General features: G+C 46.0%; 1 protein-coding gene across 3 annotated transcripts; it reads right to left on the bottom strand.

Moving 5' to 3' along the window:
* Positions 1 to 31,727: 31,727 nt before the first annotated feature.
* On the bottom strand, positions 31,728 to 71,027 carry LOC141094196 (uncharacterized). 3 transcript variants are annotated; one of them, XM_073579960.1, is made up of 11 exons: positions 70,882 to 71,027; positions 64,235 to 64,384; positions 63,926 to 64,105; positions 63,718 to 63,841; positions 63,537 to 63,634; positions 53,720 to 53,869; positions 53,411 to 53,590; positions 53,205 to 53,328; positions 53,024 to 53,121; positions 52,735 to 52,825; positions 31,728 to 35,803 (listed from the first exon to the last, which is right to left on the bottom strand). In XM_073579960.1, exons 2-11 carry the CDS (start codon positions 64,289 to 64,291, stop codon positions 33,855 to 33,857), a joined length of 3,051 nt encoding a protein of 1,016 aa, XP_073436061.1. In that variant the 5' UTR covers positions 64,292 to 64,384; positions 70,882 to 71,027; the 3' UTR covers positions 31,728 to 33,854. The 3 variants fall into 3 exon arrangements, with proteins under 3 accessions (XP_073436061.1, XP_073436060.1, XP_073436062.1); XM_073579959.1 differs by lacking the exon at positions 70,882 to 71,027 and adding an exon at positions 70,204 to 70,353; XM_073579961.1 differs by lacking the exons at positions 53,411 to 53,590; positions 53,720 to 53,869; positions 63,537 to 63,634; positions 63,718 to 63,841; positions 70,882 to 71,027 and adding an exon at positions 70,204 to 70,351.
* Positions 71,028 to 72,089: the final 1,062 nt, after the last annotated feature.

Below are 72,089 nucleotides of genomic sequence, written 5' to 3'. Positions count from 1 at the left end.
GAACCTCGACTAACATCCAAACAAGTTCAAGCTGCCCTGCAGTCCGAGGGTACAACAGTGTCAACCCGTACTATCTGTCGGCGTCTGAATGAAAAAGGACTGTATGGTAGGAGACCCAGGAAGACCCCCCTTCTTACCCTGAGACATAAAAAAGCCAGGCTGGAGTTTGCCAAAACTTACCTGAAAAAGCCTAAAACGTTTTGGAAGAATGTTCTCTGGTCAGATGAGACAAAAGTAGAGCTTTTTGGGCAAAGGTATCAACATAGAGTTTACATGAGAAAAAAAGAGGCATTCAAAGAAAAGAACACGGTCCCTACAGTCAAACATGGCAGAGGTTCCCTGATGTTTTGGGGTTGCTTTGCTGCCTCTGGCACTGGACTGCTTGACCGTGTGCATGGCATTATGAAGTCAGAAGACTACCAGCAAATTTTGCAGCATAACGTAGGGCCCAGTGTGAGAAAGCTGGGTCTCCCTCAGAGGTCATGGGTCTTCCAGCAGGACATTGACCCAAAACACACTTCAAAAAGCACTAGAAAATGGTTTGAGAGAAAGCACTGGAGACTTCTAAGGTGGCCAGCAATGAGTCCAGACCTGAATCCCATAGAACACCTGTGGAGAGATCTAAAAATGGCAGTTTGGAGAAGGCACCCTTCAAATATCAGGGACCTGGAGCAGTTTGCCAAAGAAGAATGGTCTAAAATTCCAGCAGAGCATTGTAAGAAACTCGTTGATGGTTACCGAAAGCGGTTGGTCGCAGTTTTTTTGGCTAAAGGTTATGTAACCAAGTATTAGGCTGAGTGTGCCAATACCTTTGTCTGGCCCATTTTTGGAGTTTTGTGTGAAATGATCAATGTTTTGCTTTTTGCTTCATTCTCTTTTGTGTTTTTTCATTTAAGACAAATTAAATGAAGATAATAATACCAAAGAATTTGTGTTTGCAATCATTTTCAGGAAGAAACTGAGTATTATCTGACAGAATTGCAGGGGTGTCAATACTTTTGGCCACAACTGTATATCATAATACTCGAGTATTCGGTACGAGTAGCGATTCCAATGTTAGTCAATGGAAAATGCGAGTAATTGTCTGCTCAACCCTACAAAGTGGTCTGGGGGCTGAGGAAAAGGCTAAAAAATGTGGAAATGTTAAAAAATGCATGCTGTAAACAGGGGCATCTGGTCAGGGGCTGCACAAGTGGTTTTACACCACTGCTTCACTAGAATGTACCAACACTTTTTGAAGTTCTCTCATTTTTTGCCGGCAGAGCGGGACTAGCACGCCACCTACGCTGTTATGATTGAGTCACCGTAGGAGGGAGGCAGACACAAAAATAGAAGCTACGTCAAGAAAACCAGAGAAGTTGGCAACTATCACATTGCAGACCCCTGAACCTATCAACACAACTAGCAGTAGCCATGGGGGGTTCCTACGGTGCCCTAGACCCCTCGATCACAGCCGGAGAGCTAAATAGCCTAAAGACAGAAAAGGAAATCTAAACTGCCCCAGAGCAGACCCCAAAGTAAAAGGCAGCCCCCAACATATAATGACGGTGAAGCAAGATGAAAAAACACTCACACAGATAGAAAGATAGGCTGAGCAAACGATGGGGCCCAAGCTAACTAAACAGAACAGGAAAGGAAGGTTGCTGTCTGCAATCTGCCAAAACCCTATCAAAGACATAAGCCAACAAGCTGATATGGAAAAAGACCCTGAAGCAGCTAGGCTTCAAAAACTAAATCAGCACTCAGGTATTTTCAGAAGACAGAGCTAAAGGAATTCAGCTCACCCCAGCAGGGAATGGCAGAAATCCAGAAAAACAAAGCAAAACAAAGTCAAAGCACAAATGCAAAAAGCCGAGCAGAAAACTTAACTTTAGAAGAGTAGGAATTCAGACTGGTCTCCAAGGATCCCACAGAGAAATCACCCGCAGGGCAGAAGGGCGTTGGCAGCCTTATATCCAGTCAGTAACTCCACTCAGCCAGTCATCATCATTAGGCTCAGGTGTTTGATAAACAGGCTCACTACCTTTCTTTACCAGAAGAGGGAGTTCCTCGGGCCTCAGTAGTGAAGGGGAAAATGAACTCACAACAGTACCTCCCCCTTGAGGAGGGGTCACCGAACCCTCAACCACGCCACCAGGGCGATCAGGATGAGCCCGATGAAAGGCACGCACCAATCTTTTGGCATGAATATCAGAGGCAGAGACCCAGGAATTATCCTCCTGACCATAACCCTTCCACTTAACCAAATACTGGAGTCTCCGTCTAGCCAGACGGGAATACAGTACTTTCTCTACCTCATATTTCATGTTACCTTCAACCAATACAGGGTCTGGAGGTGCCACCCCCGGAACAACAGGTTCAACAAACCTTTTCAACAAAGATTTATGGATCACATTATGGATTTTAAATGTGACAGGAAGAGCCAAACGAAAAGAGACTGGATTAATAATCTCCAAAATCTTGTAAGGTCCAATAAATCTAGGCTTAAACTTAGGAGAAGCCACCTTCATAGCAATATTTTTTGATGATAACCACACCATATCACCAACCTTAAACTGGGGACCAATGTGTCACGCTGTGCTCACCTGGGGGCGGGACCTCGGTCCCGATGTCATCTCTTCCGGAGCCGCGGTCACTCCGGGGGTCCCGTCGGGTGCGCACGCGCAGCTCTCGTCCCCGGGTCTCCTCCTACATGTCACGTTTGCGCTTGCGCACTCCTGTCAGTGCTGTATAGGGCTCGGTCCTCTCTACGGTAATGGAGGACCTGACCCGGAACCTGTAGTGGTCATATGCTTTCTGGCTAGGTCCTGACCCGGAACCAGTAGTAGTCATGTGCTATATCAGACGACCTCCCCCTAGGGGAGGTGCCTGATTATTGTTGTGCTTCCTGGCTTGGTCTGCCGTGTCCCTGCCTGGCTGTGCGCTGTATTCAGGTCCCCTGCCTTGCACTCTGTTGTGCCTCTTGGCACACACTCTGACCCTGTGCTCTATCTCGTACTCGGTTGTGCCTCCTGGCACATGCTCTGACCCTGTACTCTGTCTCATACTCGGTTGTGCCTCCTGGCACACGCTCTTACCCTGTACTCTGTCTCATCCTCAGTTGTGCCTCCTGGCACACACTCTGATTCCATGCTCTGTCTTATACTCAGTTGTGCCTCCTGGCACACACTCTGATTCCATGCTCTGTCTTATACTCAGTTGTGCCTCCTGGCACATGCTCTGATCCTGTACTCAGTCTCTTACTCTGTTGTGCCTCCTGGCACACGTACCAATCCTGCGCTCTGTCTTATGCTCAGTTGTGCTCTCTGGCACACACCCTGCTCCTGTACTCTGTTACACCTCCTGGCACACCTGCTGCCTGACTCAGTGCATTGACGTGCTCCTTGCACGCATCCTGCTTCACTCACACCGGGACGAACAAAGTCTCTGTATACCACGTGTTCCCGTGTCCACGCTTTACACGTTCCTGCAGACACACTCACCCACTCGTGTCTCCTGTGAGCCGGCTGCCTGGTGCCAGAGCAATCGTGGTGCCTCACCCCCTGGCGCTTGCCCCTGACACTCCCTGTATAGGGGGTGGTCTTCACTAGGTCAGCTCGCCCTGAGAGGGTTGGTGTCACGACCCAGAGGGTCCACTCCAGGAGTCGTCACAGTATAATCAGGCCATGGACCCCGCTGGTACCACCACCTCCATCCAAAAGGAACTGGTGTTCCTACGGGAGAGTCAGACCAGGATTATGGCCTTTTTGAAATCCATGGAGTCCCGTTTGTCGGCCATACAATCCGTTTCTGCCCAGTCCTCGGCCCCGCACCCGATGCCGCGCCTCGGCAAGCCACCCCGATATAGCAGGGACCCTAAGTTTTGTCGAGGATTTCTGAACCAATGCCGGTTACATTTTGAGCTTTTGCCGCAGCACTATCCCACTGAGCGCGCCCATATTGCCTTTATTGTTTCACACTTAGAGGGGGAGGCGTTAGCATGGGTGAACCCCCTCTGGGAGCGCAATGACCCACTCGTCTCTCAGCGTTCCACCTTTTTGGACACCTTCCGCAAGGTGTTCGACGAGCCGGGTCGGCTGGCCTCTATCACCGAGTCCCTCTTTAACCTCCATCAGGGTACGCTACCGGTGGGACAGTATGCCATCCGTTTTCGTACCTTGGCCTCCGAACTCGGTTGGAACAATGAGGCTCTCGTAGGGATCTTTTGGCGTGGCCTGTCCGGTCGGATCAAAGGCGTACTGGCAGGTCGGGATACACCCACCTCTTTAGAGGATCTGATCTCTCTGGCGACACGCCTTGACCTGCGGTTTCAGGAACGTGTCCGTGAATTAGCCAGAGAGAGGAGCTCCTCTCACCTCCTCCGTTTCTACTCCAAGAAGCCGGGAAACTTCTCCGCCTAGGGCTGATAGGAGAGGCCTCCCTAGGTGTACGTGATTCCTCTCCTCCCCTACTCGTGTCCGTATTATTGAATCTCGGTGCCAAGCGTTATTCTGAGGAGGCTTTTCTGGATTCTGGCATGGAGGGGAATTGTATCACACTCGAGGCGGTTAAAAAATACCGGATTCCTGTCAGATCCCTGGAGACTCCTCGGTCGATTGTTTCGGTCAATGGTACGTCCGTGCAGGAAACCGTTACCCAGGCCACCGAAGAGATCGAGCTGCAGATCGGAGCCCTGCACCTGGAGAAGATCTCCTTCCTCGTCTTGTCTACCATGTCTTACACACTTCTTCTAGGCCTCCCTTGGCTACGGACTCATGAGCCAACCCTGGACTGGCGGTCGGGCGAGATACTTCGGTGGGGACCATTCTGTCAGGAGAAGTGCCTGTTGCCCGTCCGTCCGATGAACTCTGCCGGTCCATCCCGGCACCTACAGGTCTGCCATCGGCTTACTGGTCCTTTGCAAGATGTCTTCGACAAGAAGGAGGCCGAGACTCTGCCCCTCCATCGGCCATATGACTGTCCGATTGACCTCATTCCTGGTTCTACGCCACCCAGGGGTAGGATATACCTGCTATCCCCTGCTGAGACCCAAGCTATGTCTGACTATATCCAGGAGAACCTTGCAAGAGGTTTTATCCGTAAGTCCTCCTCGCCCGCGGGAGCGGGATTTTTCTTTGTAAAAAAGAAGGACGGCTCCCTCCGTCCTTGCATAGACTACCGAGGCCTGAATGATATCACGGTCAAGAACAAGTACCCATTGCCATTGATCCCGGAGCTCTTTGACCGACTTAGAGGAGCTCGAATTTTCACCAACCTGGATCTTCGTGGGGCCTACAACTTGATCCGCATTCGTTCCGGGGATGAGTGGAAGACCGCCTTTAACACCAGAGACGGTCACTATGAGTACTTGGTCATGCCCTTCGGCCTCTGCAATGCCCCAGCGGTGTTCCAGGAGTTCGTAAATGACGTCTTCCGGGATATGCTGTACTCCTGCGTGGTAGTCTATCTGGATGACATACTCGTTTTTTCTCCAGACCTCTCCGCCCACAGAAAGAACGTGCGTCAAGTCCTCCAGCGCTTCAGGGAGAACCGCCTTTATGCCAAGCTCGAGAAATGTGCCTTCGAGCAAACGTCCCTGCCATTCTTGGGGTACATTATCTCAGAATCAGGTCTACGCATGGATCCGGCAAAGGTGTCCGCCGTCCTCGATTGGCCACAACCCCATGGGGTGAAGGCAATCCAACGCTTCCTTGGTTTTGTGAACTACTACCGACAGTTCGTTCCTCATTTCTCCTCGTTGGTTCGCCCCATCTCGTCCCTTATCTGCAAGGGAGCTAACCCAAAGGCTTTGCCCTCTGAGGCTGAAGAGGCCTTCCAGTCGTTGAAACAAGCCTTCGCCGCTGCTCCGGCGCTTCACCGACCTGAGGTTAGTAGACCTTTCACTCTCGATGTGGATGCATCCTCTACTGGGGCTGGCGCAGTCCTTCTGCAGAAATCATCTTCTGGACGTTTTGTCACCTGTGGCTTCTTTTCTAAAGTATTTTCCTCCACTGAGCAGAACTACTCCATTGGCGACAAAGAGCTATTGGCCATTAAGTTGGCCTTGGAGGAGTGGAGGTACTTACTGGAAGGTGCCATACATCCATTCAAGATCTTCACGGACCATAAGAACCTGGCGTACATCCAGTCCGCACAGAGGCTCAATCCTCGGCAAGCCAGGTGGTCCCTATTCTTCGCCCGCTTTGACTTTGAGCTACATTTTCGGCCCGGCGATAAGAACGTTAGAGCGGATGCGTTGTCAAGATCATTCCTGTCGTCTGATGCAGAGGAAGAACCCTCTCATATCATTGATATATCCAAAGTAATTACTGTGGCTCCTGTCAAGTTAACCACATTACCTCCGGGAAGAACCTTTGTGGCTGAGAATAACCGAAAACGAGTGCTAAATTGGGGACATTCGTCCAAGATTGCCGGCCACGTTGGTGTCAAAAAGACTTTGGACTTAATCTCTCGCCATTATTGGTGGCCTTCACTCTCCCAGGATGTTAAAGACTTTGTAGCATCTTGCCCGTCCTGTGCCCAGAACAAGATACCCAGACAACCACCCTCCGGTCTTCTGTTCCCGCTTTCCGTTCCGTCGGCTCCATGGCAGCACATAGCCATGGATTTCATTACTGATCTGCCGTGTTCTTCCGGTTGTACTGTGGTCTTGGTGGTTGTAGACCGATTTTCAAAGATGGCCCACTTCATTCCTCTTCCCGGACTACCCTCTGCTCCTGACTTGGCGAAGATCTTCATTTCCCATATCTTCAGGATTCACGGCTTCCCCCAGCACATCGTGTCAGACAGAGGGGTCCAATTCACCTCCCGATTCTGGAGAGCTCTATGCGGACTCATGAAAGTGTCATTGGATTTCTCTTCCGCCTATCACCCCCAAACCAATGGGCAGGTGGAACGTACCAACCAGATCCTTACATCCTACCTCCGGCATTTTTCTAATGCTCATCAGAATGACTGGGTCGGTCTACTTCCTTGGGCTGAGTTCGCCTACAATAATCACTCCAGTGAATCGTCTACCAAGTCTCCTTTCTTCATCGTCTTTGGACAGCATCCCAATGTGCCTCTACTGGTACTTCCTGTCTCGGGGGTACCTGCTGCCGATTCTCTGTCTGTGGAGTTCTCCATGGTATGGCATGAGACCAAAACCGCTCTCGAGAAAGCACAGGACAGAATGAAATTACACGCTGACAAGAGGCGCCTGGACGTTCCTCCATTTCTCCCTGGTGACAAGGTGTGGCTCTCCACCAAATACGTCCGCCTTAAGGTACCATCTTACAAACTGGGTCCCCGTTACATTGGTCCTTTTGAGGTCCTCAGGCGGATTAATGATGTTGCTTACAAATTGAAGCTGCCTCCTTCACTCCGTATTCCCAATTCCTTCCATGTATCTCTCCTAAAACCTGTGGTTCTTTACCGATTTCATCCTTCTACAGGCCACACACCCCAGCCTGTTGGCTTGGGGGATGAGTTTGAGGTGAATGACATTTTGGCCATGAAGAAGGTAAGAGGGAGAACCATGTTCTTGGTCGATTGGAAGGGTTTTGGCCCCGAGGAGAGGTCATGGGAACCCAGGGAGAATATCCACGCACCCCAGATTTTGTCCAAGTTCCTCTCCAGTTTTAGAAAGAGGGGGCGTAAAGGGGGGGTTACTGTCACGCTGTGCTCGCCTGGGGGCGGGACCTCGGTCCCGACGTCATCTCTTCTGGAGCCGCGGTCACTCCGGGGGTCCCGTCGGGTGCGCACGCGCAGCTCTCGTCCCCGGGTCTCCTCCTACATGTCACGTTTGCGCTTGCGCACTCCTGTCAGTGCTGTATAGGGCTCGGTCCTCTCTACGGTAATTGAGGACCTGACCCGGAACCTGTAGTGGTCATGTGCTTTCTGGCTAGGTCCTGACCCGGAACCAGTAGTAGTCATGTGCTATATCAGACGACCTCCCCCTAGGGGAGGTGCCTGATTATTGTTGTGCTTCCTGGATTGGTCTGCCGTGTCCCTGCCTGGCTGTGCGCTGTATTCAGGTCCCCTGCCTTGCACTCTGTTGTGCCTCTTAGCACACACTCTGACCCTGTGCTCTGTCTCGTACTCGGTTGTGCCTCCTGGCACATGCTCTGACCCTGTACTCTGTCTCATACTCGGTTGTGCCTCCTGGCACACCCTGTACTCTGTCTCATCCTCAGTTGTGCCTCCTGGCACACACTCTGATTGCGTGCTCTGTCTTATACTCAGTTGTGCCTCCTGGCACACACTCTGATTCCATGCTCTGTCTTATACTCAGTTGTGCCTCCTGGCACATGCTCTGATCCTGTACTCAGTCTCTTACTCTGTTGTGCCTCCTGGCACACGTACCAATCCTGCGCTCTGTCTTATGCTCAGTTGTGCTCTCTGGCACACACCCTGCTCCTGTACTCTGTTACACCTCCTGGCACACCTGCTGCCTGACTCAGTGCTTTGACGTGCTCCTTGCACGCATCCTGCTTCACTCACACCGGGACGAACGAAGTCTCTGTATACCACGTGTTCCCGTGTCCACGCTTTACACGTTCCTGCTGACACACTCACCCACTCGTGTCTCCTGTGAGCCGGCCGCCTGGTGCCAGCAGTCGTGGTGCCTCAACCCTGGGGCTTGCCCCTGACACTCCCTGTATAGGGGGTGGACTTCATTACGTCAGCTCGCCCTGGGAGGGTTGGTGTCACGACCCAGAGGGTCCACTCCAGGAGTTGTCACACAATGGTCCTACTGTATGTCGGTTGGAAACCCGCCGGGCCTTTTCCTGGGAGAGAGATAACTTATCCACCACTTGGTCCCAGATCTGGTGCATTCTCTCCACCACAGTGTCAACACCTGCGCAGGTAGAGGGCTCCACCTGCCCTGAAGAAAATCGAGGATGAAACCCAAAGTTACAAAAAAAAGGTGACATCAAAGTGGCAGAACTAGCTCTATTATTTAAAGCAAATTCGGCCAAGGGCAAAAATGAAACCCAATCATCCTGATCAGCGGAAATAAAACATCTCAAATACGACTCCAAGGTCTGGTTTGTTCTCTCTTTCTGCCCATTGGTCTGAGGGTGAAAAGCAGAGGAGAAGGACAACTGAATTCCCAGCTTGGAACAGAAAGTTCTCCAAAATCTAGACACAAACTGAACTCCTCTGTCAGATACAATGAATCCCGTGCAAGCGAACCACCTGTTGCAAAAACAGGGGCACCAACTCAGAGGAAGATGGCAACTTAGGGAGTGGTACAAGATGAACCATCTTAGAGAACCTATCACAAATCATCCAAATAACAGTCATCCTTTGAGAGACAGGCATATCAGAGATGAAATCCATTGAAATATGGGTCCATGGCCTCTTGGGGATAGGCAAAGGCATCAGCAACCCACTAGAGCGAGAACACGATTTAGACCGGGAGCACGTCCCACAGGACTGCACAAAATTCCTGACATCACGAGACAAGGAGGGCCACCAAAAAGACCGACTCACCAGATCTCTAGTACCAAAAATACCTGGATGACCAGCCAAAGCAGAGCAATGAACTTCAGACATCACTCTCTTCTTCCACTGGTCAGGAACATACAACTTTCCACTGGGACAACGCTCAGGTTTGTCCTCCTGGAACTCTTCCAGAGCACGTCTCAAATCGGGCGAGATGGCAGAAAGAACTACCCCTTCGCCTAAGATGGTAGCAGGCTTGGTCACCACAGGAGAATCAGCAAAGAAGCTCCTAGAGAGGGCGTCAGCCTTGACATTCTTAGTTCCAGGAAGAAAAGAAACCACAAAATCAAAACGTGTAAAAAACAAGGCCCACCTAGCCTGTCTAGGGTTCAAGCGCTTAGCCGACTCTAGGTAAATCAAATTCTTGTGGTCAGTGAGGACCACGATTTGATGCTTAGCTCCCTCCAACCAATGTCTCCACTCCTCAAATGCCCATTTCATGGCCAACAGTTCCCGATTCCCCACATCATAGTTACGTTCAGATGGAGAGAACTTACGGGAAAAGAAAGCACAGGGATTCATTTTAGATGTTACAGGATCCTTTTGGGACAAAACAGCTCCTGCACCAATCTCAGAAGCATCCACCTCTACCTGGAACGGAAGTGAGACATCAGGTTGCCGCAAAACCGGGGCGGAGGTGAATCTTCGCTTCAGCTCCTGAAAGGAAGAAACAGCCTCCGGAGACCAATTTAACACATCAGCACCCTTCTTAGTCAAATCAGTCAATGGCTTGGCAATACTAGAAAATTTTGCTATAAATTTCCGATAAAAATTAGCAAAACCCAAAAACTTCTGGAGAGCCTTCAAAGAAGTGGGCTGAACCCAATCGTAAATGGCCTGTACCTTGGTCGGGTCCATTTCAATAGTTGACGGGGACAAAATAAATCCCAAAAAAGAAACCCTCTGTACTCCAAAAAGGCATTTAGATCCTTTGACATACAGGGAATTCTCCCTCAAGATACGGAACACAGTCCGAATATGTTCCACATGAGAATCCCAATCCTTGGAGAAGATCAAAATATCATCCAGATAGATAATCAAAAATTTATCGACAAAATCTCGGAAAATATCGTTCATGAAGCACTGGAAGACAGAAGGGGCATTAGTGAGCCCAAAAGGCATCACCAGGTACTCAAAATGTCCCTCCGGAGTATTAAACGCTGTCTTCCATTCATCCCCATGTTTAATGCGAATAAGATTATACGCCCCCCTGAGGTCAAGCTTGGTAAACCAGCAAGCACCTTTAACTCTGGAGAATAGATCAGAAATCAGGGGTAACGGATACTGATATTTAACAGTAATTTTGTTGAGGGCACGATAATCAATGTTTGCTGGTCAGGCAATGTGTGGAGGCCATTCCTGATATGTCTATGTTCAGACCTGGTTGGCCTTCATCTGCACTTGCTCCATCTGGCTTCATGGGAGCGATCCAGTAATGTTCAGGTACAGATTGCACTTGATGTGGTCATGCTCTAAGTGTATTTAGGAGGCCGTAATGGCACAGCATTTATTAAAAATATATAGAGTAGGACCCCCCATATGAGATTGCCTTGGCGCGGCGGGGTGGCTCAATTAAATTGATCAATTTTTTTGCTAAATATCTCATTTTTGAATACAGCTAGACATTATGTGCATATGCACTCCAATTTATGCGTTCTAACCTTAAGCAGTGCTGGCTTCCCCCCCTATTTTCTTGTTGTTGGTTTGTGGCTCACCACCACTGTTGCCGTGCACGCTTGGTTATGTCCGCCATAATTTTTCTGTGTTCATTGTGATGGATTAGGCTGCTGTGCACACACACGGCAGCCCCACCCTGCCCCAAGCTTTATTTAATTGTGCACCTGTGTCTGGGCCAACATCGCCCTTCATCTATGTTTGCTGGTCAGGCAATGTGTGGAGGCCATTCCTGATATGTCTATGTTCAGACCTGGTTGGCCTTCATCTGCACTTGCTCCATCTGGCTTCATGGGAGCGATCCAGTAATGTTCAGGTACAGATTGCACTTGATGTGGTCATGCTCTAAGTGTATTTAGGAGGCCGTAATGGCACAGCATTTATTAAAAATATATAGAGTAGGACCCCCCATATGAGATTGCCTTGGCGCGGCGGGGTGGCTCAATTGAATTGATCAATTTTTTTGCTAAATATCTCATTTTTGAATACAGCTAGACATTATGTGCATATGCACTCCAATTTATGCGTTCTAACCTTAAGCAGTGCTGGCTTCCCCCCCTATTTTCACGATAATCAATACAAGGTCTTAATGATCCATCCTTTTTGGCTACAAAAAAACCCCGGCACCTAAGGGTGACGAGGATGGTCTAATATGACCCTTCTCCAACGCCTCCTTAATATAGGATCGCATAGCCTCGTGCTCGGGTACAGATAAATTGAAGAGCCGACCCTTGGGAAATTTACACCCCGGGCTCAGTTCAATTGCACAGTCATAACTCCTATGAGGAGGCAGAGACGCAGACTCATTCTCACTAAATACATCATAAAAGTCCGCCAAATAATCAGGAACATCATGCGACTGAGGAGAGGTGGAAAACACTGGAGCCTCACTAAAGGCACACCGACAACCCCAACTCACCACAGACACAGATTTCCAATCCAAAACTGGATTATGAATTTGTAACCAGGGAAACCCCAAAACAATAGTATCATGCAGATTATGCAACACCAAAAATCTGCAATTTTCTTGATGGTCTGGGGTGACCCGCATTACCACCTGGGTCCAAAACTGAGGTTTATTTTTAGCCAAAGGAGTAGCATCAATCCCCCTCAAAGGGATAGGCGTCTGCAGAGGTGTCATCGGAAATCCACAACGTTTAGCAAAATCCAAGTCCATTAGGTTTAGGGCTGCTCCCGAATCCACAAAAGCCTTGGCGGAAAATGTGGACAGGGAGCAGATCAGCGTAATAGCCAGAAGAAACTTAGGTTGAACACCACCAACAGAAAACGTGTGTGCACAGCGTTTCTCTCGTTTAGGACAGACAGAAATAATATGTGAGGCATCTCCACAGAAAAAACACAACTTATTACGCCTTCTGAACTCCTGATGCTGCTCTCTGGACAAAACTCTATCACATTGCATAGGTTCAGACATTTGTTCAACAGGTGGCAACACCTCTCGTGCAGCTTTGCGTTCGCGCAAACGCCGATCAACCTGAATGGCTAATGACATAGAATCGTCAAGACCAGAGGGAACAGGAAATCCCACCATAGTATCTTTTATGGCTTCTGGCAACCCATTCCGAAAGAGAGCTGCCAAGGCATTATCATTCCAGGTAGTAAGTACTGCCCACTTTCGGAATTTTTGACAGTACAATTCTGCAGAATCTCGACCCTGGTTTAATGCCAGCAGGGTCTTTTCAGCCTGATCAATGGCATTAGGTTCGTCATACAACAACCCCAAGGCCTGAAAAAATGCGTTCACATTAGTCAGAATAGGATCATCTGGTTTCTAAGAAAATGCCCAATCCTGGGGATCGCAACGCAGCAAAGAGATGACAATTTTAACCTGCTGCGCGGAGCTCCCTAACGAGTTAGGCTTCAAGGCAAAAAATAATTTACAATTATTTTTGAAATTCAAAAATTTAGACCGATCCCCAAAAAATACATCAGGTGTAGGAATCTTTGGTTCAGCAGCATGTGAATGAGCAAGGTAGGCGGAAATTCCCCGCACTTCCGCAGCGAGCTGCTCCACATGATCAGACAATTGCTTTATCTCCATTGAGAGAAAAAAAAATTCCCCTACGGCCTCAGAGATATAGAGGAAAAAATATACACACTTCTTTTTTTTTTTTACAATTCTTTCCTGCTATTGAGTACCCTAGGATCTGCGGTATGGCGGGTGATTCTGTTATGATTGAGTCACCGTAGGAGGCAGACACAAAAATAGAAGCTACGTCCAGAAAACCAGAGAAGTTGGCAACTATTAGATTGCAGACCCCTGAACTTATCTACACAACTAGCAGTAGCCGTGGGGGGTTCCTACGGTGCCCTAGACCCCTCGATCACAGCCGGAGAGCTAAATAGCCTAAAGACAGAAAAGGAAATCTAAACTGCCCCAGAGCAGACCCCAAAGTAAAAGGCAGCTCCCAACATATAATGACGGTGAAGCAAGATGAAAAAACACTCACACAGATAGAAAGATAGGCTGAGCAAACGATGGGGCCCAAGCTAACTAAACAGAACAGGAAAGGAAGGTTGCTGTCTGCAATCTGCCAAAACCCTATCAAAGACATAAGCCAACAAGCTGATATGGAAAAAGACCCTGAAGCAGCTAGGCTTCAAAAACTAAATCAGCACTCAGGTATTTTCAGAAGACAGAGCTAAAGGAATTCAGCTCACCCCAGCAGGGAATGGCAGAAATCCAGAAAAACAAAGCAAAACAAAGTCAAAGCACAAATGCAAAAAGCCGAGCAGAAAACTTAGCTTTAGAAGAGCAGGAATTCAGACTGGTCTCCAAGCATCCCACAGAGAAATCACCCGCAGGGCAGAAGGGCGTTGGCAGCCTTATATCCAGTCAGTAACTCCACTCAGCCAGTCATCATCATTAGGCTCAGGTGTTTGATAATCAGGCTCACTACCTTTCTTTACCAGAAGAGGGAGTTCCTCGGGCCTCAGTAGTGAAGGGGAAAATGAACTCACAACACTACGCAGTGCCAGTGATATATCAGAAGTGCCATAAGAGCGAGTGATGGCTTCCCAGAGATTCAAATCCCTGCAATCCACTGTTTTTTGGGGCCATCCAGTACAAATTCCACCTCAGAGCGCTGCACTAAGAAGGAGAGGATTCTTCTAAGCCATTTAGGACACTAAAAGAGACTTTATACAGCCTTCTCTGGATGAGGCCTACTCAAGGCCTAAAGCCTTGTCCTTGCCTGTGAGCCCATTGGAGGGGTCTGGAGCCCTTCCACCGGGGATCAATTGTTCCTGTAGTCGGGACCCACCAGTGTCGTCCCTGCGGTGCGGTAGAAGGTACTGGGGCGGCTGGCTGCAGCCTGAGGTGACCAGAAAAACACAGATCAAAGGTAACACGGCTGCAGGGTGCCCTGGGTATGGATCAGGGCTGTACGGAGAGCTGCCTAGCATTTCCCAGGTGTGCCACTGCCCTATGGAGTGCAGGACAGTCGGCGCGGTTTGGCAGAGAGCTCCAGTGTGCTCAAAGCGCCTGTGACCAACTTGAGTGTCTATAAGGAGACAAAGTGATAATTGTAAGGATCAAAGTCCCTAATCTGTGATCAGAGGCGTATCTAGGCTTCCTGGCACCCGGGGCAAGAATTTGGTTTGGCGCCCCCCCCCACACCAAGTACATATGTGACTTGCACACTTAGCCATGTACCCAGGAGCTGCTCTCCCTAATGCTCTCAATGTTCAGTAAAAAACTGAAAGCAGGAAGAGAAGCTCGTTGTCAAGTATGAAAATCGCATGAGTGAAGTGTCCGTGTGATGACTACTGGAACCTGCAGAGCTGAATCCTGACATTGCAGCTTCTGAATTCTCACAACTAATGCACTGCACACATTTAGGATTCTCCCTTGCCGATGTGCAGTCATGTCAGCACAAGTATGTGATTTATATACTTCTGGCCACATTCCGACTAGACGTGCCTGGCCTCGCTCCGTTCATTTTCATTGAGTGAGGCCACACACGTCTAGTCAGCATGTGACCGCATGTATGTAATTACCGGCACGAGAGAATCCTGACAGCGTTCAGTGAGAATTCAGAAGTCTACAGTCACATAGAATGACTGCAGACTCCGTACAAACCTGGACAACCCCTTTAATGTTCCTAACAAATAAAAACATGAGAATAAGTCAGTAGCACAAATAATATTTACATCCAGGTACCTTATAGATGACGTCTCTGGAGTCTTTCTCCTTTTCTTCTTCTTGTCCTGACCCCATGATGAGTTTTCTCATCCACATCTCGTCTCTGCAGACTTCCATCTTCTCCGGTCTTCTGCAGCAAATCTCCACACAATGCCCTTAAAGATAGAAGTGTCATTATAATGCTCCTACATAAAAATATCTGCAATATACTGTCACCTCACATTATTCCCCTCCCTCCTCTAACATCCCTCTGTTCACCATACTGTCTCATCATATCTTTACCCCCTCACTCTCTATACTGTCTGCTCACACATACCCGACTCCCCATACTGTGTCTACATACATTAACCCGTTCGCTCCCCATACTGTCTGCACCCAACCCCCATACTGTTTCCTCATACATACTCTGTGTCCTCAAATCTCCCCACACACATTAAATCCCCCCATCCCTACTCCAAATTCCTCACACACATTAAATAACCCCCCATCCACACTCCAAATCCCTCAGACACATTAAATACCCCCCATCCACACTCCAAATCCCTCACACACATTAAGTAACCCCCCATCCACACTCCAAATCCCCCACACATTAAATAACCCCCATCCCCACTCCTAAATCCCCCCCACACATTATGTACCCCCCACTCCAAATCCCCCACACATTAACCCCATCCCCACTCATTAACCCCCATCCCCACTCCCAAATCCCCACCACACATTATGTACCCCCCACTCCAAATTCCCCACACATTAACCCCATCCCCACTCATTAACCCCCCCAAACAATAATCCCCATTGCCACTCATTAATTCCATCCCCACTCATTAACCCCCATCCCTACTCCCAAATCCCCAACACATTATGTACCCCCCACTCCAAATCCCCCCACACATTAACCCCCATCCCCACTCATTAACCCCACTACACATTAACCCCCCACATACATTAACCCCATCTCCACTCATTAACCCCCCACTCATTAACCCCCATCGCCACACATTAACACCACCCCATCTCCCATCTTCGTCGGTTTCTTCAGCTCCACGTTGGAGCACACTTACCACCAGCGCTGAGCGTTCGCTCTGGGCGCCGGAGAGTGACGTCAGCAGCGTGATCATATGACATGTCACGCTGCTGACATCGCTGTGGCCCGGCGGTCAGAGCTGCAATTGTTCCCTGGGAGCCGGCACGTGCACCTTCTCTGCGCCAGCTGTCAGCTTGACAGCTGACACAGAGAACCGCCGACTCTCAGGCCGGGGGGGGTACACTGTGGACCGCTGCATTAGGCGGCCTGGACTGTGCCCCCTGCCGGCTGCGCCTGGGGCAACTGCCCTGGCGGCCCCCCCCCCTAGATACGCCCCTCTCTGTGATGATAATACCAGCAACCGGCTTTGGAAAAGGATGATATTCCCCTTCCTCCAGTATATAGAGGAAAGTGCACTACATTGAAGAGCTTATATTTCTCTACTGCCTTAGCATTGTATGAGACTTCACTGCTTTTCTACAGATGTCTGTCCCCCTCTTGTGGTCAGCAAGAATATCTACAACCTCACAAATCTAATTCCTACAAAAGTTTGTTTCTGCCTAACGGAACTAGAAACAGACCACTCTGATTATGTGGCTTCCGGGTTGTGCGCCGACCATGTGAGCTTTTCTTAGATGGTGTCCTTGGCCCTCATTAACTTCATGTATTATCTACATCTTGCTCTACTTGCAAACATGATCTGGTGACCTGCTTAAAATTGAAAACATCTAATATTTGGCATTTATAACGTTTTTGTATGGACCAATACCTTTTACGCAGCGGGAAGAAACAGCGGCAGCCTTCAGGGGATTCCGCCAATACGATCTCTTCCGAAATGACATCACTCGGGGATGTGGCGATGCCCGCTTCCACCTCATTGCCTTCACCTGGCAACTCAGACTTGCAATTAAATATTCCCTCTATAGTTAACCGCATTATGACTAAAATTTTGCCAGAAATCAAATCTATTCAGTGAACTCAGCCTTAAAGGGATTGCAAGACAGACAAGATGAACAAGCTGAAAGTATCTCTGAAATGGAAAAAAGACTGTCGAGTCTCGAAGTTGATACCAATAGTGACCACAATAAGCTCATGGCGCTTGCTAAAGAAAACGCTCTGCTTTGGGACAGAGTTGATGTTCTGGAAAATCGTTCACGACAAAATAATCTGCGCCTGGTGGGATTGCCAGAATCTTTCCTACCTAAAGATTTACAGTCTATCTGCGAAATTGATCTTCCCAAGGCCTTGCATCTTTCTACTGGACAAAGGGTGGAGAGGGCCACAGGGTGGGACCTATGACACCCTCGACTACAACTGAGGGAAAAGCCCCGAAACGCCCACGTCAGACGATCATGTGCTTTTTGGATTATAATGACAAGATCGAAATATTGCAAGCTTACCGGAGGCACAACCAACCTTTAATGATCTGTGGTCACAGGACTCTCATCTTTGATGATTTTTCAGCTGAAGTCACAAGGAGACGCACGGCTTTTAGCCCTATCTGCATGAAACTGTACCAGGAAGGCATCAGATTTCAACTTAAATACCCTGCAACTTTGTTGATCAGAGAAGGCTCAGGAGTATCTCATACCTTTGTTTCTCCTGTTAAAGCAGAAACTTTCACTAGAGAACTTCTCGAGTCAAAAAACACCCCCGAGAACAACCATTCTCCGAGCGGCTCCGAAGCTCGACGGTCACCATGGACCTCGGAGGACAACAGAGAAAGTGGAGCTCCGTGACAAAGCAATTTTCATTTCCTAATTGATATGATTCTCTTAATTCTAGTTAGGCCTATTATGATATAGCGGAAGGCTAGAAGGACCCTTGTCTCACAGGGTCGGGTAGAAGTGTAGTGTAGTCCATTGGTTGAATGTTTTCCATTTCTCCAGGTGGTGAGTGCCACGTTTTCCCTCGCCGCTTGGATGAAATGCTGGTGGTGAGACTGTATTCTTTTTTCACACGACAACTTATTACTATCTTTTATCTAATGTCTTTGCCACTGCAGTTAATGTTGTTGCTTGTTGAAATCCACTCTGTTGTTCACTTAATTCCCTCTGTCCCTTCCCTTTCCTTGCCTCTACAGTTACAGTTAAAGTTACAGGCTTGATTTACAGACCTATATATCATATTTTTTATTATGAGTAGTGTTGAGCATTCCGATACCGCAAGTATCGGGTATCGGCCGATACTTGCTGTATCGGAATTCCGATACCGACTTCCGATATTTTTTCAATATCGGAATTCGGCATCGGAATCGGAAGTTCAAAGTTGATTGACAGACTGACGTCATCATGATGCGCGGTGTGTGCGCATCATGATGCGCCGTCATTTCGGGCCTTCCGGGGGTCTCTGCCGGCCTGCCGGGGGGCTGTGCCGGCCTGCCGGGGGGCTGTGTGGACTGCCCGGGGTCTGTACCGGCCTGCCGGGGGGCTGTGCCGGCCTGCCGGGGGGCTGTGTGGACTGCCCGGGGTCTGTACCGGCCTGCCGGGGGGCTGTGCCGGCCTGCCGGTGGTCTGTGCACCCTGTGGGGGTCTGTACCGGCCTGCCGGGGGGCTGTGCCGGCCTGCCGGTGGTCTGTGCACCCTGTGGGGGTCTGTACCGGCCTGCCGGGGGGCTGTGCCGGCCTGCCGGTGGTCTGTGCACCCTGTGGGGGTCTGTACCGGCCTGCCGGGGGGCTGTGCCGGCCTGCCGGGGGGCTGTGCTGATGTCCGGGGGTCTGTGCAAGCATCGTCCGATGGGACTACAAGTCCCATCGGGCGATGCCTGCTACCATGACAGTGATTGACACATTAGCCAATGATGGGACAGTAGTAGTCCCATCATCCGGCTAATGTGTTAAATGTTAAAAAAAAAAAAAAAAAAAAAAATACTACATACATACTACATGCATGCTACATACATACTACATGCTACATACATACTACATATATACTACATACATGCTACATACATGCTACATACATACTACATACATGCTACATACATACTACATGCATGCTACATACATACTACATGCTACATACATACTACATGCATGCTACATACATACTACATACATACTACATACATACTACATACATACTACATACATGCTACATACATACTGCATGCTACATACATACTACATACATACTACATATATACTACATACATACTACATGCATGCTACATACATACTGCATGCTACATACATACTACATACATACTACATACATGCTACATACATACTACATGCTACATACATACTACATACATACTACATGCTACATACATACTACATACATACTACATATATACTACATACATACTACATACATGCTACATACATACTACATGCTACATACATACTACATACATACTACATATATACTACATACATACTACATGCATGCTACATACATACTACATGCTACATACATACCACATACATACTACATACATACTACATGCATGCTACATACATACTACATGCCACATACATACCACATACATACTACATACATACTACATACATACTACATGCTACATACATACTACATATATACTACATGCATGCTACATACATACTACATGCTACATACATACCACATACATACTACATACATGCTACATATATACTACATGCATGCTACATACATACTACATATATACTACATGCATGCTACATACATACTACATGCTACATGCATGCTACATACATACTACATACATACTACATGCTACATACATACCACATATATACTACATACATACAATACATTCATACAATACATACATAGACATACAGTACATATAACATAGAGTAACATACTTACCAATACTTGTCACATTGTTCCCCGAAGCCATTGTCTTTTCCGGAATAAATATTAACATAACAAACCACAAAAATACTCACCCACGATCCGAAGCAGTCCACGAGTGTGTCCCACGACGATCTTGGGTAGAGAACGGCAGCATCAGATGATGCTGCCGTTCTCTACGGGCTACAGGAATCCAATGACGGAAGGTAGGTATCCTTCCGCACTGTATTCCTCCGCCACTTAAAAAAAAAAAGTCCCTAGTCTCACTTTATGCCATTGCTGCGTGGGAAATTCCCACACAGCAATGGCATAAAGTGAGACTAGGGACTTTTTTTTTTTTTAAGTGGCGGAGGAATACAGTGCGGAAGGATACCTACCTTCCGTCATTGGATTCCTGCAGCCCGTAGAGAACGGCAGCAACAGCTGATGCTGCAGTTCTCTACCCAAGATCGTCGTGGGACACACTCGTGGACTGCTTCGGATCGTGGGTGAGTATTTTTGTGGTTTGTTATGTTAATATTTATTCCGGAAAAGACAATGGCTTCGGGGAACAATGTGACAAGTATTGGTAAGTATGTTACTCTATGTTATATGTACTGTATGTCTATGTATGTATTGTATGAATGTATTGTATGTATGTAGTATATATGTGGTATGTATGTAGTATGTATGTAGCATGCATGTAGCATGTAGTATGTATGTAGCATGTAGTATATATGTAGTATGTATGTAGTATATATGTAGTATGTATGTAGCATGCAGTATGTATGTAGCATGCATGTAGTATATATGTAGTATGTATGTAGTATGTATGTAGCATGCATGTAGTATGTATGTAGCATGCATGTAGTATGTATGTAGCATGCATGTAGTATGTATGTAGTATGTATGTAGTATGTATGTAGTATGTATGTAGCATGCATGTAGTATGTATGTAGTATGTATGTAGCATGTAGCATGTATGTAGTATGTATGTGGTATGTATGTAGCATGTAGTATGTATGTAGCATGCATGTAGTATATATGTAGTATGTATGTAGCATGTAGTATGTAGCATGCATGTAGTATATATGTAGTATGTATGTAGCATGTAGTATGTATGTAGCATGTAGTATGTATGTAGTATGTATGTAGTATATATGTAGTATGTATGTAGCATGTAGTATGTAGCATGCATGTAGTATATATGTAGTATGTATGTAGCATGTAGTATGTATGTAGCATGCATGTAGTATATATGTGTTATGTATGTAGCATGCATGTAGCATGCATGTAGTATGTATGTAGTATATATGTGGTATGTATGTAGCATGCAGTATGTATGTAGCATGCATGTAGTATATATGTAGTATGTATGTTGCATGTAGTATTTATGTAGTATGAATGTAGCATGTATGTAGTATGTAGTATGAATGTAGCATGTATGTAGTATGTTGTATGTATGTAGCATGTAATTTTTTTTTTTTTTTTTTTTTTACATTTAACACATTAGCCGGATGATGGGACTACTACTGTCCCATCATTGGCTAATGTGTCAATCACTGTCATGGTAGCAGGCATCGCCCGATGGGACTTGTAGTCCCATCGGACGATGCCTGCACAGACCCCCGGAGCCTGCACAGACCACCGGCAGGCCGGCACAGCCCCCCGGCAGGCCGGCACAGCCCCCCGGAGCCTGCACAGCCCCCCGGCAGGCCGGCACAGCCCCCCGGCAGGCCGGCACAGCCCCCCGGCAGGCCGGCACAGCCCCCCGGAGCCTGCACAGACCACCGGCAGGCCGGCACAGACCACCGGAGCCTGCACAGACCTCCTGGCAGGCCGGCACAGCCCCCCGAAAGGCCCGTACAGACCCCAGAGAGGCTGTACAAGGGCAGGAAAGGGTTTTTCTTATTCCGATACCGGAAGTCCCATAGACTTGAATGGGACTTCCGGTATCGGAATCGGCGATACCGATACTTTTTTTAAAGATCGGCCGATACCATCCGATGCGATACTTTGAAGTATCGGACGGTATCGCTCAACTCTAATTATGAGTATAATCTGTTGGAATGTTAAAGGCCTGCGCTCCCCGCAAAAAAAGAAAGATGGTCCTGAGACATCTGAAGCGACTTAAACCTGATATAGCTCTCTTACAGGAAACACATTTGCCTGAGACTGACTTTATTAGGATGCGTAGGCTGTGGGTGGGGAGTGTATATGGGTCCTCATCGATCCGTAAGAAGGCTGGAGTGTTGACTCTTATTAGTAAACACTTTATTCATCACCTGATCTCTCACCAAACTGACGAGGAGGGAAGATTATCGATTTGACTTTGTCAACACAAATGGGTGATGTTTCGATTTTCAATGTATATGGCCCAAATGACAGTAATAAATCCTTCTTAAACTATTTGGAGAATACAATTAATACAGAACAGAATCTTAACAAAATAATCGGGGGCGACTTTAATTCGGTGTTATCTACCTTAGAAGACAGAAAGCATGTGACTCCAACTAGCAGCTCGGAGACATCACGGGATAAGGTTTTGGTCCCTCTCTTGACGCAGTGTTCTCTAAAAGATGCATGGAGGTTCTTACATCCGGATGACAGAGTACACTTTCTTCTCTCACGCTAAAAACTCATGGTCCCGGATCGATTACTTCATAATTTCTCTCCCTCTGATTCCCAAACTAATAGACGCAACAATAGGGGATTTGATTATTTTGGACCACTCCCCTGTTCCGCTAGACCTGAAAGAAAGGCACTGACTTCCTCTGGAGATTCCCCAATTTCTTATACGCAGACGACTCCTTTGCTTTTTCTCTCAAGATCTGATTGCAGGAATTTTTAACTGATAATGCACTGCATCAAAATGACCCCTCGCTCCTGTGGGAAACAGCGAAAGCTGTACTTAGAGGGAAAATTATGGCTTATGTCTTCTCTCCGGAAAAGCGCACTTTACAGAGATACAGGCAGAAAGAAGGGAGAAGTTGTTTTTGACACAGAGGGAGGTATATTTCTTTAGATACAGGAACAAGGCTGGCAGAATCCTGGCTAACCTGGCAAGGGGTGTCAGACCTCAACAAGGGATTTATCAACTTAGGGACCCCTCGGTATTAATTCAATCAGATCTCCTGACAATAATCAAAATCTTGGGAACATATTATGGGGGACTATACAATGAATCTATCACCCCGAGAATGACCCACCAGACCTTCCTAGATGAGACTTTCATGCCAACATTCACAGAAGAACATAACTCTTTTTTAAACAAACCAATTTCTAAGGAGGAGATACTTTTGGCCATAAAAAGTTCCAAAAATTGTAAAGCCCTCGGTCCAGATGGGTACTCTGCTGAGTTTGCTAAGCTTTTGTCCCCTGAAGTTACACCAATACTGACACAGCCAGACAATAGAGTTCTTGAGGGGGACCCCTTATTTCCTTCAGCTAATAGGGCTTATATCAAGTTGATCTTAAAGTCAGGAAAGGACCCCACTTTGCCATCCTCCTATAGACCTATATTGTTAATTAATACAGATATCAAGTTAATTTCCAAAATATTGGTGGCCACGATCCTTCCAGACATTATCTCTCAGTTCCAGGCGGGATTTGTAAAAGGTAGATTGGCAACTTTAAATGTACTCAAGGTCCTACTGGCACTCGATAAGGCATATTCTGGCAAGACCTGTCCTGATGGAAACGACGCTGCGGCACTGGTTACCATAGATGTGGAAAAAGCGATTGATAACGTAAAGTGGGAATGGTTGTTTAATGTCTGGAACAAAATGTCTTTATCGAGTCCCTTCCTTGATTACTTACACCCTTTATATCACTCCCCTAGTGCACAGGTTTATATCCCAGGCTTTCTCTCAGGCTCCTTCTCTCTAAAAAAAGGCACCAGACAAGGATGTCCGCTTTCCCCACTTTTGTTCGATATAGCAATCGAGCCATTGGTCCGCACCTATTTTGAAGGGTACACGGATCAATGAAAAGGTGTTACAGTCAGCTTTTTTGCAGACGATGTTATTCTGTTTATGGCTAATCCTAAGGATCATTTATCAAAAGTATTGACCCTGCTGGGGGAATTTGGTGTATACTCGAGTTAAGATCAATATAGACAAATGCGAGCTTCTGCCGCTAACTAAGAAGGGGGATTATATGTTACGGAGAATCCGTTTGGGAGGCATTTCTGTTACTTCATCTTATATCACCTATCTAGATATCAAAATTGGTAGAACTCATTCGTCTTTATACGATCTAAATTATCCTCCTCTACTAACCAAAATTTCAAACCAATTGAAAGCGTGGCAAAATCTCCCAATTTCATTTATGGGAAGGGCTCATCTTATTAAGATAATTAGTATGGCTAAACTGATGTACCCTCTCCAAACACAAACATTCTGATGTTAACTTTCTAAATAGCTGATTTGGTCAGTTTATATGGACTCATATACGTCATATTTTTAATCTTTAAAGATTCCATAATAACAGGGTCTGTACCACAGGACTGGCGTATAGCAAATGTGGTGCCAATATTCAAAAAGGGGACAAAAACTGAACTTGGAAATTATAGGCCAGTAAGTTTAACCTCAACTGTGGGTAAAATCCTGGAGGGTTTTCTAAGAGATACTATACTGGAGTATCTGGAGAAGAATAACCTTATGACCCAATATCAACATGGGTTTACAAGGGACCGTTCCTGTCAGACTAATCTGATAAGCTTTTATGAAGAGGTAAGTTTCGGACTGGACCAAGGGAATACAGTGGACGTGGTGTACATGGACTTTTCAAAAGCTTTTGATACGGTGCCACACAAAAGGTTGATACATAAAATGAGAACAATGGGGATAGGGGAAAATATGTGTAGGTGGGTTAAGAGCTGGCTCAGGGATAGGAAACAAAGGGTGGTTATTAATGGAGCACACTCGGACTGGGTCACAGTTAGCAGTGGGGTACCACAGGGGTCAGTTTTGGGCCCGCTTCTTTTTAACATATTTATTAATGACCTTGTAGGGGGCATAGAGAGCAGAATTTCAATATTTGCAGATGACACTAAACTCTGCAGGGTAATCAATACAGAGGAGGACAATGTTATATTACAGAGGGATTTATGTAAACTAGAAGCTTGGGCTGATAAATGGCAAATGAGCTTTAATGGGGATAAATGCAAGGTCATGCACTTGGGTAGAATGAACAAGATGTATAATTATGTGCTTAATTGTAAAACACTGGGCAAAACAGTCACTGAAAAAGACCTGGGTGTATGGGTGGACGACAAACTCACATTTAGCGGCCAGTGTCAGGCAGCTGCTGCAAAGGCAAATAAAATAACGGGATGCATTAAAAGAGGCATAGATGCTCATGAGGAGAACATAATTTTACCTCTATATAAGTCACTAGTGCGACCACACTTAGAATACTGTGTACAGTTCTGGTCTCCGGTGTATAAGAAAGACATAGCTGAACTGGAGCGGGTGCAGAGAAGAGCGACCAAGGTTATTAGGGAACTAGGGGGACTAGGAAGAAGCCACCCATCATCATCATCACAAGGGATTCACAAATATAAATCTTGGACTACTGTCCTTGTTGTTCTACTGCCACTGCCCAATGTATAGGCATAGACATAGTATCTTCAAAACATTATCCCTAGGGGCTGTCTCATGGATGACGCAGGAAGGAAGCCTCAAGAGCCAGACAATTATGAAAGTACTAGCATGGTAGTTCCAGTGCCCGATGTGCAGGCATAGACATGGTGTTTTCAAAACATTAGCCCAAGGGGCTGTATCATGTTTGATGAAGGAAGCAGGGCAGGTCTGAAGGGACAAACAATTATGAAGCTAGGACTACTAGCACAGTAGTTGCAGTGCCCAGTGTACAGGCATAGCCATACTGTCTCCAAAAATTAGCCCAAGGGGCTGTATCATATTTGATGAAAGAAGGGTCTCATCACCAGTGGCTCCGATGGGAAATATTAATTAACGGAACATTGTTTTTAGCTTATTCACCATGAGGTACATGTGGCAGAAGCAGGATTTCAAAACTTGTATAAGAAGAAAAGGGGCTTGTATGGGAAGTGATGGATGTGATCAGCAATTGCAAAAAAATAATGTTTTGGGTGACTTTAGGTTGCGATACTGTCATCTGGAGGGCTTAAATACTGTTGTGAAATCCAGTCCTTGTTAAATTTTATCAGAGTCAACCAGTCTGCAACCGTTTGCGTGCTTCTGTGATGATTGCCGCAGCGGCACTGAAAACACGCTCTGACATCACACTAGCAGCAGGGCAGGCCAGCACCTCCAAGGCATATAAGGAGAGGTCTGGCCAACTATGCAGCTTGGATACTCAGTAAATAAACGGAACAGAAGCGTTCCGACTTAGATAGTCGTTGACCATCTTGTTAAACTTCTCCCTCCTTGACATTGTTACTGTTCCAGCTAGTCCTTGGTGATGAGCCGGTTTATTGAAGATGGCCCAGTTTGTAGACATTTTACCACCACTTCTTTTGGACTTGCTGGGCGTGTTTCTCCTCATCAATGTATGCTATTGCACAGAGCTGGTACCTCTGCTAGCAGTGGTGTCTGAGGGTGCTGCTGCCATCAAATGATCGACAACGGCCCTTTTGACGGATTCAATTGTGAAACCCTTTGGAGACTGCAATTGTAGCGAAGGAAATTTGTCCTTGTACAGTGGGTCTAGAAAGGTGGCCAACCAGTATAGGTTGCTATTGAAAATGTGGATTACATGAGGGTCTTGGCACAGACAGTCAGATATGAAGTGTGCCATGAGTGCTAAGATGCAAAGAGGCAAATCTTCTGTGACCCCAGAAGGAGGAACAATACCCATCCTCTCCTCACATTGACTCTCCTCCTCCTCTCCAGCCCACCCATGCTGGACAGACATGAAGCTGGGGTTGGGATTCCCCTCTGTAGCATGAGGTGTCCCCTCGGTTCCAGTGAAAAAGAAGTCATCTCCCGCCTCGTTTTCATCATCATCTTCATCCCCCAATGTTACCTGATGATATTGGCTAGTTGGGATCACCCATTGTGAAATCTTGCTCCATACCCAGCTGCTGGGCACACAAAGATTCCATTTTTACATTCTGCAGTGATTTTTTCAGCAGACATAGGATAAGGATGGTTGTGATGATAATAGCCTGATGACCACTCACAAGCTTGGTGCAGTACTCAAAGTTATCAAGCACCACACAAATATCAGCGATCCACACCCACTCGACAGTTGCTTTGTGTCTTGGCTGAATCTCAGTGTGACGGGCATGTTTAAGCTGGAATTCAGCAAGTGCCTTCTGCTGCTCACTTATCCTTGCCAACATATGATATGTTGAGTTCCGCCATGTTGGCAGGTCACAAATGAGTCAGTGGTTAGGCAAATTAAATTGCTTTTGAAGCGCTGCAAGACCGACAACAGCGTTTGAGGAATGGCAGAAATGGGCGCAAATACAGCGCACCTTCTTATGTAGGTACAGCAAGTCTTGGTATGTTTTTATAAATTTCTGCACCACTAGGTTCAGCACGTGAGCCATGCATGGCACGGGGACCAGCTTCCCGAGCTTTAAAGCCGCCACCAGGTTACGCCCATTGTCACAGACAACCAGACCAGGTTGGAGTTGCAGTGGGGAGAGCCACTGATCGGTCTGTTGTTTTAGTCCTAGCCACAGCTCTGCTGCAGTGTGTGGTGTTTCACCTAAGCAGATCAGCTTGAGCAGAGCATGTTGCCGCTTTGCCGATGCGCTGCTGCACAGCTCCCAACTTGGGAGTGATGTGGAGGGTAATTCAGCATAGGATAATGAGGTGGAGGAGGAAGAGGGGAGACAGGACGTATATGATGAGGCGGAAACCCTGATTGAGGTTGGGCCCTCTATTCGTGGCATGGGTAGGATATGTGATGGTCCAGTTTGAGACTTTGTTCCACCCTCCACCAGGTTGAGCCAGTGTGCTGTGACAGAGTTGTATCCGTCCCTGGCCACAAGTACTTGTCCACATGTCTGTTGTAAGGTGGACCTTCCCGGTTACGGCGTTGGTGAGAGCACGCTTTAGATTGTTTAAGACGTGCTGGTGTAACCACATACAGTTGTGGCCAAAAGTATTGACACCCCTGCAATTCTGTCAGATAATACTCAGTTTCTTCCTGAAAATGATTGCAAACACAAATTCTTTAGTATTATTATCTTCATTTAATTTGTCTTAAATGAAAAAACACAAAAAGAATTGTCCTAAAGCCAAATTGGATATAATTCCACACCAAACATAAAAAAGAGGGTGGACAAAAGTATTGGCACTGTTCGAAAAATCATGTGATGCTTCTCTAATTTGTGTAATTAACAGCACCTGTAACTTACCTGTGGCACCTAACAGGTGTTGGCAATAACTAAATCACACTTGCAGCCAGTTGACATGGATTAAAGTTGACTCAACCTCTGTCCTGTGTCCTTGTGTGTACCACATTGAGCATGGAGAAAAGAAACAAGACCTAAGAACTGTCTGAGGACTTGAGAAACCAAATTGCTCATGCATCCTCACAATCTCAAGGCTACAAGTCCATCTCCAAAGACCTAAATGTTCCTGTGTCTACCGTGCGCAGTGTCATCAAGAAGTTTAAAGCCCATGGCACTGTGGCTAACCTCCCTAGATGTGGACGGAAAAGAAAAATTGACAAGAGATTTCAACGCAAGATTGTGCGGATGTTGGATAAAGAACCTCGACTAACATCCAAACAAGTTCAAGCTGCCCTGCAGTCCGAGGGTACAACAGTGTCAACCCGTACTATCCATCGGCAACTGAATGAAAAGGGACTGTATGGTAGGAGACCCAGGAAGACCCCACTTCTTACCCCGTGACATAAAAAAGCCAGGCTGGAGTTTGCCAAAACTTACCTGAAAAAGCCTAAAACATTTTGGAAGAATGTTCTCTGGTCAGATGAGACAAAAGTAGAGCTTTTTGGGCAAAGGCATCAATATAGAGTTTACAGGAGAAAAAAAGAGGCATTCAAAGAAAAGAACACGGTCCCTACAGTCAAGCATGGCGGAGGTTCCCTGATGTTTTGGGGTTGCTTTGCTGCCTCTGGCACTGGACTACTTGACCGTGCATGGCATTATGAAGTCTGAAGACTACCAACAAATTTTGCAGCATAATGTAGGGCCCAGTGTGAGAAAGCTGGGTCTCCCTCAGACATCATGGGTCTTCCAGCAGGACAATGACCCAAAACACATTTCAAAAAGCACTAGAAAATGGTTTGAGAGAAAGCACTGGAGACTTCTAAGGTGGCCAGCAATGAGTCCAGACCTGAATCCCATAGAGCACCTGTGGAGAGATCTAAAAATGGCAGTTTGGAGAAGGCACCCTTCAAATATCAGGGACCTGGAGCAGTTTGCCAAAGAAGAATGGTCTAAAATTCCAGCAGAGCATTGTAAGAAACTCATTGATGGTTACCGGAAGCGGTTGGTCGCAGTTATTTTGGCTAAAGGTCGTGCAACCAAGTATTAGGCTGAGGGTGCCAATACTTTTGTATGGCCCATTTTTGCAGTTTTGTGTGAAATGATCAATGTTTTGCGTTTTGCTTCAATCTCTTTTGTGTTTTTTCATTTAAGACAAATTAAATGAAGATAATAATACCAAAGAATTTGTGTTTGCAATCATTTTCAGGAAGAAACTGAGTATTATCTGACAGAATTGCAGGGGTGTCAATACTTTTGGCCACAACTGTAGCTAGCAGTTGGAAAACTAAGACGCTTTCAATAACGCAGGGGAAAAGAAGGGTTAATTTGATAATGCTTTATGAAAAAATAGAAGCCATTAGATCCGATACTTTCGATGCTTTCCAAGGTGTATGGGAACCTTGGATCCAGGCATTCAATGGTGAGGACCTCTCTAGGATGATATCTTTATCTATATAGTTTATCGACAAGGTGGTTACTGTCTATATTTATATACTCTGAACCGCTTATGCTAGTATTTCACGTCGACTCATCTTATATTACACTCAATGTATACCCCCCTCCCCCCTTCCCCCCCTCTTTTAACCTAATTTGGTTATGTTAAAACTGTTGTTTAGCAATTCTTTCAAACTAAGACGATGAAGTCAAGGATACTATATAGGTTTCCTATGCTTTTTCTTTAATATTTCCCCCTGCGAGGGGATCCTTGTACTCTAATGTGAATGTATTTCATGTTAAATGATGTTTTCTTTTCAATAAAAACGTTGAAACTAAGACGTGCTGGTGTAACGCAGGGACGGCACACAGGGGAAAATAGTGCCAGCTGGGAACCGAGTATCGTGGGGCAGCCACAGCCAACACATCACGGAAAGACTGTGTCCCCACCAGCCTAAATGGCAACATCTCCACGGCTAGCAACTTGGCAATGTGCGCATTGAGTATTTGTGCTTGTGGCTGCGTGGCTTGGTATTTACACCTCCTTTCATACATCTGGGGCAAGACAATTGGACGCTTTCCTGTCACAAACAAGTGGATGAGCTTTTTGTGTCCTGTGTCTGTGCAACCACACCTTGTGAGCAAGAGGTATGATGATCACCTGCTTCCTGGCCAGCAGATTGGGAAGGACGGATCACAGGCGACATGGCTGTGGTTTGACCTGCAGACATCGATTTGGTACCCTGTTGTTCAGTCCACCGACTAGGGTGCTTGGCTGCCATGTGTTTCCACATACTGGTGGTGCTTTGGTTGCCTTTGCCTTGGCCTCTGCTCAGCTTCCTATGGCAGATGCTACAGATGACAACGTTTGGTTCAGAAAGACTATGGAAAAAAAATTTCTGATAGCGGCTGAACGCACCCTTGCCTTGACTTGGGGCACAGAGGTATTGCTTTTTGCAACAGTTGACACACTTCGCACTCTGCTCAAACCAGTAGCCCTTGGTGCCTATGTTGGTGCTACGTATCCACCTTCTTCCTCTGTGCTGCTGTGCTGGCTATGCGTGCCAACGGTTCAGGTCAGATCGGTGGTCTCATCATAAACCACCTCGTAGTCCATGTCATCGTACTTACATGTTGATATTGGCGACTGCCCAGATGGCAACTGTGTGTCATCACCACCATCCTCGATCTCTTCACCCGGTATATCATGTGGATGAAAGTGGCTTTCTTCTGGCCATGGGGTTTCAAATATTTGGCCATCATCAACAAACGATATCTCACGTTCCTCTTCGCGCGGTGAGAGGCCAGAGGCAACAAAAGGAAATGGACCAAACCGATCCTCGGAGTGGCCAAGGTTGGGGTCAGATGTTTCCTGTGACTCTTGGGTGATGAACTAGGAACAGGTTGAGATTAGGCTGACCCAGCGTTCGCTGTATGGACATAAGACTGTTTTGTCATGGACGATTGGGTGCTGCTAGAAAATTGTGTTGAGGCCTTACCAGCCATCCAAGACAGTATCTGATCTTGTTCTTCTGGCTTCCAGACCTGTTTACGTTCCAGACAGGGAAATTTCATCAGGAACCTAGATGCATCAACCTTCTTCAGTCTGTTAGAGTTGTCCCACTAGGGTGAGACCCTTCTTAATTGTCTGTGGCCAAATTATGTGTGAGAGCATGTACATGCAAGAAAGAAATACACCAGTGTTAGTTAGTGTCTAAAATGGATTCCTCTCCTTTATTACAGGAAGATACAGTCGGTTTTTAAAGAGAAAAAGCAAGGTGCTTGCCAAGTTATTGCCTCATGGCTTATCGGTACAGGAACATCTTCACAACTAAATATCGATTTCATATCCTTAACAGGTCTCCCAGACTCTGTGCCTTGTTGGGCACAAATGACAACCCCCACATCCACGTCCCTGTCCCTTCACAACAGCCTTGGTAGGATTTTGTGATTTTTCTGCCATAGTTGCAGATGTTCAGATGCAGATATTGGGGAGCAAGGAGCTGTTAATACTTTGTGGAAGGTAGCACTACAGCCTAGTACTGCTTTGTGTTTTACAAACAGCATAAGAATATTGCCCTGAGGTTCAAGGCGAGATTACACACCCCAGTCACCACACAAGACAGTGGTGCTGGCTGCGTGTCAGTTGTGCAGTATTGTGCGTCCTATTCACTATGAACACAACACCGAAACAGCACAAAAAAAAATAAATAAAAAAACTGCCCTGCAGGGGTAAATGAGACCCCAAAAATAGCTGGGAAAACCATCACTACTCACTCCCTGATCTTCTACTTTCAGCCCTGAACAGCTTTTGGGTTTTACAGAGGATTTCTGGATGATTTGCACAAACAAACACAACTCTCCCTAGCAGCTGCTCACACTCCCTACACTAGCTGTATTCTAGCACCAGGTTTCATACCTTTAATTGATCATCACATTAAATTCAGAAAATATGTAATCGGGCAACTCCTTAATACAAGCAAACCTGCAAAAAGTCACAAGTTCACAACAATGCCCATCAGTCAAAAATTACTCTTTTTATAAACCACACAAAAACAAGTTCAAAAACACAAAAACCATGCAGTGTTTGGTTGTAATTTGATTGTGTCAAGTGGCTATGCTGCTCAGTCTTCCACCTTATATATACTCACTGGTTTTGCTCTTGTATGTGGTTTTATAATAATAAAAATATTTATACATTTTCTTGCACAAAAAACTTGTTTTTGTGTGGTTTATAAAAAGAGTAATTTTTGAATGATGGGCATTGTTGTGAACTCATGTGGCTTTTTGTGGGTTTACTAGCTGTATTCTGCATGCAATGTGCAGAAAATGGTGGCAGCAGGGCTTAGATAGAGCCAGGCTATGAGTCATGTATGACGCTGGGCGGCCAGCCAATCATAGTAATGCCGCCCACAAGCAAGAAAGGTGCGGAGTTACTGTGATTGGCAAATGTTGGGTGGGACATTCGAATAGTGCGAGGCGAGTAGTGAAATACTCGCTATGAACCGAGTACCGTGAGTACTTCATTACTCGCCGAGTACCGAACACCCACGACTGTGCTCGCTCATCCCTACCTAGGGCCCCACTTTGCCTAAAACTGGCCCTGTCTCCCAGACATAATGATTTCACATATCCCTAGTCTTTATAATGATATTGCACTAACTCCCTGACAGACCGCAGCATGGCCATTAGTTACAAGCTGCTAATGATCTTTGGAGCAGGTAAGTTTTCCCTGAGTGGTATATATTGGGCCATCTGAAAACTGAGTTTAGTCTAGGACAATTTGTCCGTACTACTAATTGACTGCTCTTACAATACCAAACTAGGGCAGTCCCTATAGGAGAAAAAACACAATAATTATTCTGTATTTTCACATACTGCTAGATAAGGCTAGTTTTCTGACTGCTTTGGATAACATGATACGTGTTTTTTTTGTCTAGTCTCACTTGCATATAGGTCAGTATTAAATAGTCTCTTAATGAGTCGCCTTTGGTGAGGATGATGAAACCCGTAGAAATGAGAGGCTTGGAGAGTGAGTGTGTATACATCACCTCACCCTATATACTGAAACGTGGGGTATATGTTTTTTCTATTAGTCACTTTCTGAGTAACCTTCAGGGGGTGAATTATTGGTATAGTTTTACATTTGCAATGAATAAAGTTTAAGCTTTATCCTTTTGTCAGCAAACATGAGGAATGACAAGAGACAACCCCTTTTAGACGATCCAATTTTGGTTAAAACAATTCCAACAATCTGATCATAAAAAGGCTTCTCCCCATGTGACATCTCTGATGTTTATTAACAGTTGATTTCCAAGTAAAATATTTTCCACATTAAGAAAATGAAAAAGGCTTCTCCTTTGTGTGACTGCTCTGATGTCTAACAAGATTCGCTTTCCGGTTAAAACATTTCCCACATTCTGAACAGGAAAAAGGCTTCTCCCCTGTGTGAGTTCTCCAGTGGTTATCAAGATGTTCTTTCCGGTTAAAACATTTCCCACATTCTGAACAGCAAAAAGGCTTCTCCCCTGTGTGAGTTCTCCAGTGGTTATCAAGAGCCGATTTCTGGTTAAAACATTTTCCACATTCTGAACAGGAAAAACGCTTCTCCCCTGTATGAGTTCTCCCATGGCTGTCAAGAAGCGCTTTCTGGTTAAAACATTGCCCACATTCTGAACAGGAAAAAGGCTTCTCCCTTGTATGAGTTCTCCAGTGGCTAACAAGAACCGATTTCTGGTTAAAACATTTCCCACATTCTGAACATGAAAATGGCTTCACCCCTGTGTGACCACTCTGATGTCTAACAAGAACCGATTTCAGGTTAAAACATTTCCCACATTCTGAACAGGAAAAAGGCTTCTCCCCTGTATGAGTTCTCCCGTGGCTATCAAGAAGCGCTTTCCGGTTAAAACATTGCCCACATTCTGAACAGGAAAAAGGCTTCTCCCCTGTATGGGTTCTCCAGTGGCTATCAAGAGCCGATTTCTGGTTAAAACATTTCCCACATTCTAAACAGGAAAACCGCTTCTCCCCTGTGTGAGTTCTCCAGTGGTCATCAAGATTACATTTCTTGTTAAAACATTTCCTACATTCTGAACAGGAAAAACGCTTCTCCCCTGTGTGAGTTCTCCAGTGGTCATCAAGATTACACTTCTTGTTAAAACATTTCCCACATTTTGAACAGGAAAAAGGCTTCTCCCCTGTATGAGTTCTCCAGTGGCTATCAAGAGACGATTTCCGGTTAAAACATTTCCCACATTCTGAACAGGAAAAAGGCTTCTCCCCTGTGTGAGTTTTCCAGTGGTTATCAAGATGATATTTCTGGTTAAAACATTTCCCACATTCTGAACATGAAAAAGGCTTCTCCCCTGTGTGACCACTCTGATGTTTAACAAGAACTGATTTCAGGTTAAAACATTTCCCACATTCTGAACAGGAAAAAGGCTTCTCCCCTGTATGAGTTCTCCAGTGGCTATCAAGAACACATTTCTGGTTAAAACATTTCCCACATTCTGAACAGAAAAAAAGCTTCTCCCCTGTGTGAGTTCTCTGATGGAGATCAAGACTTATTTTCCATTTAAAACATTTCCCACATTCTGAACATGAAAAAGGTTTCTCCCTTGTGTGAATTATCTGGTGTCTATAAAGAATCGATTTATGGTTAAAGCATTTCCCACATTCTGAACATGTAAAAGGCTTCTCCACTGTGTGAATTCTCTGGTGCTTAACCAAATCTCCTTTCTGGTTAAAACAGTTTCCACATTCTGAACATGAAAAAGGCTTCTCCCCTGTGTGACCACTCTGATGTCTAACAAGAACAGATTTCTGGTTAAAACATTTCCCACATTCTGAAGATGAAAAAGGTTTCTCCCCTGTGTGAATTATCTGGTGTCTATAAAGCTTCGATTTATGGTTAAAATATTTCCCACATTCTGAACAGGAAAATGGCTTCTCCCCTGTGTGAATTCTCTGGTGGGTAATAAAATATGATTTCTGTGTAAAACATTTCCCACATTTTGAACATGAAAATGACTTCTTTGCTTTAGGAGCAATTTGTTTTTTAATGTCTCTTTTGTGACTTTGAATTTCCTTAGTACTCGGTAATGAGTCAGAAGATGGGACCTGTTTCATAGGGTCAGATGACAGATCTTTGCTGTGAATGGATGATGGTATATCTAGAGTAATAGCATTCACTTCAGTTGTATCTTGTAGGATCTCAAGAGCATCAGATTTAAAAATTGAAGGTATCAGCTGTCCCTCTGATCTCCTGGTACAGTCATCTACTAAGACAAAAACAATTATTTTCTTTTTAATAAAATATCCTTGAATTTTATATTTTTGCACATTTCTGCTTAAATTATCCATAAAAATGGCAAGCTAAGTAAAAATATTTAATTATTTACCAACACAATGACAGTTCACAGTCTAATAGAAAACCTTATAGGATTAACCAGTAGTGTGTGTTGTTCAACTGTTTCTTCATTCTGCCTCCCAAATATTGAATAAAACGAAACCAATCAATGTTAATTAGGCAAAAATAATACCAATTCTCATCTCACAAAAAATTCCCCACTCAGGTCCATCATCTGTCAATAGAAAAACAAAGGTTCTCACACTATTAGTGGCTCAAAGGCTGTTGAAAAGGAATAAGGTTTCCATAAACCAATCCTGCAAAATCCGCTCTCACTTCTGAGCCTTGCAGTGTGCTCATACAACATTTAGGATCCCTGTATTTAGCAATATTATAGTGAGAAGAATCCACTTAATTCATGGTGTGTGTCTCCTGGAGCAGAATCTGGAAACTATATGTGGAGTAATAAAATGGCAAATGTGTAATTTTCACTCTACAACATCCACTGCGTGTTAATTTCTGGAAAGTGGCTGTGGAGAAAAAATATTCACTCCTCCTAAGCATTTTGACTGTTCTGGTTTTCTGTAATTTAGTTATATTAGGGCTTCTGCATATGGTGTGTCCAATCTCATCTGGGATCTGTTTCTGCTGTCCAGCTGGAGTAATCTGCTCCCTATGTCAGCCAATTGAAAAGTACCACACCCTACTAAAGCTCAAAGCATATGGCCGGAATCTACCAGATACAGCATTGTTCTTCTCTGGTTCAGTCCTCTGTGCTCCACTCGCGGCTTGTGTATTTGTTTCCTGTTGTGACCATGGCGCGTTTACTAACTACTCTTGTGTCTTCTGATTCTGTATCCTGTCCTTCTGATTCTGACTCAGCTACATGAGTATTCTTCTTCTTCTCATCTATCACCACAGATTAGAAGGTAACACCAAGGTTCAAGCCTAAGGGGCCCTGCATAAGTCCAGATTCCATGTAAGGGTGTTAAAAGTGCGATGAGCAAGGCAATTCTTGGGATATGGAAAGCAGAAAAGATAGTGCCAAGCATGCTCATGGTGGGCATCTTCTAAGCTGCCAGGTGACCACGAACAGTGCTCCCAATACATTGTGTCCACAAACAGGGCTGCCACTAGGAATTTTGGAGTCCCATACTGGCAAAATGTTCGGGGCCTGCTTGAGACTCTGCCCAGGCTCCACCCCAGTCCCGCCCTCCCCACCTCAAACTGTCCACAGCCCCACCGCTCTCTCTTGGAAAAACTCCACTTCTCACCAATCACACATTAACAGTTCCCATCTCCAGATCACACACATAGCCAGCAGCTACTGTTTTGGCCACAAGATTTTTTAAATCTGCCACCACGACAAGGTAGACTCTTTTGGCCAGGCCCTACTCTACTCTAACCTATTAAACACTGGTTAAAATTTACGTATATTTTTTTTTCAATGACCAATAATATCACATCCAAAAGGGACAAATACCACTGCATATCAATATAGAAAAAAAAAAAAGTATTCAGCTCACCATTAGATGAATTTCTGTAGCTTTGGGTGTGGACTTCAGGATGGTGCTCGGAAAAAGGGGCTGTGGTAATCAAACAAAAAAGTTCCAGCAACAAACATCCAAATCAGATTGTTGAATAGACGTTAAAACTTCATCTTTATTGCAATGCCTTTAAAAACACACTGTTAAAATTGCAAATCCAAGGGATTACAATTTTTGTACTGATCACAGACATGGCTATGACCAAGAACATTTTTGCTCGAAAGCGTAATCCCATGGATTTACAATTTTAACAGTATGTTTTTAGAGGCATTGCAATAAAGATGAAGTTTTAACGTCTATTCAACAATCTGATTTGGAGGTTTGTTGCTGGAACTTTTTTGTTTGAGTACAAATACCACCGCACCATGACCAGACACCATATTACCACCACATGGTGACCAATAATACCACATACACGGAACAAATACAGTCACACCATGGCCAGACCACATATTACCTCATGTTATGATTGAGTCACCGCAGGAGGCAAAAACAGAAATGCAAGCTAAGTCCAGAAAACCAGAGAGGTTGGCAGCTATCGGATTGCAGACCCCTGAACCTATCAACACAACTAGCAGTAGCCGTGGGGGGTTCCTATGATGCCCTAGACCCCTCGATCACAGCCGGAGGACTAGATAGCCTAAAGACAGAAAGGGAAATCTAAACTGCCCCAGAGCAGACCCCAAAGCAAAAGGCAGCCCCCCACATATAATGACGGTGAAGCAAGAAGAAAGAACACAACACAGACAGAAAGATAGACTGAGCAAAGACGGGGCCCAAGCTAACTAGATAGGAAAGGACAGGAAGGCTGCTGTCTGCAATCCATGAAAAACCCTATGAAAATAAGAGCCAACAGACTGACAGTAGAAAAGGCCCTGAAGACGCTAGGCTTCAAAAAGACTATGTCAGTACTCAGGAATATTCTGAAGACAGAGCAACCGGCAAAAGGAGATTCAGCTCACCCCAGCAGGGAATGGCAGAATCCAAAAAGCAAGGCAAAAAACAAAACACAAATGCAAAAAGTCAAAGCAGAAAACTTAGCTTTAGAGGAGCAGGAATCAGACTGGTGTCCTAGAAGTCCACAGAGAAATCACCTGCAGGGCAGAAGGGCGTTGGCAGCCTTATATCCAGTCAGTGACTCTACTCAGCCAGTCATCATCATTAGGCTCAGGTGCCTGATAATCAGGCTCACTACCTTCCCTCACCAGAATAGGGAGTTCACCAGACCTCAGTGACGAAGGGGAAAATGAACTCACAACAGTACCTCCCCCTTGAGGAGGGGTCACCAAACCCTCAACCATGCCACCAGGGCGATCAGGGTGAACCCGATGAAAGGCACGCACCAATCTTTTGGCATGAATATCAGAGGCAGAGACCCAGGAATTATCCTCCTGACCATAACTCTTCCACTTAACCAAATACTGGAGTCTCCGTCTAGCCAGACGGGAATCCAGTATTTTCTCTACCTCATATTCCATGTTACCTTCAACCAATACAGGGTCCGGAGGTGCCACCCCAGGAACAACTGGTTCAACAAACCTCTTCAACAAGGACTTATGGAACACATTATGGATTTTAAATGTGACAGGAAGAGCTAAACGAAAAGAGACCGGATTAATAATCTCCAAAGTCTTGTAAGGTCCAATAAATCTAGGCTTAAACTTAGGAGAAGCCACCTTCATAGCAATATTTTTTGATGATAACCACACCATATCACCAATCTTAAACTGGGGACCAATGGTCCTATGTCGATTGGAAAACCGCTGGGCCTTTTCCTGGGAGAGAGATAACTTATCCACCACTTGGTCCCAGATCTGGTGCATTCTCTCCACCATAGTGTCAACACCTGGGCAGGCAGAAGGCTCCACCTGCCCTGAAGAAAATCGAGGATGAAACCCAAAGTTACAAAAAAAAGGTGACATCAAAGTGGCAGAACTAGCTCTATTATTTAAAGCAAATTCGGCCAAGGGCAAAAATGAAACCCAATCATCCTGATCAGCGGAAATAAAACATCTCAAATACGACTCCAAGGTCTAGTTTGTTCTCTCTGTCTGCCCATTGGTCTGAGGTTGAAAAGCAGAGGAGAAGGACAATTGAATTCCCAGCTTGGAACAGAAAGTCCTCCAAAATCTAGACACAAACGGAACTCCTCTGTCAGATACAATGTTCTCAGGAATCCCATGCAAGCGAACCACCTGTTGCAAAAACAGGGGCACCAACTCAGAGGAAGACGGCAACATAGGGAGTGGTACAAGATGAACCATCTTAGAGAACCTATCACAAATCACCCAAATAACAGTCATTCTTTGAGAGACCGGCATATCAGAGATGAAATCCATAGAAATATGGGTCCATGGCCTCCTGGGGACCGGCAAAGGCATCAACAACCCACTAGAGCGAGAACAAGATTTAGACCGGGAGCAAGTCCCACAGGACTGCACAAAATTCCTGACATCATGAGACAAGGTGGGCCACCAAAAAGAGCGACTCACCAGATCTCTAGTACCAAAAATACCTGGATGACCAGCCAATGCAGAGCAATGAACTTCAGACATCACTCTCTTCTTCCACTGGTCAGGAACATACAACTTTCCACTGGGACAACGCTCAGGTTTGTCCTCCTGGAACTCTTGCAGAGCAAGTCTCAAATCGGGCGAGATGGCAGAAAGAACTACCCCTTCGCCTAAGATGGTAGCAGGCTTGGTCACCACAGGAGAATCAGCAATGAAGCTCCTAGAGAGGGCATCTGCCTTGACATTCTTAGTTCCAGGAAGAAAAGAGACCACAAAATCAAAACGTGTAAAAAACAAGGCCCACCTAGCCTGTCTAGGGTTCAAGCGTTTAGCCAACTCTAGGTAAATCAAATTCTTGTGGTCAGTGAGGACCACAACTTGATGTTTAGCTCCCTCCAACCAATGTCTCCACTCCTCAAATGCCCATTTCATGGCCAACAGTTCCCGATTCCCCACATCATAGTTAGGTTCAGATGGAGAGAACTTTCGGGAAAAGAAAGCACAGGGATTCATTTTAGATGTTACAGGATCCTTTTGGGACAAAACAGCTCCTGCACCAATCTCAGAAGCATCCACCTCTACCTGGAACGGGAGTGAGACATCAGGTTGCCGCAAAACCGGGGCGGAGATAAATCTCCGCTTCAGCTCCTGAAAGGAAGCAACAGCCTCCGGAGACCAATTCAACACATCAGCACCCTTCTTAGTCAGATCAGTCAATGGCTTGGCAATACTAGAAAATTTTGCTATAAATTTCCGATAAAAATTAGCAAAACCCAAAAACTTCTGGAGAGCCTTCAAAGAAGTGGGCTGAACCCAATCATAAATGGCCTGTACCTTGGCCGGATCCATTTCAATAGTTGACGGAGACAAAATAAATCCCAAAAATGAAATCCTCTGTACTCCAAAAAGGCATTTCGATCCTTTGACATACAGGGAATTCTCCCTCAAGATCCGGAACACAGTCCGAATATGTTCCACATGAGAATCCCAATCCTTGGAGAAGATCAAAATATCATCCAGATAGATAATCAAAAATTTATCGACAAAGTCTCGGAAAATATTGCTCATGAAGCACTGGAAGACAGAAGGGGCATTAGTGAGCCCAAAAGGCATCACCAGGTACTCAAAATGTCCATCCGGAGTATTAAACGCCGTCTTCCATTCATCCCCCTGCTTAATGCGGATAAGATTATACGCCCCCCTGAGGTCAAGCTTGGTAAACCAGCAAGCACCTCTAACTCTAGAGAATAGATCCGAAATCAGGGGTAACGGATACTGATATTTAATAGTAATTTTGCTGAGGGCACGATAATCAATACAAGGCCTTAAAGAACCATCCTTTTTGGCCACAAAAAAAAACCGGCACCTAAGGGTGAAGAAGATGGTCTAATATGACCCTTCTCCAATGCCTCCTTAATATAGGACCGCATAGCCTCGTGCTCGGGTACAGATAAATTGAAGAGCCGACCCTTGGGAAATTTACACCCCGGGCTCAGTTCAATTGCACAGTCATAACTCCTATGAGGAGGCAAGGACGCAGACTCATTCTCACTAAATACATCATAAAAGTCCGCCAAATAGTCAGGAACATCATGCGACTGAGGAGAGGTGGAAAAAACCGGAGCCTCACTAAAGGCACACCGACAACCCCAACTCACCACAGACACAGATTTCCAATCCAAAACTGGATTATGAATTTGCAACCAGGGAAACGCCAGAACAACGGCATCATGCAGACCATGCAACACCAAAAATCTGCAATTTTCTTGATGGTCTGGGGCGACCCGCATGACCACCTGGGTCCAAAACTGAGGTTTATTTTTCGCCAAAGGAGTAGCATCAATCCCCCTCAAAGTGATAGGCGTCTGCAGAGGTGTCATCGGAAAACCACAACGTTTAGCAAAATCCAAGTCCATTAGGTTTAGCGCTGCTCCCGAATCCACAAAAGCCTTGGCGGAAAATGTGGACAGGGAGCAGATCAGAGTAATTGCCAGAAGAAACTTAGGTTGAACACCACCAACAGAAAACGTGTGTGCAAAGCGTTTCTCTCGTTTAGGACAAACAGAAATAATATGCGAGGCATCTCCACAGAAAAAACACAGCTTATTACGCCTTCTGAACTCCTGACGTTGCGCCTTAGACAAAACTCTATCACATTGCATAGGTTCAGACGTCTGTTCAACCGGTGGCAACACCTCTCGTGCAATCCTGCGTTCACGTTAACGCCGATCAACCTGAATGGCTAATGACATAGAATCGTCCAGACTAGAGGGAACAGGAAATCCCACCATAGTATCTTTTACAGCTTCTGACAAACCCTTCCGAAAGAGAGCAGCCAAGGCATTATCATTCCAGGTAGTAAGGACCGCCCACTTTTGGAACTTTTGACACTACAACTCTGCAGAATCTCGACCCTGGTTCAATGCCAACAGGGTCTTTTCAGCCTGATCAATAGCATTAGGTTCGTCATACAACAACCCCAAGGCTTGAAAGAATGCATTCACATTAGTCAGAATAGGATCATCTGGTTTCAAAGAAAACGCCCAATCCTGGGGATCGCCACACAGCAAAGAGTTGACAATTTTAACCTGCTGCGCGGAGCTCCCTGACGAGTTAGGCTTCAAGACAAAAAATAATTTACAATTATTTTTGAAACTCAAAAATTTAGATCGATCCCCAAAAAATACATCAGGTATAGGGATCTTTGGTTCAACAGCATGCGAACGAGCAAGATAGGCGGAAATTCCCCGCACTTCCGCAGCGAGCTGCTCCACACCATCAGATAATTGCTTTATCTCCATTGAGAGAAAAAAAATTCCCCCTACGGCCTCAGAGATATAGAGGAAAGAATGTACACACTCTTTTTTTTTTTTTTTTTAAACACAATTCTTTCCTGCTATTGAGTACCCTAGGATCTGCGGTATGGCGGGTGATTCTGTTATGATTGAGTCACCGCAGGAGGCAAAAACAGAAATGTATGCTAAGTCCAGAAAACCAGAGAGGTTGGCAGCTATCGGATTGCAGACCCCTGAACCTATCAACACAACTAGCAGTAGCCGTGGGGGGTTCCTACGATGCCCTAGACCCCTCGATCACAGCCGGAGGACTAGATAGCCTAAAGACAGAAAGGGAAATCTAAACTGCCCCAGAGCAGACCCCAAAGCAAAAGGCAGCCCCCCACATATAATGACGGTGAAGCAAGAAGAAAGAACACAACACAGACAGAAAGATAGACTGAGCAAAGACGGGGCCCAAGCTAACTAGATAGGAAAGGACAGGAAGGCTGCTGTCTGCAATCCGTGAAAAACCCTATGAAAATAAGAGCCAACAGACTGACAGTAAAAAAGGCCCTGAAGACGCTAGGCTTCAAAAAGACTATGTCAGTACTCAGGAATATTCTGAAGACAGAGCAGCCGGCAAAAGGAGATTCAGCTCACCCCAGCAGGGAATGGCAGAATCCAAACAGCAAGGCAAAAAACAAAACACAAATGCAAAAAGGCAAAGCAGAAAACTTAGCTTTAGAGGAGCAGGAATCAGACTGGTGTCCTAGAAGTCCACAGAGAAATCACCCGCAGGGCAGAAGGGCGTCGGCAGCCTTATATCCAGTCAGTGACTCCACTCAGCCAGTCATCATCATTAGGCTCAGGTGCCTGATAATCAGGCTCACTTCCTTCCTTCACCAGAATAGGGAGTTCACCAGACCTCAGTGACGAAGGGGAAAATGAACTCACAACAACCACAACAGTGACAGAATAATAGCACATACAAGGGACAAATACAGCCACACCATGGCCAGACCACATTACCACCACAGTGACAGAATAATAGCACATACCTGGGACAAATACCACCGCTCCATAGCCAGACCACATATTACCACCACATGGTGACTGAATACTACAATACTGATCATTAATAAAAAAACATAATACTATCACCATAAGTGCCATTATACAAAGGAGATCTGTACTTAGTGTGCAGTGTCAATGTACAGGTAATACAGTGATCACCGGTGACATTATACACAGGACCTCTGTATATAGTGTATAGTGTCAGTGTACAGGTAGCACACTGACTCATCAGTGACTTCTCTAGGTGAAGTCCTTTATCTTTGCTTTTCATCTTTCACAGACCGCCATTACATCTTCCAGCCAGGGCTCGTCTCTGCAGGAAATTACACAGTTATCTAGAGCTCCACTTGCAGAACACATTACTTAATTTTTCCCAACTTCTACACTACACCAGATGAGGAAATAAAGGCGACACAGTGTCACTCTGCACAGTAACAGGACCTCCCCCCCATTTAAAACAGTATCCTCAAAAAAATAAAATAAATACATTACTGCAGTAATAGTATCCCTTAATTAGCCCCTATGGTAATAATATCCCCCATCCTGGCCCCCGTGTGTCTCATTCCTGGCTCCAGCCATGCCCTCATCCATTCTGCCCCATCTGTCTACATTGTATCCATCCTGCCTCATGATCCTGTATCATGTTTCTCCCATCCTGCCCCCTCCTGTGTCTCACATTCTGCCACCTCCTGTGTTTCACTGTCACATTCTGCCCCGTGTCCATTCTACCCTCGTGTCTCACATTCTGCCCGTGTCACACATTCTGCCCCATGTCCATAATGCCCCCTGTTATGAATGGGTCACCGAGGAGGATAACAGGACCAGGCCAAGCCACAGAAAACCAGAGAGGTTGGAAACTAAGCGGATTGCTGACCACTGATCCTATCCACACAACTACCAGTAGCCGTGGAGCGTACTTACGATGCCCTAGATGCCTCGGCATCGCCGGAGAACTAACTCAGCCTAAAGCAAGAAAGGTGAAATCTAAACTGCTCCAGAGCAGACCCCAAAGGAATAGACAGCCCCCAAACATATATTGTCAGTGAAATAAGATGAAAACACATACGCAGGCAGAAAAATAGACTGAGCAAATGATGGGGCCCAAACTGACTAGAAAGGACAGGAAAGGAAAGACACTGTCTGCAATCACGCAAAAACCCTGAAAACTCCAACACGTCTGATGCCCAAAAAACACTGAAGTCACACGACTTCACCCCCACTATATCAGCACTCTAGTACATACTGAAAGCAAAGCAAAAAGAGACCAATATGACAGGGGACAAAACAAACTGACACAAGCAGTAACATATGGGCAGTGATCCAGCACAGGCCCCAGAAGGAGCAAGCTGGCCCACACAAAGCAGAGATAGACAAAACCAGATCAAATGCAAAAAGTTTAGCAAATTAGCCACTTAGCTGAACCATGCAGGAACAGAGCAGGAGACATCAGACATCAGAAGGCACAGGGAGACAATCACCAGCAGGGATTAACCCCTTAAGCCCCAAGGGTGGTTTGCACGTTCATGACCGGGCCAATTTTTACAATTCTGACCACTGTCCCTTTATGAGGTAATAACTCTGAAACGCTTCCATGGATCTCGGGGATTCTGACAATGATTTCTCGTGACATATTGTATTTCATGTTAGTGGTAAAATTTCATTCATATAACTTGCATTTATTTGTGAAAAAAATTGAAATTTGGCGGAAATTTTGAAAATTTCGCAATTTTCCAACTTTGAATTTTTATGCCCTTATATCACAGAGATATGGCACACAAAAAACTTGATACGTAACATTTCCCACATGTTTACTTTACATCAGCACAATTTTGGAGCCAAAATTTTTTTTTGTTAGGAAGTTATAAGGGTTAAAAATTGACCAGCGATTTCTCATTTTTGCAACACCATTTTATTTTTACGGACCACATCACATTTGAAGCCACTTTGAGGGGTCTATATGATAGAAAATACCCAAAAGTGACACCATTCTAAAAACTGCACCCCTTACGGTGCTCAAAACCACATTCAAGAAGTTTATTAACCCTTTAGGTGCGTACAGGAATTTTTTGAATATTTAAAAAAAATGAACAAAGAAAATACTTCAGGTTCATTTTTTTTATTTTACCAAGGGTAACAGGAGAAATTGGACTGCAAAAGTTATTGTGCAATTTGTCCTGAGTACGCGGATACCTGATATGTGGGGGGGAACCGCTGTTTCAGCGCATGGCAGACCTCAGAAGGGAAGGAGCGCCATTTGACTTTTTCAATGCAAAATTGGCTGGAATTCAGATCGTACACCATGTCGCGTTTGGAGAGCCCCTGATGTACCTAAACAGTGGAAACCCCCCACAAGTGACCACATTTTGGAAACTAGACCCCCCAAGGAACTTATCTAGATATGTGGTGAGAACTTTGAACCCACAAGGGCTTCACAGAAGTTTATAACGTACAGTGGTACAATTAAAAAATCATATTTTTTCCACAAAAATTATCTTTTCACCCCCAATTTTTATTTTCCCAAGGGTAACAGGACCCTAAAAGTTATTGTGCAATTTGTCCTGAGTACGCTGATACCCCATATGTGGGTGTAAATGACTATTTGGGCGCATGACAGAGCTCGGAAGGGAAGCAGCGCCATTTGACGTTTTTGGCTGGAATTGAGATCGGACACCATATCGCGATTGGAAAACCCCTGATGTAGCAAAACAGTGGAAACCCCCCACAATTGACACCATTTTGGAAACTAGACCCCCCAAGGAACTTATCTAGATGTGTGGTGAGAACTTTGAACCCCCAAGGGCTTCACAGAAGTTTATAACGCCCGGGCATGAAAATAAAAAAAGCGTATTTTTTCCACAAACATGATCAATTAGTCTCCAATTTTTTTATTTTACTAAGGGTAACAGGAGAAATTGGACCCCAAAACTTGTTGTCCAATTTGTCCTGAGTACGCTGACACCCCATATATGGGAAAAAACTACTGTAGGGGCACACGTTGGGGCTCGGAAGGGAAGTAGCGACGTTTTGGAATGCAGACTTTGATGGAATGGTCTGCGGGTGTCATGTGCGTTTGGAGAGCCCCTGATGTGCCTAAAATATTGAAACTCCCCACAAGTGACCCCATTTTGGAAACTAGACCCCCTAAAGAACATATCTACATGTGTGGTGAGCACTTTGAACCCCCCAGTGCTTCACAGAAGTTTATAGCGACCGGGCGTGAAAATAAAAATATCGTATTTTTTCAACAAACATGATCTTTTAGTCCCCATTTTTTTATTTTCCCAAGGGTAACAGGAGAAATTGGACCCCAAAAGTTGTTGTCCAATTTGTCCTGAGTACGATGACACCCCATATGTGGGAGAAAACTACTGTATGGGCACACGTCGGGGCTCGGAAGGGAAGTAGGGATGTTTTGGAATGCAGACTATGATGGAATGGTCTGCAGGTGTCATGCTGCCTTTGGAGAGCCCCTAATGTACCTAAACAGTGGAAACCCCCCACAACTGACCCCATTTTGGAAACTAGATCCCCTAAGGAACTTATCTAGATATGTGGTGAGCACTTTGAACCCCCAAGGGCTTCACAGAAGTTTATAATGCCCGGGCATGAAAATAAAAAAATAATATTTTTTTCACAAACATGATCAGTTAGTCTCCAATTTTTTTATTTTCCCAAGGGTAACAGGAGAAATTGGACCCCAAAAGTTGTTGTCCAATTTGTCCTGAGTACGCTGATACCTCATATGTGGGAGAAAACTACTGTTTGGGCACACGTCGGGGCTCGGCAGGGAAGTAGTGACGTGTTGGAATGCAGACTTTGACGGAATGGTCTGCGGGTGTCATGTGCGTTTGGAGAGCCACTGATGTGCCTAAAATATTGAAACTCCCCACAAGTGACCCCATTTTGGAAACTAGTCCCCCCACGGAACTTATCTAGATGTGTGGTGAGCACTTTAAACCCCCAAGTGCTTAACAGAAGTTTATAACGCCTGGGCGTGAAAATAAAAAAATAATTTTTTTCCACAAAAATGATATTTTTGCCCCCAATTTTTTATTTTCCTAAGGGTAACAGGAGAAACTGGACCCCAAAAGTTGTTTTGCAATTTGTCCTGAGTATGCTGATACCCTATATGTGGGGGTAAAACACTGTTTGGGCGCATGGCAGAGCTTGGAAGGGAAGGAGCACCATTTGACTTTTTCAACGCAGAATTGGCTGGAATTGAGATCAGACGCCATGTTGCATTTGGAGAGCACCTGATGTGCCCAAACAGTGGAAACCCCCAATTCTAACTCCAACCCTAACCCCAACACACCCCTAACCCTAATCTCAGCCCTAACTCTAGCCCTAGCCCTAACCCTAGCCCTAACCCTATCCCTAACCCTAATGGGAAAATGGAAATAAATACATTTTCTTTTAGTTTTATTATTTTTCCCTAACTAAGGGGGTGATAACGGGGGGTTTGATTTACAATATATGGAGGGTTTTTATGTTTGGCAGCTGTCGCACGCTAAAAGACGCTTTTTATTGTAAAAATAGTTTTTGCATCACCACATATTGAGAGCTATAATTTTTCCGTATTTTGACCCACTGAGTCATGTGAGGTCTTATTGTTTGCGGGACAAGTTCACGTTTTTATTGGTACCATGTTCAGGCACGTGACATTTTTCTTCGCTTTTTATTCCAAATTTTGGGACGCAGAATGAACAAAAACCAGCGTTTCATGAATTTCTTTTGGGGGGGTGCGTTTACACCGTTCCACGTGCGGTAAAATTGATAAAGCGGTTTTATTCTTCGGGTCAGTACGGTTACAGCGATACCTCATTTAGGTCTTTTTTTATGTTTTGTCGGTTTCATGCAATGAAAACTATTTTATATAAAAATTAATTATTTCTGCATCGCTTTATTCTGTGAGCTATAACTTTTTTATTTTTTTGCGGATGATGCTGTATGGCAGCTCGTTTTTTGCGGGACAAGCTGTCGTTTTCAGCGGTACCATGGATAATTATATCCGTCTTTTTGATCGCACGTTATTGCACTTTTTGTTCAGTGGTATGATAATAAATCATTTTTTGCTTCGTTTTTTATTTTTATTTTTTAAGGGGTACGCTAAAGGGGTTAACTAATGGGACAGTTTTATAGGGTGGGTAGTTACGGACGCGGCGATACCAAATATGTGTACTTTTATTGTTTTGGTTTTTTTTTTATTTTCAAAAAATGAATTTATTGGGGAATATTTTTTTTTTTTTACTAATATATTTAGCGATTTTTTAAAATTATTTTTACACTTTTTTTTTTCTTTTTAACTTTATTATATTGTCCCAGGTGGGACATCACTATCTTGTGACAGATCACTGATCTGTCACAGGCATAGACGCAGACTTCCTCATGCCTGCGCTTTGCAGGCAGTGAGGAAGTCAGCTCCCTACAGGCCCCCGAAGGTAGAGAAAGAGCCCCCCCGCAGCAGCCCCTGACACATTGTGCCGGGTGTCAGCTGTGATAATCAGCTGACACCCGGCCGCGATCAGCGGCGCTCACCACGTGGGCGCCGCTGATCGCTATGACGTACTATCCCGTCCCTGGGGATTAAGTCCCAGGGCACAAGGACGGGATAGTACGTCATATGGCAGAAAGGGGTTAAAGGAAGTCAGCTGTCTTAAATACACCAGTCAGAAACCCCAGATCTCCAATCGTCATCATCATTATCAGGGGGCAAGCCTCTGTCAATCTGACCAGCTCCACTACCTTTAGTAACCACCAGAGGGATCCCAGAAAGAGAATTCACAACAGCCCCCGTGTCTCACATAATGCCCCCCATGTCTCATATTCTGCCCCATGTCGGTTCTGCCCCCGTGCCTCACATTCTGCCCCCATGTCTCACATTCTGCCCCATGTCCATTGTGCCCGTATCTCACATTCTGCCCCCAAGCCTCACATTCTGCCTGATGTCCATTCTGCCCATGTCTCACATTCTGCCCTCATGCCTCACATTCTGCCCCACATCTATTCTGCCCCCATGTCTCACATTCTACCCCATGTATCACATTCTGCCCCCATGTCTCATATTCTGCCCCAGCCCATATGTCTCACATTATGCCCCCATGTCTCATATTCTGCCCCATGTCCATTCAGCCCCGTGTCCATTCAGCCCCGTGTCCATTCAGCCCCGTGTCTCACATTCTGCCCCGTGTCCATTCTGCCCGTGTCTCACATTCTGCCCCATGTCCATCTGCCCATGTCTCACATTCTGCCCCTGTGTCTCAGATTCTGCCCCAGCCACATGTCCATTCTGCCCCCGTGTATCACATTCTGCCCCCATGTCTCACATTCTGCCTCATGTCCATTCTGCCCCATGCCATTCTGCTCGTGTCTCACATTCTGCCCCTGTCTCATATTCTCCCCCCGTGTCTCACATTCTGCCCCCAGGTTGCAGGTGCCGCTTTCAATAAAAATAAACAAAAACAAAAAAAAACACGTTCTCCTTACCTGGCCACGCTCCTGCAGCACGCACTCGGCGGCAAACGACAGTGACGTCAGATACTGGCGACATGTGTGCTGCGGCTGGCAGCTGTTAACTATTGACGTGCGAGCCCGGGCATCAATGGTGTTGAACTGCCACTAGAGCCCGGTTTAGCCTGCCGGTAGGGCCCAGTGAGCAGATGAGACGGGGCCCGATGCGAGCTCCCTCTGCCCACCGGGCCCCATACGCCAATCAAGGCAGTAATGCCCTGATGGCGGTCCTATCTGCAAACTATTCCAGCAAGATCTGCAGTCAAATAGCTAAATGGCGCTCCTTCCCTTCTGAACACTGCCATGTGCCCAGACAGTAGTGTACAATCGTATATAGGGTATTGTGCGAAGTTGGAAAATAATTTGTAAGATCCATTTGTTTTCTATTATCCTTTGTGAAGAATTCCAAAGTTATCACCACATAAAGTGACACACGGCAGATTTTAAAAATGGGGCCTGATTAGGAACACAAAACTGGCTCCAGGAAGAGGATAAATCAGAGTATTTTGGGCACTAACTACTGTAGTCAAAAACTGTGACTATAGACAATAACATCTACTGAAATGATCAAGCTCCATAGTCTTCATCAGTAATAAATGAGTAACTAGTGGTGAAACCTCTCTGGGGTAATTAGCATATGGGTCTCAGTGATTTCACAATCTAAACTATCGTAAGGTCCAATATTTTCTGTCAGATGAGTTTCAAGAAGAAATATTAGCCATTTAAAGAGAACTTTCTATAATAGTGCAGAGCTGAGATGTCTTAAAGGGAACCTGTCAGCAGGATTGTGCACAGTAACCTACAGACACTGTCAGGTCGGCGCCGTTATACTGATTAAAATGATACCTGGTGATGAAATCCATCTTGTGGTTGTTGTTTAATCTATATTTGTAGTTTTCAGTTAATGAGATTCTCGTGCTTCAGGGTGGGGCTGTGGGCGGGGCTTTATGTGGTGCTCTGATTACATATGCATCTGTATTGGCTAATGACAGGTCAGTGACCCCTCACTGACCTGCCCCCCATTTTTATATAATGCATATAATAGCATAGATATTATTGCCGATAATGCCTATAATAATGTGGCTAATGTGAGGCTTAGAAAAAAAATTACATCCAGCAAAATGTCACCGGCGATGGCGGCGCCTGCGCAGTAGCATCTATAAGTATCTATAAGTAAGAGATAGATGATACTGGACAGGCGCCGCCGGTGTTATTTTGCTGAATGTAATTTTTTTTTCTAAGCCTCAACATTATAGGCATTATCAACAATAATATATCAACACTATTATTTCATCACCAGGTATCAATGTAATCAGTATAACGGCGCCGACCTGACACTGTCTGTAGGTTACTGTGCACAATCCTGCTGACAGGTTCACTTTACATTTAGATCTTAGGCATTTGGAAGAGGCGATGGAGCTTTTTTTAAGACTATCAGGGAGTTACAGACTCACATAAGTGACGCAGGACAATCCCACCAGAAACTATCATACAGAATGAACAGGTAAAAAAAGACATTTTTTTATTCTATGTTACATCCCCAACAACATCGTATGTATGAGGGGAGAACTCCAACAGTAAACTGGAGTTGTACTCATTTATGGTGGACCATTGGGAGCTACTATGGGTCCTGACCAGAAGATTAGAGAAAATAATATTGCTAATATTGTTTTTCAAGTGATTTTCTAACTTGTCAGTATATTCTACGTACGGTCTCATTTGGCTTTGTAGTTTACAGACCTGGGCAGGTAACGGTCAGCATCTTCTATTCCCAGGGGGTAGATGGATCCTCCAGGTTGTAAGTTCTATAGAAAAGGGCTTTCAATGCCCAAAGTCATTTGAACAGTTTTGGGAGGAGGAGAATGTTGTGGTCTAGAGGCAAAATGGTGATCACACGATTGTGATACGGCCGGACCACACCACCGACAAAGCAGTCACAGACGGTGACTGAGAAGAATCTCAATGCAGGAATGAATGTGTTTCATGGATATATGTCTTTTTACATCAGTTAAGGAATTTGTTCCCCAGACCTTGTTGGGGCATCACAACACAGAACCAGACCCCAATCAGAGCAGAATAAAACATTCACACTCCTTATCTATGAACTGTTCCAATATTTATGGCCACAACTGTTTATCACTCTCCCATAATGATAGCTCTGCTTCACGTCACTTGTCTTATCTGTTGAATTATTTCTTTCTGTGCTGTGTATAAATACGTGATTCTTCAGATTTTGTATTAGTCTATGCCTGATGAAGAGACCTGAGTAGTCTCAAAAGCTGCAATTTGTTACCATCTTTTCAGTTAGCCATTAAAAGGAATCATCCGCTGAGGACTCTCAATCTTCTAATATATTTGTATCTACTGGCTAACACGGTACAAAGACACATATCTTTCCTGTGAGAAGAATCTGTGACTTCTCTGCATTTAGTGGTTACTACTCACCTGGGTAGTCATATATAGGAATCTTCTCTTTACTCCGCTCATCACCCCTCACATATGTCTCTGTAGTATTAATATGGGTCAGATCTTCACTCTGAAACAAATATTGTAAAAGTCACAGACAGATGGAGAAGTCCCATCTATGATCAGCTCTAATCCTGCCATCTCCACCGCTCTCATTACACAAGTATAAAACATATAATACTGGTGGATAAAACAAGACTGAGCACAAGACCTTCACAGCCGTCTACACATCATAGGGGAGATCTCATGACACCTTCTCTCCATCTACCTGATGATCCTGAGGAACATTGGGATCTTCTTGGTTACAGTCCTGTGGAAGAAGAGGACGGGGACATCTCTCTGGTGTTGTCCTCTTACTGGATAGATCTGGAGGAAACACATACAGGGACTGAATTCATTCTTTACATACAGATAATTATAGGCTGTGTGTATTTAGTCCTGTCTATTACCTGGTGATGTGAGGGGCTGGGGAACCTCCATCATGACGTCCTTGTACAGATCTTTATGTCCTTCTAAATACTCCCACTCCTCCATGGAGAAATAGACAGCGACATCCTGACACCGTATAGGAACCTGACACATACAATGATACTGTCATCCCCTGATCCCTTCATAGTGTTACTGTATAATGTCCCAGCATTCCCAGCAGTGTCACCTCTCCAGTCAGCAGCTCAATAATCTTGTAGATGAGTTCTAGGATCTTCTGGTCATTGTTGTCCTCATGTATCAGGGGGTGAGGTGGAGGCCCCGTGATTGGGCTCAGGGGTCTTCCCCATCCCTCAGACACAGGGTCCTGGCAGCGCTCACTAGAGGCCTTCTTCACTACTGTGTAATCCTGGTTATGGAGAGACACATTAATAAATCTCACTACAGACATTTCCAGAGTCCTCACCTCTCCAGTTCTGTCCATCTGTTATTCCCATAGATAAGAATGATGTAATGTGACGTCATCAGGATCTCTCACCTCTCCAGTAAGCCGGAAGAGGATCTCTAGGGTGAGGGGTAATATCCTCTCCGCCATCTTGCCTCTGTCCATATCCATCTTTGATGGGTAAATCAGGAAAATTCTCTTATATAGAAGATCTTCACTGAGAGGACCCGATATTGTAGAGACCTGAATGAGAAGATGAGCCGATGTAACATCATAAAATCCTGTGTAATAATACAATTACTGGAGATAATAAGGGAAACATATGAGGAGATTTATTATTTTACAGTATTTAGTTTTCTTCTTTACATCTACTAGTAAATCCTATATAGCGCTGGAGTCCTGGGTTCGAAATCCACCAAGGACAACATCTGCAAGGAGTTTGTATGTTCTCCCCGTATATGCGTGGATTTCCTCTGGGTTCTCCGGTTTCCTCCCACATTCCAAAGACATACTGATAGGGAATTTAGATTGTGAGCCCCATCAGGGACAGTGATGATAATGTGTGCAAACTGTAGAGTGCTGCGGAATATGTTAGCGCTATATAAAAATTAAAAATTATTATTATTATTATATTTTAGGCGACAGACAACAAGCAGTTTCTTCCTTGGAGTCGGCAGCTGAATATGTTTCTCATAGACTCCTCTTCCATAACGCTAATTCTCGTCTCATTTAGGCTGGTTTCACATTTGTGGATGGAGGGCTGTGGACTTCCCTTGTGAAGCCCCGCCCCTGCCACGCCTCCTCCAGTCAGCTCCACCTACTTATGCATGCTTCTTGCGTACCCCACCTTTAACATTGAGTACGCAGGCCGTGCCTCAGTATGCGGATGCTGCCGCATGCGTTGTTTTGATGGCGCGGCGACCCGCGTAGAATGCATCATGTTGGAATTTTATGTGGGGGCGGCTTCCGCATACTGCGGCACTGCCTACATACCCAATGTTAAAGATAGGTTACGCAGGCCGCATGAAGCCGCATGCAGAAATAAGCGGAGCTGACCAGGAGGAGGCGCGGCAGGGGGCTGGGCTTCACGAAGGAAGTCCGCAGCCCTCCGCCCGCAAATGTTAAACTAGCCTTACTGACACTGGAATCGGCATTAGCAATACTGCAGGAGCTATTTATTACACGTGACACAAGAAATAACTACTTCATGATGAGGACGATGACGACATCTTCATCTTCTACTACGGCTCTAGAGACAGATTTATCCAGAGTCCGTCACTGCCTCCATCCCCACCGGCCGTCTATATGAATGTTTCCCGTCTTCCCCGCACTGTAATCTTCTATCACGTTAGATCTCAGCTCTGATTCACACACAGAAGTTTGAGGCTTTTATAAAAGATTTTTTGTTCCCACAAACACCAAGGACAGAAATGATCTGATCCCAAAGTCTCCATGTACAGCGATTTATGGGGTTTATTTCTCGCCTTAGACTTTCCTATATTACGAGAAAAACACCAGAAATAAAGCAGATATAAAAATGTTTCTAAAGAAAATTGGCTCCAACAATTCTTGTAAAAAGAAAAATAACATGGAAAAAGCAGAAGACACATTTTATTTTTTCACACAATAAACAATTGTTTAAAAAAAGTTAACCCTTTTGGGCCCCAGAACATAGATGTACACCGCAGGGATGGCACAGGTGCGGCTGCAATAAAAATCCTGGCAGTTTAACCCCCTAACCTCAACTGTGGGTAAAATCCTGGAGGGTTTTCTAAGAGATGCTATACTGGAGTATCTGAAGAAGAATAACCTCATGACCCAAATTCAACATGGGTTTATGAAGGACCGTTCCTGTCAGACTAATCTGATAAGCTTTTATGAAGAGGTAAGTTCTGGACTGGACCAAGGAAATGCAGTGGGCGTGGTGTACATGGACTTTTCAAAAGCTTTTGATACAGTACCACACAAAAGGTTGATACATAAAATGAGAATAATGGGGATAGGGGAAAATATGTGTAAGTGGGTTAAGAGCTGGCTCAGGTATAGGAAACAAAGGGTGGTTTTTAATGGAGCACACTCGGACTGGGTCGCGGTTCGCAGTGGGGTTCTACAGGGGTCAGTATTGGGCTGCTTCTTTTTAACATTTTAATAATGACCTTGTAGGGGGCATAGAGAGTAGAATTTCAATATTTGCAGATGACACTAAACTCTAAATAGCACAGTTATCTAGAGCTCCACTTGCAGAACACATTACTTCGTTTTTTCCCCAACTTCTACACTATACCAGATGAAGAAAAAAAGGCAACATAGTGTCACTCTGCACAGTAACAGGACCTCCCCCCATTTAAAACAGTATCCTCAAAAAAATAAAATAAATACATTACTGCAGTAATAGTATCCCTTAATTAGCCCATATGGTAATAATATCCCCCACCCTGGCCCCCCGTGTGTCTCATTCTTGGCTCCAGTAATATGTTCTCTCATCCTGCCCTCATGAGAATCCATTCTTCCCCATATGATCTCCCGATCCTGCCTCATCTGTCTACATTGTATCCATCCTGCCCCATGATCCTGCACCATGTTTCTCCCATCCTGCCCCCTCCTGTGTCTCACATTCTGCCCCATGTCTCACATTCTGCCCCCATCTCTCACATTCTGCCCCTGTGTCTCACATTGTGCCCCTGTGTCTCACATTGTGCCCCAGCCCCCCATTTCCATTCTGCCCTGGGTTGCTGGCTCCGCTTTCAATAAAAATGAGAAACAAAAACAAAAAAAAATGTTCTCCTTAACTGGCCACACTCCAGCAGTGAATCTCCCTCCATGCAGCTGAAGCGCGCACTCGGCGGCGAACGACAGTGACGTCAGACGCCGGCGACATGTACGCTGCGGCTGACGTCAGCTGCCAGCCTCCAATTGGTTGGCAACTGTTAACTATTGACGTGCGGGCCCGGGCGCATTTATTATTGTAAAAGTCACAGACAGATGGAGAAGTCACATCTACGATCGGCTCTAATCCAGTGAGGCTGTACTGGGCCGCAGGCCATCGAAGGGAGGACGACATGACAGGGTTGAGGGGAACTATAGGTAAAGTTACATGTAAGGGGTTTTGGTAAGGAAGGGATTAAAGGTTTTGAATAATAGCAAGGGGACGAGGCTTCGGGGTGGAGGAGGGGGTCACAAGGGGGGAAGTAGGGGGAGAACTATAAGAAGGGGTAGCCATTTGAGTTGGGCAACCATTTTAGGTGCCCCATCACACTAGTAACAAGCTGTGATCTTACCTTAAATTATGGACGTTGAAGCGATCCTTCAGCAGCTGAGAGCGGCTGCGAGCTCCAGGGGCGCAGGATGGCTACAGGCTTCCCTACAAGGCCTGTTGCAGGAAGGGGGGACCACTCAGCCTCAGAGCCAGGGCGACGGCCTCGGAGAGCTAGGCCTCCAGAGTGCCTCAGCCCAGAGGTAACCCCCCGGGTTCAGCGCCGTTAGGAGCCCCTCCGGGGACCCTCCAGCTGGGGCCTCGTGCCGCAGGCCTAGGGCACGGGGACCGAGAGCTGGGAGGAATCCTGTGTCGAGGTGGGACCTGCAGCGGGGGGAGGTGTCGGCTTCCCCCTCAACACGTGCGTCTATGGCCCCCAGGGAGCCGGGAGCAGGTGCGGCTGGTGCCCAGCCAGGAACGGGCCCAGCTTGTTGGGAACGTCAGGGAGCACGGGGGCTGGTTTCCACGGCGCCTCCACCCGGGAGCAGGAGAGGAGGATCCGCTCACACAGCGGCTGCAATCGGGGACGGGAGCGCAGGAGCAGCAGTACCACCCAGCGTGCATCATGCTGCATGGCTGAGCGTGGGGACTTCAGCGGTGCAGACTTCCCAACGCAGAGCGGCTGGTGAGTGGCAGAGTCATACACTCGCCCACCCTATGGCTGCTGCTGCTTCTGCTGCTGCTAGTAATCAGGGAGACTGGCAAAGGGGTATGCCTGCGTGGGATAGGGCAGGGGGGGAGGGTAGGGGTTTTGGCTATCAGGGTTTTTTTTTGCCCGACGCGGAGGATGCAGCAGCTGGGAGGGGGGCAATGGGTTACATGGCCCCTTGACAACACTCTACACCCCCAGGGCTGTCAGGGGGCAAGACAGATGCATCATTACAGCGAATAATGCCCACGGTGGACGCAGCGGTCAGTCCTGGCCGGCTGTATGGAACTCCGTCAAATGCTATTCCCAGGAACAGGAGGACATCAAGCACGGACCAAGGACATCAGGACCCCGGACCGGTGGCCGCTCGGAACACAGCACCCAGGCAGCTAGGTGAGAGGAACTCCGTAACTTACTTGCAGCAGTCATTAGCCTCTGATGTAAATGCGCGTGGGGAGTCGTCTGCGGGGGGGGCTAATGTTGGCATGGGGATGTTTTTCCAGGGTTTGAGAGAATTGGTTAGGTCACGGGATGCGGGGAGAGGTCAGGGGGAGGCATCACCCCTGTCAGCTTGGACAGGGTCAGCAGGGGACAGTGGACCATTGGTGAACAGTGTGCCGCTGGGACCGTTATCGGGGAATAATGGGCCGCCGGGTTCATTAGATGCAGTACCAGGCACAGCAACGAGGGAAGCATTGGTGGGGGACGAGTCAGTGGGAAGAGGCGTTATAGGTGAGGGGGGTGAGAAGGAGAAAGATGAAGCTGTGCGCTTGGATGATGCTGCAAAAGGGGAAGTGCACGTTTGTTTCGAGGGGCCTTTGGGGCCGCACTTGAAACAGGAGGTTAGGAAAAAAAATATGGAGGGGGGAGTACGTGGAAATTTTTTCGTTGCTCCCATTGGATCGCTTTCATTTGGACAGGGTTCGTTGGGATGACTAAAAAAAAAGAGGATGAAGAGAAAAGGAGGTTTCGGCTCATCCCCCGAACATTTTCTAATTGGTTACAGGCATTTGCTATACTAGCTAGCGTGATTGGGGAAAAATCACCGGAGAATTGTTCATCCCTTTTTTGTTATATGGACGCCATTGGGGAGGCTTATAGAGTTTATGGGGGTCAAGGTTGGCTTAGGTACGATGAACAATTCCGCCAGCGGAAGGCAGTTAGACCTAGCATCCGCTGGGACCACAAGGACATAGCCCTATGGATGAGAGTAACAGCTCCGGTCAAATCAGGACAGGGATCGCAGCTTTTTTCCGGGGGCACCGGGAGTCCGGGACAGTCAGGGCACTCGGTGGCATTGCAGAAGGGACTGTGCTTTTCCTTTAACGATGGTGCATGTAAATTCGGGACAAAATGTAAGTTCAAACATGAATGTTCTTCATGTGGAGGTAGTCACGGGGCAGCAAATTGCTTTAGGGGAGGGAAACAAAGAGGGTCCGACGGAATTGAAAAAAGGGGTGACTCTGGTACGCCTGTCAGAGATGGATCGTTATCTAAATAAGTACCCACATAAAGAGGCGGCGGTCTTGTTACGCGATGGATTTAGGGACTGGTTTCGGATCCCATTTGTTAATGTTGAGGTGAAGTTGTCAACCCAGAACCTAAAGTCGGCGAGAGAATTCCCTGAAGTGGTCACGGAAAAGTTGAATAAAGAAGTGGCATTGGGTCGAATGGCGGGACCGTTCGGATCCCCGCCAGTAGATAATTTGAGAGTTTCACCATTGGGGGTAGTGCCAAAAAAAGAGCCTAATAAATTCAGGTTGATACATCACCTCTCATTCCCAAAGGGTTTGTCGGTTAACGATGGGATCGACCCGCAAATGTGTTCAGTTTCGCACACATCATTTGATTTGGCATTGACTTGGGTCAGGGAGTGCGGTCAGGGAGCTCAGTTGGCGAAGACAGACATTGAAGCGGCTTTTCACCTGCTACCGGTTCACCCGGACAGCATGCATTTGCTGGGGTGTTTTTGGAATGGGGGGTTTTACGTCGATCGTTGTTTGCCAATGGGGTGTTCGCTGTCATGTGCGTATTTTGAATCGTTTAGCACATTTTTGGAATGGACGGTTAAGGAAGTGTCTGGGCTTAGCTCCTGTATTCATTGCCTAGATGATTTTTTATTCATGGGTTTTGCGCAGTTGAATGCTTGTTCCGGGTTGCTTCACAAAATGGAGACTGTGGCAAAAAAAATTTGGAGTCCCAGTGGCGGCAGAGAAAACTGTGGGCCCAGTCACGTCACTAAGTTTTCTGGGTATCGAGATTGATTACGTCGCAATGGAATGTAGGATCCCAGAGGATAAAGTGTTGGATATGAGGGCGACAGTAAATCGGATATGTGGCTTGAAGAAAGCAACGTTGAGAGAGGTTCAATCATTACTTGGCAAGCTTAATTTCGCTTGTCGGATTATGCCGATGGGGAGAGCGTTTTGCAGGAGGCTTTCCTTGGCTACAGTTGGGATTACGTCGCCGTCGCATTTTGTACGTCTAAAAAAGGAGCTGAAAGGTGACCTGAGAGTTTGGGCGCTTTTCTTGGAATCTTACAACGGGAAGTCGATTTGGATTGCGCCAGTGGTGTCGGCTGAGTCCCTGGGCATGCTTATTTCAACCGGTGATCGAGGTTTTTGCATGTTTTTCGCGGTATGTGGTTGGTGGAACGGTGGCCATCGGAGTTGTTGGCTAATCAGGTGGTACGTGAGGTTTTCCCGGTAGTGGTGGCTCTATTGCTATGGGGAGAGTTGGTACGTGACAGGAAAATTTGTTTCAATTGCGAGTCGTTGGGAGCAGTAAGGACCATAAATTTGTTGTCATCCTCCGATCAAATCGTGGTCAAAGTTTTGCAGCACTTGGTGTGAGTGGGCTTGAGTTTCAACCTCTGGGTTACGGCCGAGAGCCAGCCAAAAATAAAATATCCTATACTTGAAGCTCTTTTTTGTTCGCAGTGGGATCAATTTCGGGAGCTGGTGCCTCAAGCGGAACCAACGGGATTGGCATGCCCAGAGGAATTATGGAACCTTCTGTCAGGGCAGTAAGAGAATTGTTTTCCAGGTCATTGGTAGCGGGAACATAGTCTCACTATTCAAAAACTTAGCGTGTTTGGGAGGATTGGAAGCTAAAATTAGGGGAGGGCTTGGAGGATGAGAGCAGGTTGCTATTGTTATTGGGACATAGTTGGGAATCGGGTTGGTCAGTTCCAAAGCTTAATAATTTTTTGTCAGGATTGGCTTTCGGCTTTAAGTTTAGGGGTTGCGGGATTTAACTAAGTAATTTTTGGTTTTGCAAGCAGTGAAGGGATGGAGAAGAAACTGAAGGGTTTCGGACAGGAGGCGCTCCAGTATCCTATGAGGTACTGTTAATTTTAGGCGAGCACTTGAGTGATGTTTGTGCTTCGCTGGGCGAGGTTGTTCTGTTTAAATTGGCCTTTTCTTTGGGGCCTTTCGGTTGGGGGAACTGGTGAGCCCTTCCCATTTTAAAAAAGGGGGGCTGCTTAGACAGGATGTGGATGTGTATGGGGATCAGTTAGAAATAATTTTGCATTCTTCTAAGACGGATAGGGAAGGTAGGGGTTGTAAGATGGTACTTTTTGAGGTAAGCGGGTCTCCGTTATGCCCAGTGAGTTGTATGAGGAATTTCGGAGCAGGATGGGGATCGATTACGGACCCGTTGTTAGTTCAAGAGGATGGCTCATTCTTATCTCGTTTTCAATTCCTAACAATATTCAGGCGGTGTTTGGAAAGAGGGGGCATTCCAGCAAGGGAGTACAGCGGGCATTCATTTCGGATTGGTGCGGCTACGGAGGCTGCAAGGAGGGGACTGGGGGAGGACATGGTAAGGAGGATTGGTCATTGGGAATCAGTGAGGTTTCGTTCATATGTACGCCCTAATTTGGTCTAGTGTTTGTCTACTTAATATGGTTATGGTGTTTGTTTCTTATTTGTTTCAGAGTCAGGAGAGCTGCTAGTTTGAATCATGGGTCATTCTTTTGTATTCTGGGCGGCGTTGAGAGCTGACGTTCGTCCGGATGGGAGGCAGCTTGGTGTGCCGAGGACTTTAGCAATCTTGAGGTGGATCGGTAAACGGGGTATGGTGTGGAAACAACTGATACCCGAATTTCATAGGTTTGTTCGTCTAGATCGGACACTGGTTGTGCTGTTGATCCATTTAGGGGGCAACGATTTGGGAAAGCGACTATGCAGGGACTTAATAAGGGATATTGAGTTTGACATGTTGAGGCTGTGGTCCATGTTTCCCAAGCTTTTGGTGGTCTGGTCGGACATCATTCCCAGGAAAGTGTGGTGTGGGGCGCGATCGGTCCGAGGTGTGAATAAGGCGAGGATAAAAGTAAATCGTACAGTGTCCCGTTTTATGGCAAAGAATGGGGCGATAGTTGTATGTCACATGGATTTGGAAGCGGGCAAAGGGGATTATTGGAGGAAGGATGGTATCCATCTGAATGCGATCGGACTGGATTTATGGTGTTTGGCAATTCAGGAGGGCATCGAGAAACGTTTAAAAGTGTGGCGGAACACAAATGTTTGAGGGGTCAGAACATTTGTGTTGGTGGCGTGGCGGGAGTGGTCCTCGAGGTTGGTGGTGCCAGGAAATGGCGGTTTGGATGGGGGGGGGGATCTGTAAGGTCCTGGACTCCCCCTTGGGCGGATTAATATGGAACGGAACATAATGGTCACACCGAGGAACAGAAGCGGAAATACACGGGTATTTCGGGCGGATATTGTCCGGTCGAGTCTATTAGTGTCTCTGAGTTGGTGCTTAGCGGCTAGAGGCAGGACTCATTCTGGGGACAAGGTTTATGGGGTCATTGACCTGTGGCAGTTACAATTCTTGGGCCTCGAGGACCGCCCCTCCTTTGGGAACATTGTTTATAAATGTTTTGTTAAAATGTTAATAAATGGCTGCTGTGGCCAATTTATCCAATAAAGGTGTGTGAGTCGTCATTTAATGGGTATGCAAGCTTAAAGTGGATGGGGAGGAGTTCTATAGGAATCGCGAATACCCATTGTCAAGTGAGGCCGTACTGGGCCGCAGGCAATCGAAGGGAGGACGACATGACAGGGTTGAGGGGAACTATAGGAAAAGTTACATGTAAGGGGTTTTTGGTAAGGAAGGGGTTAAAGGTTTTGAATAATAGCAAGGGGACGAGGCTTCAGGGTGGAGGAGGGGTCACAAGGGGGGAAGTAGGGGGAGAACTATAAGAAGGCATAGCCATTTGAGTGGGGCAACCATTTTAGGTGCCCCATCACACTAGTAACAAGCTCCCACCCATCCGCCCTTTGTTATTTGGGTCATGGTGGAATCGTCTTCAGGAACTATAGATACGGGGTGTATAGAGGGTTAAGAATTCCGATTCACTAGGAAATGTTTACATTTATGTACATTTGTCATGGCAGCTTGGCGTGGCAGGAGTGGTCCTCGAGGTTGGTGGTGCCAGGAAATGGCGGTTTGGAGGGGGGGGGATCTGTAAGGTCCTGGACTCCCCCTTGGGCGGATTAATGTGGAACGGAACATAATGGTCACACCGAGGAACAGAAGCGGAAATACGCTGGTATTTCGGGCGGATATTGTCCGGTCGAGTCTATTAGTGTCTCTGAGTTGGTGCTTAGCGGCTAGAGGCAGGACTCATTCTGGGGACAAGGTTTATGGGGTCATTGACCTGTGGCAGTTACAATTCTTGGGCCTCGAGGACCACCCCTCCTTTGGCAACATTGTTTATAAATGTTTTGTTAAAATGTTAATAAATGGCTGCTGTGGCCAATTTATCCAATAAAGGTGTGCAAGTCGTCATTTAATGGGTATGGCAAGCTTAAAGTGGATGGTGGATGGGGAAGAGTTCTATAGGAATCGCGAATACCCATTGTCATGCCATCTCCACCGCTCTCATTACACAAGTATAAAACATATAATACTGGTGGATAAAAGAAGACTGAGCACAAGACCTTCACAGCAGTCTACACATCATAGGGGAGATCTCATTACACCTTCTCTCCATCTACCTGATGATCCTGAGGAGCATTGGGATCTTCTTGTTTACAGTCCTGTGGAAGAGGAGGACGGGGACATCTCTCTGGTGTTGTCCTCTTACTGGATAGAACTGGAGGAAACACATACAGGGACTGAATTCATTGTTTACATACAGATAATTATAGGCCGTGTGTATTTAGTCCTGTATATTACCTGGTGATGTGAGGGGCTGGGGAACCTCCATCATGATGTCCTTGTACAGATCTTTGTGTCGTTCTAAATACTCCCACTCCTCCATGGAGAAATAGACAGCGACATCCTGACACCTTATAGGAACCTGACACATACAATGATACCGTCATCCCCCCCGATCCCTTCATAGTGTTACTGTATAATGTCCCAGCATTCCCAGCAGTGTCACCTCTCCAGTCAGCAGCTCAATCATCTTGTAGATGAGTTCTAGGATCTTCTGGTCATTGATGTCCTCATGTATCAGGGTATAAGGTGGAGGCCCCGTGATTGGGCTCAGGGGTCTTCCCCATCCCTCAGACACAGGGTCCTGACAGTGTTCACTAGAGGTCTTCTTCACTACTGTGTAATCCTGGTTATGGAGAGGCACATTAATAAATCTCACTACAGACATCTCCAGAGTCCTCACCTCTCCAGTTCTGTCCATCTGTTATTCCCATAGATAAGAATGATGTAATGTGATGTCATCAGAATCTCTCACCTCTCCAGCAAGCCGGAAGAGGATCTCTAGGGTGAGGTGTAATATCCTCTCTGCCATCCTGTCTCTGTCCGTATCCTTCCTTGATGGGTAAATCAGGAAAATTCTCTTATTTAGAAGATCTTCACTGAGAGGATCCGATATTGTAGAGACCTGAATGAGAAGAAGATGAGCCGATGTAACATCATAAAAATCCTGTGTAATAATACAATTACTGGAGATAAGGGAAACATATGAGATTTATTATTTTACAGTATTTAGTTTTCTTCTTTACATCTACTAATAAAACCTATATAGCGTTGGAGTCCTGGGTTCGAATCCCACCAAGGACAACATCTGCAAGGAGTTTGTATGTTCTCCCCGTGTTTGCGTGGATTTCCTCTGGGTTCTCCGGTTTCCTCCCACATTCCAAAGACATACTGATAGGGAATTTAGATTGTGAGCCCCATCGGGGACAGTGATGATAATGTGTGCAAACTGTAGAGTGCTGCGGAATATGTTAGTGCTATATAAAAATTAAAGATTATTATTATTATATTTTAGGCCACAGACAACAAGCAGTTTCTCCCTCGGAGTCGGCAGCTGAATATTTTTCTCATAGACTCATCTTCCATAACGCTAATTCTCGTCTCATTTAGGCTTGTTTCACATTTGCAGACGGAGGGCTGCAGACTTCCCTCGTGAAGCCCCTCCCCCTCCGGTCAGCTCCACCTATTTCTGCATGCGGCTTGCGTAAGTATATGAACCGGTAAGGTAAAAAAACTTCAATTGTATTTACAAGGAGCCTTACAAAAGTATAGATATAGAATATAAAAAACAACCTTTATTACAGTCTAGATAAAAGACAAAACAACCACACAAAAACACAAACAACCGTGTCACCTACTGAACCCTAATGGGGGTCCTGATATGAAACTGCCTACCAGCAGAGGTTGGCACCCTAAACATAATCGAGATTGGCGCCCCCGCTCAACGACAGCTGTACCCTAAATCTCCTAGATGACCCTGGATAAATGCAGCACGCGGTCACTCAAATAATAATAATAAATCTTTATTTTTATATAGCGCTAACATATTCCGCAGCGCTTTACAGTTTGCACACATTTTCATCACTGTCCCCGATGGGGCTCACAATCTAAATTCCCTATCAGTATGTCTTTTGGAGTGTGGGAGGAAACCGGAGTGCCCGGAGGAAACCCACGCAAACACGGGGAGAACATACAAACTCCTTGCAGATGTTGTCCTTGGTGGGAACCCAGGACCCCAGCGCTGCAAGGCTGCAGCACTAACCACTGAGCCACCGTGCTGCCCCATAAATAACCAGGAAAGGAGTGTATAGGAATTGCCAAAAAAGTAGTAGTTGGGTAGGCAACAATAGAAAAAAATTGCAAAAACAGTGCAATTGACAAAGACAATAAAGTGACGTGTGCAGAACAAATGAGTGCCTAACTACCTGTTCCCTGTAACTGTGTACCTTCCTATCAGCGGAGGTTGGCACCCTACTGGTCAGCGGAATGGTGCCCCCGCTCCACGACGGCTCACCCTCAATAGACCCTGATATAACTGATAGTAAAACATTAGGGTGACATAATAATATATCTGGAAGGCATAATTCATGACAAAATCAACAAAATATAATCAAAGATTGTTTTGAGGATGGATAGGCAAAACCTCAACGCGTTTCTCCTAACAGGATCATCAGGAGGTAGATAGTTAGATGTAGGTTCCCGAGGAGAACTGCTCCAGTCTGTGCACTGTGAGTACTAAGGCTCCATACTACAGGTCTGATGTAGTGATGCCATTGTACCTGCAGTGCACGAAGTCTCAGACTCACAAGCGAAGGGCTGAATGGTGGATCAAGAGCTTCTGACTCCCTGATTCACTATTCTATTCAATGGTATCACCGTCATGAGAGTGTGGATATCCCTGAAATTGTGATGATGGGAAGAAGAGGGTGACTAATACCAAACCCCACTGAGCCCTGCCAATTCATAGGCACCAAAGCAACCAAGTGGGCTTCTGTTTTGGATGATACACTCCTGCCTATCCAACTATCATGTGGTAAATATCTCTTAGTGTGACGCCCCTGAGGGTTCAGTCACCACAGAGGTACTGCACCTCCTCCTGAGGTGTAGTATCCCACTACCCAGGTAAGATGGAGACACCTGACCAGACTCCAGCACCTGCATCCAGCACAGACACCTTAGAACAGCAGAGCACCCTCTATGACCCCTGCTTGGTTCATGAAGGGTGCTGGGAGGTGGGTGGAGCTTAGGTTGCACTAGAGAGCGGGAGAACTGATAGGAAGTCAGGATCAGTTCCCCAGAGAGGGATGGAGTGAGAGGACATATATGCAGCAGCTCCCTGTGAGCTGGAGCTGCTGGGAAGGAAAGGAGCAGAAAGCGTTCTCCAGAAGGAAAGGAAAGAATGGGACGTGTGGAGGAGAGCTGGGGACTGGGGCTAGATCAGAGCCCTTCTCCAAGCTTCTCCGGAGCCCTTCTCCAAGCTTATGCGCCAGAGGCCGGGTGCCGGAATCCGAGGCTGCGTGGATGCTAATGATCCTACAGCAGAAGCCGGAGGAATAGAAGCTGTGAACGCTTTATTCCCAACTAAGACTCGATGACACTGTAGCAACATGTGTGAGCCAGGACATGATTGTAAGGAGTCCCTGAAGTAGGCTACAGCTACCTGTCATGCGAGGGAGTTCTAAGTAACAGCAAGAAAGAGGAACTAGAGTGTAATTCATAACTACAAGTACTTCAGATTAGCGCTAGTAAGGAGACGTCTAGAAAAGGCACATACGGACAGGAGTGCTGGAAAGGTGTACTTTACTTGCCTGGGAGTTGGCTGAGCCCCTCACCTGGAGGACACAGCACTGAAGCGGGCATCTATGAGCATCAGAAAACAATGAGAAAAGCTTTGGAACTGCCTTCTTTCTGCACCATCTACCTCAACATCTACCATCACTGCCCTGGGACTACAGCTCTGCCTGTGGAGAGCTATTACACCTCTACTGCATCATACCATCTGTCCCAGAGGATCTGCACTGCAGCGCTGGTCACCTCTGACCAGATACCACAGGTGGCATCACAAACTTATCTGCACATAAACTTCAGCATCTATCCTCTTATTTTACATGGACACTCAGGGCCACGGACCGGGTCACTGTCACCGTGACACATCCTTTTAAGACACCAGCCCGGGACCGAGTAAACCCACTACCCTGGGGGTGCTCCAATAGATCTTGGGTTCATTAGTATTTGCATCAAGAATGAGGCTGAGTATTTATTAATTGTTGGTGGTCGGTACAATATTGTGTATGTAGGGAGCAGTACTGTGGGAACATTAGAAAGTGGGGGATTGTAGTACTGTGGAAACATTATCCTGTGTGTGTGGGAAGCTGATATTGTGGGAACATTATAGTGTGGAGGGAATGACGGTAGTATGAGATTACACTGTGTGTGGTGGGATGGTGGTACTGTGGAAACTTTGTACTGCGTGTGGGGGTATGGCGATACTATAAGAAGATTATACTGTGTTTGGTGAACTGGTGGTACTATGGGAACATTATAGTGTGTGGTGGGCTGGTGGTACTGTGAGAAGATTATACTGTGTGTGGGGGGATGGTGGTACTGTGAGAAGATTATACTATGTGTGGTGGGATGGTGGTACTGTGAGAAGATTATACTATGTGTGGGGGTATGGCGATACTGTGGAGTATCTTTTGTGTGAGAGATGCGAGTACTGTGGAAACTTTATACTGTGTGAGGGGCATCATATATACTGCACAAGGGGTGTAAAAAGGTGTGCCATAAAAAAGAATCCTCAGGGCTGTGCTACATTTGTACAAAAAGACTGCCATATGCCATCTACATGGGACCCTGTGGAACCAATGGGAAGAGTATAGATGGTATACCAGGTCAGATGACCATGATGATGCAGTTTGCTAATATTATAAAGACCATAGCCCCAAAGGCAGAACAGATTTGGTGCCAAGCAAAGGCATGGGGTGACAGATAAAAATCTGCAGTACCAAGCCATGGAAAAGTGCCCAAGGCAACTGGTTGTGGCGGCAGAACCCTGCTTACAGGGACAAAGTGAGGGCATTACACTGTGTGGGGTCCAAGAAAGGGGCCCTGTATTATGAGAGCAATCAGTTTCTTCACTTCCTGTCTTCCATAGTTGGGTCGTATGTATCTATTACAGAACAAACAAAAACGTGTGTACTGTATATATATATATATATATATATTTATGTGTGTTTATCAGCCACGCCCACTCCACATAGCCCCACCTAATCTTTAAGCATCTTTCATTTCACCAGAGCTGTTTAAAAGAAGCTGAGCTGTGATTGGTTGCTATGAACAACAGTTTTCCCACTCCACAGCACCTCAGCAGACACTGACCGGGTGAGAGAAATCTAGCATTCCCGGGAACATAAGCTCCCAGCCATTGTCTGCCCCCCAGAAAGGAGCAGAGAGAACATGATAGAAATGAATCCCCCCTCCTCTATTACTACCACGCTCTATTGTTACCAGCATAGAAAATCGCATCATCAGTGGCCGCACACAGAGCCGCACTGCCAGGTTACATTACAGCACATCTCCAGGAACTCCCTACTCAGCGCCACCCAGATGGGGATTATGGGACGAAGGATGTGTGATGGGTATATGGACACTGGACTATGGGATGGAGGATATGTATGATGGGTATGTAGGCACAGGACTATGGGATGGAGGATGTGTGATGGGTATATGGGCATGGGACTATGGGATGGAGGATATGTATGATGGTATATGGGCACGGGACTATGGGATAGAGGATATGTATAATGGTATATGGGCACTGGACTATGGGATAGAGGATATGTGTGATGGGTATATGGGCATGGTACTATGGGATGGAGGATATGTATGATGGGTATATGGGCACGGGACTATGAGATGGCGGATATGTATGATGGTATATGGACACTGGACTATATGATGGAGGAAATGTATGATGGTATATGGACACTGGACTATGAGATGGAGGATGTGTGATGGGTATATGGGCACGGGACTATTGGATGGAGGATATGTATGATGGGTATATGGGCACAGGACTAAGGGATGGAGGATGTGTGATGGGTATATGGGCATGGGACTATGGGATGAGGATATGTATGATGGGTATATGGGCACGGGACTATGAGATGGCGGATATGTATGATGGTATATGGACACTGGACTATATGATGGAGGAAATGTATGATGGTATATGGACACTGGACTATGAGATGGAGGATGTGTGATGGGTATATGGGCACGGGACTATTGGATGGAGGATATGTATCATGGGTATATGGCACAGGACTATGGGATGGAGGGTGTGTTGTGGGTATATGGGCACTGGACTATAGGATGGAGGATGTGTGGTGGGTATATGGGCACAAGACTATGGGATGGAGCAGAGGCATAGCTAGGGGTTCAGCTCGGGGAGAGGGGCAAAAATCTGAGCGGGCCCATAACGGTAACCCTGATTACAACTCAGGTGGTACACCCTGTGTCAGTACCTCTGGGTGGACCCCTACAGCAAGGGGCCCGGGGCACCTGCACCCTCTGCCCCCCTGGTAGCTACGCTACTGGGATGGAGGATGTGTATGATGGGTATATGGGCACTGGACTATGGGATGGAGGATATATATGATGGGTATATGGGCACTGGACTATGGGATGGAGAATATGATGGGTATATGGGCATGAAACTATGGGATGGAGGATGTGTATGATGGGTATATGGGCACTGGACTATGGGATGGAGGATAATCGTTATAATTTGTTATAACTAACCACAGTAAGTTACTATGTCCGGGCAACGCCGGGCTCTTCAGCTAATGATTCTTATAAAGTGGCAACAAAACCCCCCAAAAAAGTCTCTGTGCTGAAGGAGTTAATTCCCCCCCCCAGTAATGGGGAATCTCCAGCACCTACCTCCACCCGCAGAGCCGCACTCCACATAGAGAATAATGGAGCCTCCAGCACCGACCTCCACCCGCAGAGCCGCACTCCACATATACGGCTGCTCTGTGCGCACAGGACCTGTGATGAGGTCACAGGGGGGAGGAGTCAGGAGTCACATGATATCCGGAGTGCAGACGCTACATGGAGCCTTCTCCTCAGTCAGTGACCTTCCCGCCATTATTCTCCTCACTACTGGCACAATTCCCCCGCGCCGCCTTTTCTACACAGTGTTGTGTGTGGAATGTAACGTGTGATTTCTCTGGAGACAAATAGACCCCACACATGAGGGAATTATCACCAGTGACCGGACGGCTACTATATGGCGGCATATGATTGTGCCATCGACTTCATTCCAGGAGCGAAAATGACAAAATCTTGTTTATTTAACCCCTTCCAGAGTCCGGCTGAGGCTCATATTCGGCCATCCACCTCTCCAGTCACCGAGGGTTTTTTTGTTAAAAGGATGGAGGGCTGCGTCTGTTCTTGGATTTTAAAGAGATTAAAGGGAATCTGTCACCTATTTTTAGCCCTATAAGCTGCGGCCACCGCCATCAGGGGCTTATCTACAGCATTCTGTAATGCATTCTGTAATGCTGTAGATAAGCCCCGATGTAACCTGAAAGATAAGAAAAATGAGAAATATTATACTCATCCAGGGGCGGTCCGGGTCCGATGGGTGTCGCGGTCCGGCGCCTTCCATCTTCTAGCCATGACGTCATCTTCTTTGCTTCCCGTCGCGGCTCTGGCCCGGGCATACTGCTCTGCCCTGTTGGGAAAGATCAGAGAGGTCCATCACTTGCGCACTGCAGTACTCTGCTCTGCCCTCAACAGGGCAGAGCAGTACGCCGGAGCCGTGACGGGAAGCAAAGAAGAGGACGTCATCGCTAGAAGATGGGTGGCGCCGGACACAACTGCTACACCCATCAGATCCAGACCGCCCCTGGGTGTGTATAACCTACAGTAATTCGTTTTTCTTTTCCTTCAGGTTACATCGGGGCTTATCTACAGCATTACGGAATGCATTACAGAATGCTGTAGATAAGCCCCTGATGGCTGTGGCCGCATCTTATATGCCAAAAAATAGATGACAGATTCCCTTTAATAAAATCACGGTTCACAGTCCCTATCCTTTACCCCTTATATCTGACCTGTTTGACCAATTATCTGGAGGTAAATGGTCATATATAAAATTTGGTGATGCCATTCAGGATTAATCAATGCTCCGGCAGTCTTTGAAAATGTCATAAATTGTATTTTTTTCTCACTGGTGGGTAGATTTATGGTAATTGACCTGGACAAAATATTAAGATACTCACGTACTATGGAGGAGCATGGTGAGAATGTCAGACAGGTTCTCCAGGTTCTACATGATAACTATTTATGTGGCGCACCTGAGGGTTCAGTCGCCACAGAGGTACTGCACCTCCTCCTGAGGTGTGGTACCCCACCATTCAGGTAAGGTGGAGACCCCTGACCACGCTACAACACCTGCATCCCACACAACACAGTAGTGTAGCAAAGCACCCTTTGGTGGCTCCCTGCTTGGAACACGAAGCATGCTGGGAGGCGGGTGGAGTTTAGTTTGCACTAAAGAGCAGGAAGAGGATAGGATATAGCGAGTTGGTCACAGGAGTCTGACGTGGTCGTACCTGTGTAAGAAGATCCCCTGAGAGGGATGGAGGAAAGTGCTGCAGTGCTGCAGCCGACCTCAGTGATCAGGGTCCGCTGGCAAAGGAAAGGAACACTGAAAGAAAGCCTGACTCTCCATAAGAAGGAAAGGATTAGTACGAAACATGAGGAGAGAAAGAGAACAGAGGAATGAGGGTTGGAAGAGAACCCCTCTCAAGTTCTGGGCG

The sequence above is a fragment of the Dendrobates tinctorius genome, unplaced genomic scaffold, assembly GCF_039654945.1.
Source record: "Dendrobates tinctorius isolate UK_male_01 unplaced genomic scaffold, ASM3965494v1 ptg000063l, whole genome shotgun sequence".
Taxonomy (NCBI): domain Eukaryota; kingdom Metazoa; phylum Chordata; class Amphibia; order Anura; family Dendrobatidae; genus Dendrobates; species Dendrobates tinctorius.
Note: the sequence above shows the minus strand (reverse complement) of the source record. Positions and strands in the feature narration are given on the sequence as shown.

What these genes read in the sequence shown, in the direction of transcription:
- LOC141094196 (XM_073579959.1), bottom strand. Translation starts at nt 70,230, where the DNA reads ATGTGGAGTGCGGCTCTGCGGGTGGAG. An exon ending in CCAGCCCCTCACATCACCAG is followed by an intron (nt 63,635 to 63,717) that starts GTAATATACAGG and finishes TGTTTCCTCCAG; the next exon opens with TTCTATCCAGTAAGAGGACA. An exon ending in ATGCTCCTCAGGATCATCAG is followed by an intron (nt 53,870 to 63,536) that starts GTAGATGGAGAG and finishes CTTCTCATTCAG; the next exon opens with GTCTCTACAATATCGGGTCC.